This window comes from Rhipicephalus sanguineus, chromosome 11 (assembly GCF_013339695.2).
Source record: "Rhipicephalus sanguineus isolate Rsan-2018 chromosome 11, BIME_Rsan_1.4, whole genome shotgun sequence".
In the NCBI taxonomy this organism is placed as follows: domain Eukaryota; kingdom Metazoa; phylum Arthropoda; class Arachnida; order Ixodida; family Ixodidae; genus Rhipicephalus; species Rhipicephalus sanguineus.
In genome coordinates this window covers 123,771,687-123,843,775 of record NC_051186.1, presented here as the reverse complement: position 1 = coordinate 123,843,775, position 72,089 = coordinate 123,771,687, and the positions used below count along the sequence as shown (strand labels likewise).

The 72,089-nt window shown below is 46.0% G+C and overlaps 1 protein-coding gene and 2 long non-coding RNA genes across 3 annotated transcripts in view; all 3 read right to left on the bottom strand.

Annotated features, from left to right (window-relative positions):
* The window catches only part of LOC119374646 (uncharacterized), a 2,758-nt gene extending 676 nt beyond the window's left edge, over positions 1 to 2,082 (bottom strand). The window contains exons 1-2 of the long non-coding RNA XR_005180250.2: positions 1,945 to 2,082; positions 593 to 631 (exon numbers count right to left, since the gene is read on the bottom strand). This is a non-coding gene — a long non-coding RNA (uncharacterized LOC119374646). The remainder of the gene's footprint in view (positions 1 to 592; positions 632 to 1,944) is intronic.
* A 185-nt stretch (positions 2,083 to 2,267) lies between these two features.
* Positions 2,268 to 7,457, bottom strand: LOC125756350 (uncharacterized). The gene is made up of 3 exons (XR_007414410.1): positions 7,416 to 7,457; positions 3,797 to 3,840; positions 2,268 to 2,403 (listed from the first exon to the last, which is right to left on the bottom strand). It is a non-coding gene; the product is annotated as an uncharacterized LOC125756350 (long non-coding RNA).
* Positions 7,458 to 22,067: 14,610 nt separating this feature from the next.
* Positions 22,068 to 58,409, bottom strand: LOC119375356 (translation initiation factor IF-2-like). The gene is made up of 5 exons (XM_037645535.2): positions 58,071 to 58,409; positions 42,639 to 42,750; positions 39,157 to 39,528; positions 23,458 to 23,798; positions 22,068 to 22,115 (listed from the first exon to the last, which is right to left on the bottom strand). Exons 1-5 carry the CDS (start codon positions 58,407 to 58,409, stop codon positions 22,068 to 22,070), a joined length of 1,212 nt encoding a protein of 403 aa, XP_037501463.2.
* Positions 58,410 to 72,089: the final 13,680 nt, after the last annotated feature.

The window sequence follows — 72,089 nt, the reverse complement described above, 5'->3', positions numbered from 1 at the left end:
TGCACTGGGGAAGGGGTAAGGGGAGACAGAAAAGTAAGAAAGAGAGGAATGGGATAGGGAGGAAGCACAAACACACGCGCACACACACAGGAGTGTCACAGTCGTTCAACGAGGCGGGTCGCTCGCAGAAACTTCATCAGAACCTTCGTTGCTTTCTGGCGTGAAGCTCGGTCTTTCCGACATTCCAAGATTGATTGCTCAGGAAGCGGCTGATCGTCGAGCTGTCACTGCCGCGGCCGGGATCAAACCCGCGACTTTCGTGTCAGAAGGCGAGCACCATAATCACCCAATCGTGGGGATAGTTCCGTTGTTAGACATCACCGAACGAATCCAACAAATTAGGTCAGTGAATGCATAGGAGAAATTTAATGTTGTCCTTAACTGTAGTGTAATAGCAATGACGTATATTGGAACAAATTAACGCGGAAGAAATATCGGAACAAAGCTTTGTATTAGGGTAGACATGTCGGCAGATGTCCGATGTGCTCGCGAATGCTGCTTCCTTTCAAGCGACCTTAATTTTTTTCCTCACTTTAAAACTATTTTCTTCAAGCCGCGTGTGTACCATTTACGTATGCTGGAATGCTCTTACCTCGAGAACTCTTTACAACGTATCCCACTTGACTCTCGTCTGAAAGAAATATTGTGATACATCAATGCCATCAATTCCATGAGACCAAACAAAAAGATGTAAACAGAGTAAATGACTGATACTTAAACTAACTTCTCAATTTTGTGGCCAATATGATGATAATACATAGATATAAGTGGTATGTACACCGATGAGCGCACCCACTTAGTTATCGTAAACTTGATCACAAAAGTGGTTTCACGCCAGCTACATGACATAACCAACATCCACAGCTCTCATCGATCTATTCAGCGGCCTGTTCCCTACTTTTCCCAAGACGCGAAAGTTGCGCCAGAATAATCTCTGCGAATTCCGGCCATATATTTATTGTATCAGAAACCTTTAACCCTTTCAGTTCAAGTGACCAGCATTTGGGGCACAGAGAATATCATTGTGTAGTTTCGGTGCCTTCAGCAACATTACCAGTTCATTAACTTCTCATCCCTTCAAGCCTCCGTCTCTCAAATCTACTGTCTGATTTGCATTTGAACTCAATGGGCAATGCAAGTTAACGATTTCCACCAACGTTCCCTTTAAAACTACGTGCCATCTGAAGTCATGCAAGGCGGCGAGTGCTTTGGGAGAGAAACATTACATCCACGCGTCCGTAGCACATAGACGCAGGGAAGTTCATACGGATTTCTCGAAAAAAATTTCCCTCAGCCGAAGGAAAATTCTTAGTGGTCTGGGATTAAAACTCTACAACAAGAACCTTTTCAGGGCAGTCGCTCTACGGAATGAGCCATGTAGGAAGCAAGCAATCGGCAGTGCAAGGACTAAATAATCAGCGACTCGAAGCAGGGGAACATTTAATATGGCAGACTACTTCTGTGTATCCCATAAGGTGGGCGAAGGTCTTCCATATTTAGTCTACAGATGGGCCCATGTCGATTTCCCGTTCCTTAGCTGAGGCAAGAATGCGTGATAATTTCATACTATACAACAAGATCTAATTGCCCGATATCGTGGAGGCAAATTCCGGTATAGAAAACAAAGCGGCTACACCGCAAGAAAAAAAAAGAATTGCCCGTTGCTCTTTTTATTGAGTCCCGACTTTCCCCATATATAACTCTCTTCAATGTTACGCGCACCCTAATTATCTCTTCGAGAGTCGCGCCTTCCACAGCTCTCAGAAGAGAGTTAACGAGAGAGTTATATACGTAATAATAATATCTGGGGCTTTACGACCCAAAACCACGATATGATCATGAAGGCCGCAAAGTTATATATGTGACGACGCAGGACTCACCAAAAACAGTTACAGTTAATTTGCCGCGCTTAGGTTATACCGCGAGTTTGGTTGCATTACTTACAGGGGCCAGTCGAAGGTCGACAGGCGGGTAGACGAGGTAGACTCCTTTCCACGGACCTTTGGGCATTTGCACGACCGGCACTGGGGGAAACAGAGGAGGAAGAGGATAGGGAGGCCGTGGGAATACGTTGTTCGTTGGTTTGGTGGGCTTTGTTGGTTTTGTAGGTTTCGTTGGTTTGTTTAGACCCTTAGGTGGCGTTGGTTTGGTTGGTTTGGTGGGTTTCCCAAGATGCGCCGGTTTCGTAGGTTTCGTTGGTTTTGTGGATGGTGGCATTGGTTTGTTTAGTCCATTAGGTGGCGTTGGTTTGGTTGGTTTGGTGGGTTTCGTAGGTGGCGTTGGTTTGTTTGCTCCCGTAGGTGGCGTTGGTTTGGTAGGTTTGGTGGGTTTCCCAAGATGCGCCGGCTTCGTAGGTTTCGTTGGTTTCGTTAGTGGTGGCGTTGGCTTGTTTCCACCGTCACCCTTTTTCGCAAGCAAAGAAACCAAGAGTTTTTTCTGCGATTAGTCAGGATGGGCACTTCAGTATGATAAAACCTGCTGGATCGCACGCACAATGGGTGACTCCTGCAATGCCTATGAGCCTGACCGTCAACGCTGGTGTCCTTAGGAAATTACTGGTTTTGAGTAGTTGGTATTCTATATTAAAGTGGCGCAGATCGAAGCAGGACAAGGGACACAGAAATGTCGTTTCTGCGTCCCCTGTCCTGCTTCTCGCAGCACCACATAACCATAAACATGTTGTCCTATTCTCAACATTGCCGAATTACACTACACAGTCCAACTGGCTACCTTCCCAGCTGTGTTTTTGCCTGCAATACTTAACGGCTGCAGCCTCTTCAAAGGAACTCACAGAAATACAAGAGTTGTATGACATATACAGCGTTATCGCACGCCCCACTGCGCCTTAAAGGGCCCCTAAACAACCTCTGAAAATACTACGATCGACCGCGTTATTCTCTCCTGCCGTGTCCCGCCTTTTTTCAACTATTCGTGACGCCAGGAGTTTGTTCACGTGACGTCATGAGGAAATCAGCTCTCTATTGGTACATATCCGAGGGGAGTCAAATGTGTCCCCTACCCTGCTCCGCGATGCAGTCGAACGCCCGCTCTGCCTTTTCTCGCATGGCTATCATGAGCGATCAATTTATCTCGCATAGTTTACTTTGTTTTCGACTGCGGAAGCGGCGGTAACGAAGTGTAGCCGAAAAGCGCGAAGTCCTGATAGGTATGAAGCTTAGTTCTGACATTGTCTACGAGTTTGGTGAAGAAACAAGTGGTCAAGAGGAAATAGACCTTGTAAGCACGGTAGTGAAAGCGAGGAAGGAGCCACTCTCTCGTCTTCGAACACATAGTTGTTTAAAGGCCCCTTATACTGGGATGTTGCGCGCTGACAAGAGCGAATAGCCTTCGACCTTTTCCCCTGACACAAGTGCGTCTTCCGTAATGCTCGACTGAAACACGTTAATTCAATGGAATCTAACTACGTGTATTTTAACAACACGGGTTATGTATGCACAGAAGCATAATCAAAAAAAGAAGCACACGAGAACAACCTGATACTGGAGGCAGGCCCGTAGCCAGGGGGGCGGGGCCTAGCCCCCCCCCCCCCAACATTTTGGTGAAGTACGCGTTTTTACCAAAAATAAATATTAAATATAGGTGTTTTTCTCAAATAGTCAAAGTTTTCAGCAAGTGCCCCCCCCCCCCCCCCCAAGAAAAAAAGATTCCTGGCTACGGGCCTGACTGGAGGGCACGTCTACTTTCTAATGTAGAACTGTAGCTCTTGTTTTCGATAAGGGGAAATGCACTTGCTTCTAAATTACAGCGACGTTGGCGAGCTAGCGGCAAAGCTCACCTTTTGTCCGTAGGCGACGTCCGCTACAACAGCGAACACGATCGCTGAAAGCACATATGAAACAGCATGGATTCAGTAACTATATTTTAATGCACCACTTTAATAACGGGCGTGCCAAATGGTGACGTGCTACGTTTCTTTAGCAAGGCGGTTTAATTTAGGCGAGAATAAAGGTTAGAGAAATCGGTACCATTCCATTTTATAAGCTAGTGGTGCAGTTGCGGGCTGCGAAATGAAGCTATATGGATGGTTCCTTGTTATATACGCTGTAAGGCGGAAGAAAGCGCAAACAGTGACTAGAATAATGTTTAGTATTAACAGCCAATTTCAGACAGCTATATTCACTCTTAGCTCAAATATTTGTATATTAACCATACACCAACTTTGGAAGGAAATGTCAATTTCTATGCGTAGTTTACATGCTCTAAAACAAGATGCCTGAACTTGAAGTTTACCCTTTACCACGGAATTTCGACCACTGAGCCGAGTAGTGGAAGGCTGAGACGACTGAGCCGAGTAGTGGAAGGCTCAGTATAATCAAGCCGCGCCAATCATAGAAAGAAGGGCCAGAAAAGTTCAATACTATCGGAAAGGAATGTCATACATTTAGAGCTCTTCTTTAGTACAACTAAGGGGGGATACCCTAAGGAGTACCTAATTGACAACAGAGCTTTGTAAGCTAAATTTGTTCGTAATAAACAGTGCCATTCTACCAGATTCATCAAAGTATTATTAAATACCAAGCATTTCATTGCGTACCAAAGGCGCTTTGTCCGTTTCCATCTATCTATCTATCTATCTATCTATCTATCTATCTATCTATCTATCTATCTATCTATCTATCTATCTATCTATCTATCTATCTATCTATCTATCTATCTATCTATCTATCTATCTATCTATCTATCTATTTATCTATCTATCTATCTATCTATCTATCTATCTATCTATCTATCTATCTATCTATCTATCTATCTATCTATCTATCTATCTATCTATGTCTAAGTCCTCTCGTGGTTGTCTTCTTAACCTCGCGTATACGAAAATTGGTAGGCAGACATGATTGCATTACAAACACGATTCACATATCATCAGATGAATAACGTGAAATGCCTGTTGCGTATGTTATGAAGCCTTTCCCCTCAGTCACGTGTGGTCCCCGCAGATCAGGACCTTTATCGTGAGGGTGTGCGCCCAACCAAATCCACAGTCAATATCGGCCCAGGAATGACGAGAATAGACATTCGAAATTTTATGAGACACTTTGAGGGGCATAAACAACTGAAAGATATGCCATTTCTTATATTTAGATACTTTAAGGTGGGGTGAGACTCTGAATGTGAGTTTCAAGATTTAGCTGCAAAGCAGTGGTAATAAACGCTATGGTTATAAAATTTCCAAGGTACTTTAAAGGTAGACGCAGGTTGCATTGGAGCTCAAAATTAGTTTCAAATTGTGTTGAGCGTTTTTATTTTTGTTTTTTTTACCTATATATTTTTGTGTTAAAACTTGTTGTCTGCACAGCATTGCAATTTTGCCCAAAGGTAGCTTCACAGAAGTGGAACTAAAGTTGTGAGCGTAGAATAAAAACTAGATTTGGTATGCTTTTTACGCTTGTAAATATATGAAAACTGTCGCTTATGAATGGTTTTATACTAACAAACACAATTGCACATATTCTACTCATTCTAGTTCCACTTATGTAATTGCCACTAATTAACACATGTAAGAATTTTTGTTTGTTACGCCCGATAGTTCCCGAGAAAAAGGTACACAAACGCCGAAAATGTTGTTTTGAGAAAAACGCAGAAAACACGTAGGGTTCAGGCACATTTGCTGTCAACGTGTCAAAGCAAAAAGGGCCAGAAACTATTTTTTGAGACCGCGAGTGCCCAAGTGTGATATATATTCTGAAAGGTAACGAAATTCTCTGTCAAGTGATTGGAATATCGCAAAATTGAATTTTATGACCAAAGGAAGTCTCACCCCACCCTAGTGAGGCCGGCAAACGCTTAAAAACATGCTGCAACCCTTATCCAGCACCGATGCGGTACAGATTGTCAATAAACGTGCTACATCAACGGTTGCTGAAAATCAGCTGAGGCGGTGGAGCTTGTCAAATGCTATTGGACGTTGCAGTGTGGGCTATCCGCTTTATAGCTGTCTATTAAACTTCACATATGTACTCATGTGACAAAGCAAGCTATGGTCTAGTGTTGCTAGTCCCCGCAAGAGTACGCCAGCGAATGCTGTTTACACTTCGTTTCAATAAAACTAATGTCCTTGCTGTAAAGTGAGTGCCGACCTTACGTCGGACAATGAGCAACACTTTACACGTCAGTGCAGTGAACGTGCCTGGTAAGCCCACAAAATGCCCTCAGCTACTCAAGGCACACAAAGACGTCGATTAGCAAGCGAGGGGACAAAGCAGGCTAACGTCTCCGGGAATTTCATTAAAGATTATTATTTCTCTCCACCTCGTAACACTTGGCTCGGTGACTGCTCCGCATCAAATCGATTCCCAAAATATGTGGGATCTGCCAGAATTTTTATGAAAGTGTACGTAACATTTCAAGAATAGTTTTAAGAATGAAAAACCTTTAAATTTGAGAAAAACTTACAATCACTGAATCGAAGGAAGGAAGGAAGGAAGGAAGGAAGGAAGGAAGGAAGGAAGGAAGGAAGGAAGGAAGGAAGGAAGGAAGGAAGGAAGGAAGGAAAACGGGAGAGAGGAAAGACAAGGATGTTAACCAGTTTGGCATAACCGGTATGCTACCCTGTACAGGGGGAAGGGATGGGGGTGAGATTTGCTTTGCGTATATGCTCGTCCTGTCTGCAATGCACTTTCCTGACTCCTTTATTTCTGCATTTTACATTAAATAAATCGATGGCTTGAATTTTATCATAAATGGACCCATTCCAGCTTCGTCTTGGCGTCTAAAGGGTTGCTCTTTGTCCGACATAACGCTGCCACTGACGTCCCAGCACAGACTTCACTTTTTTTGAAACGAAGACTAAGCAGCTTCGCTGGCGTATTCCCGCGGGGATCAGCAAAGCTCAATTATAGATTGATGAGTCATAGGGTACATATAAGCGTTTGTGAGCTAAATTGAAATCGACAAATATAACAAGCGGTATGACTTTCTTGTTTAATCCACGTAAAGTGTTATATAAAGTGATCAAGGTCTGTTTTCGCTGTACTGGGTTTATGCAGATTGAGTATCACTTGTGGCACATACCCGCGTACCATGGGTCGTGATAAGCAAGTATGAGACACACGTGGCTGTGCGAATGAGTTTCGTGGCGTACGCGTCGGCATGTCATGTTATTCAAATCACGACGTGTCAGTCATGTTTCACGCACGTACATATTGTCCTGTGCCGATTTTCGCACAGCAAGTCAGAGAGACGACCACGAGAGTCCAAACGTGGGCGGCTATATAGATAGATACGTCGACAGTATGTAGGAAGGCTCAATGCACCGTTCGTTTGCTAATAAATCCTTCGCATTTATAGGTGTGGTTCTGTGAGAACACACAGGATATTGCCAGGGAAAAACATTGCAGTAAAGAACAATCGACGAGACGCGAAACATGAGCGCATTCACGATAAAGACTTACCACAGGCGACCAGCCCAACAGTTCTATGGAACCCCATATCGAGCGACCTCTCCAGCTTCGACTACTGCAATGTGTTCTTAAATAAGGTTTCGAACAAACAAGCAAAAACAAAGACTGAAGAAAATGTTGTCTAGGATCTTCGATGTTCGAAATGCGAAGTCGTCATCTTTATTTAGGATCGACGGGTTATATTTAACGCGTATATTTTGCCGTCAAAAAGGAAAGAATCGTCACCATTCAACGTGTCGTAGACTCTTAAACAAACGCCGAGATGTGACTGACGCGACAACCAACTCGCGTACGAGGTTTCTTTACCATACGCTCTTATCTTTTCATGAGCTGCGTTTTCCACCGCCGCTTTACATTCAAAGTAAAAAGTAAGATCTGTCAGCATTCATTCTGTCGTTGAGGGAATTGCGAATAACAATGAAAGACCAGTTCTACCTCTGACAATGCATAAACTACGGTGCATCTGCGAGCTGGTAGAGAATTCGCAAGAGGCGACGATATCGAGCGAAAAAAATTTCATGTAGGAGCTTCGAGAAATTTGAGCTCTTTTCAAAAACTATCAATAAGCAAAAAGTTTAAGAAAGCTTAATTTCATTGGAAAGACAAGAGAGCAAAAAAAAAAAAACACCATTGTGTACACCTATTCTTGGAAAAGAGATGGGGTGACAGCGTTCGGAGATGATGACAATTTTCCCATCTGTCTAAACTAAAGCGATATTGAGGACGCTTGTTGGTTCGTTACCGAGCTCTACTGCCCTCCCATTGTAGTCGGACGTACGACGCCTCAAGAGATTTCGAAAGCCTATATTTTGGTTTCCAGAGGAAAATAGCTTAAAATTCTATGAGTGCGTCACACAATTAAAAGAGAATGCGCCTCTCCCAGGCAGCTCAGTACACTGGTTTGATTCGTCATTCAGCTGAAAACTTGTTAAGTAATTTCGATATTAGCTAGTATGAACCCGCAAGTACCATAGTACATGGTGAATAAAAACAATGGCTTTGAGCCGTTCGACTCACAGCGCTCCTAAATCAGATGTTCTGGGGAAGATTAAAAAATATTTATGCGCAGTGACACATCTGGGCCCACATTCACAAAATGTTTTAAGCTAAATGTTTAGTAAGATAATGCGGGACATATCATTAGCGAAGCCGGCTGACCAATAGGAATATTTTATGAAAGAGAAGTTCTGCAAAATTCGGCCTCACCAAATTGAATACTGTTAAACTACACTTCTAACACTCTTTTTTCAGGCTTCATCGGTAGAAAAGTAAGATTTTTTAGACCACTTCCCGTACTTATGGCATGCATAAAAAGAAACTTTACCCTTATTTCATCCTTTATTTTTTCGGTGGCTGCCAAACTACTGGCCCCTGTCCTACTTGTCGGCACGAATCGACACAACTTTTACGAGCACTGTCTTGCTCCTTGGAAATGTGACGCCCAGTAGAGCAAACACCTAGCTTAAGTAGCGTTAGCACTGAATGTTTATGTTTACTGAATGCGTTTCCCATAACTAAAACAAATAATTGTAGGTAGGCGCGAAGAACGATTGTTCTCAACAATATTTTATCGTGCTTTTCTTTGCTATGGTGTCCCCGCCAAAAGTTCGAATCGTGCTTGAATGGCATTTGATACAATTTCCAAGAATGTTGTGAGTCTAGTAATATTTGATGTCATAATATCAATTTATTTCGGATATCTTTGAGGATTAACGCAGGCTGCTTGGCCAATCGATCCATCACCTGTAGCAGCGGAGCTGTTTTTGCCGCCGAGCATTGGTCCGTGACGAGGAAACAGAAATGATGATCATCATATAACTGCATGCGCTCTCTTCATAATCTTCTTCGCCTTCGTAAACTTCTCCTTCGCTCCCAGAACACGTGCTGCGATTTGGCCGGCTTGGGGTGCAATAACTCTGACGAGTGAGAGAACGAGTACAGAGATGGATAAAAGGAAAGAAAGAAAGAAAGAAAGAAAGAAAGAAAGAAAGAAAGAAAGAAAGAAAGAAAGAAAGAAAGAAAGAAAGAAAGAAAGAAAGAAAGAAAGAAAGAAAGAAAGAAAGAAAGAAAGAAAGGGAAATTTTTGCGAAGAAAATTTCTTGATGAGGCGGTATTCGAAACCGCATGCCCGCTACACGAAGGCGAGCATTGTAACCACTCGCCCATCCAGGCACGCTAGCAGCGCATAACATAGCCTTGTATGGTATAGTATACCAAGGAAAAAGGAAGTGAGGGTGAGGAGGAGCGAACGAAATAGATAAAGTAATACATAGAGAAAGAGAAAAAAACGAGGTAGAAATGAGCAGAGAAAAAAAGATATAAAAAACAGAGAGAAGAGCGAAAGAGCAAGAAAGAGATGAAGAAGGAAAGAGAAAAATTGAGAGAAACAAAGAAGGTCGCCCAGCTCCATGCTTCCTTCAGGCTTGGCACCACTAATGTGAAGCTGCCTTAATTTGCGTTTTTTTTCAGCGTATAAACAGCCTGTGGCAGGAACGTTGCAGATACAAGGGAAACCGCACGGACGGCCCCGGGACTTACAACTGTTGTTTACTTGAAGCAATCCCAAAATAAATAGGTTGTATAGCAACCGGCTCATGCGGAGTTCGGATACCACGTCCCGTCAATCGAAAACCACATGTAAGCACCTAATATGACTACGTCACTTTCAACCGTGTCGGGGAAAAATCGCGGACAAGGGGCGCAACACGTGTGGAAGTAATAGGATTACTAACAATGCTTGTTATCCTCAAGACAAACTGTAGCATCTGGTAGGTCACTCCGATAGGGAAATTACGTGGAAACTGCTTAATACATTCGTCAATTTTTGATGAGGTGTGTATTTTTATTCTTCAGCTGGTCGCAAAGTATTTGAGAAGCGTCTCAGAAAAGTTATGTTTTAATATGAAATATAAGCAGTCTGTGCGTGTAAGGTGCACTTGGTCACTGCAGCAAGGAGTTGCCGAGACAATTATGGTGACAAAGCGACTTGATGACATTGTTTCGGTCACTATACTGTCAGAACTTACTACAGGAAAAACGAGGCACTTAATGAGCTAGGTGGGTCAGCAGAAGTGCGATCTCACATTGGGTGTAAGAGTATCAGCACTCATTGCAAACGAATGGGCGAAACTTAAAGAGTGTAAAAATGCGGTCTCGTTTGCTACACACTGAAATTTGGAAACAGCGCTACGGCGGGACGTTGAGAGAAAGCGCTGTCTTGTTGCTTCTTTTCTGTGTTCCATTCTAGCACTGTTTTCAAATTTATGGGCGAAACTTTACTGCTTCATCTTTGATAATAAAGCTTTCGCAATGAGACTTGGCATATGTGCGGGACATCTTAAACCAATATTGTGGCCGAGGAGAGGTATTACTCTCTTTTGCGCTTGTGATTTCAGTGAATCTGTGGTCAAATGCACAACGTGACAGACCTTCGCAGATGACTTTGTCCAGTTCCTCCATAGGACAGTACACAACGGTATTATTGGCGGAAGATATAAAGTGTGCCTAATTAGATGTTGCTACGCCAGCTAAAGAAACGTAGTGCTTCGATTACCAAATAGCCCGAGAAACTCGGCATTTTCAGGAAAGCACTACCAGTATACTATATTGTGAAAGTAAACGTGCGTGGCTCTGACACTGTCGCATAAAAGTCTTTATTTATACATAGTGTCACACACGCTTATAAATACGTGCATGAATAATATGATTTCAAGTTCCTAAGGCCGCTTGAAGCTTAGTATACTTATGTTAAAAAGTCACTGCAGGGTTTCAAAGGCGGACGCTCAATACTCTTGCCTTCAAGCTCTACAAAAGGGCTCGAGTGGCGTTGTGGGCAGCTGTGCTGTGAGAACAGGCTCCCAGGATCCTTTCTGCAGTAAAGGGCCGATCATCGAGTCTGTTTCTCTCTGTTTATTAGTCCCTTATTCCCCTCTCCATGCGTAGGGTAGCAAACTAAGCGTACTCTAGTGAACCTCCCTACCTTTCCTATATGTTCTCTCTATCTATCTCTCTATGTTCAAAAAAGACCGCATCCCTCACGTTCAGTAAGAAAGTTATTGTCTACTTTTACATTTGAGAGGAGTAACTAGAGTGAGAACCCTCACTTTGTCTAGCTGGTCCTGAAATTATGGTAGGATAAAAATCTCTTTGTTTAATTTAACTGTATAAGGTTTTCAGCGAATGAAAATAAATTAATGTGACTTATGGTATTATCGTTGCAGATGGCGTATATTGTATAATGTGAGCGAAATTGTTCAGGCTAAGTTCTCTTGGCCCTTTGTTGCACATTTTCACCTAATAAAAATATCTCAAGTTTTACGACCCAGAACTACCATATGATTATGAAAGACGCCGTAGTGGAGGGCTCTGAAAATTTCGGCCATCTGGTGTTCTTTATCGGGCACTGACATCGCACAGTACACGGGCCGCTGGCATTTTGCCTCTATCGAAACACGACCGCCACGGCCGGGATCGGACCCGCGACCTTCGGTTCATCCGACGCATTTTCACCTATTCCCACTCAATATTGCTGCTACTCAAGCAATTGATCTCGAACTCTTCGTAGTTTGATGAGTTCTGAAAAGCAATTTCTGTGTGCGCTGTTTCTGCGAGAAAGCTTAAATAATGACAGACATGTACCTATGCGAATCGCCCACATGCCTTCCGGAAACACAATCGGCTCGATTCATTAGTGGGGAAAACCATTTTAAGTGGTAGCGTTAAGAGCTAATTTCGTAGAAATTCCCTTGTTGGCGTCGGCATCGGCGTCGGCGTAGGCGGCGTTGGTTTTGAGCGAAAAGTCGGCGTTGTCAGTGAGCGAAAGTTAGAGATAGATGCAAATAAGTAAGCAATAAAAATATGCAGTCTGATTGAGAATCGAGCCCATGCCCTCTGCGTGGCAACCAGGTGTTCTACCACGGAGCCACACCACTGCTACAAAAACGCTATAAGAATTTGATGTAGCGGTAGAAGTGTCCCTGACGCATGTATTATAATAATATTATGTGGGGTTTAACGTCCCAAAACCACGACATGATTATGAGAGACGCCGTAGTGGGTGGCTCCGGAAATTTAGACCACCTGGGGTTCTTTAACGTGCACCTAAATCTAAGTACACTGGCCTCAAACATTTTCGCCACCATCGAAAATGCAGCCGCCGCGGCCGGGATTCGATCCCGCGACCTTCGGGTCAGCAGTCGAGCGCCATAACCACTAGACCACCGTGGCGGGGCCGCATGTAATATTGCGTGGCAGAATCGTAGAATCGCAGCAGGCGTCAAAACATGTGAATTGCGCAACGAGTGTGGGGTTTAATGCTGCCCACCGTCGCAAAGAATGCAGCTGCGCAGGTGCGCGAAGCATCTTACGGACGCGTAGTGAGCACTTCTGAAACTGCACTTGCAGTAGGCATTCTAGGATAGTTTGAAACGGTCAGTGTCACCACGCGCACAAATGTTCCTTCCCTTGCGACGCGGTTGAAGGCGATGCACACGGGGCCCGACTACGCTGTCGCGTTCTACTCTTGAAGGCAAAGCTGAAGCGTCCTCAAAGTTTTGGGGGCGAAGCTCCTTAAAGCGGCACCCGTTCGTCCCTCGTAGTGCGTAACCAGTCGTAAAGCTAGTACCAGATCTTGTCCTCCAAGGTGGTGCCGGTGGGAGATTTCTCCTGTGCGTTGTTGAATAAAAAATTCGCAGCGTGCGCGTTAACTAAAAGCCGAATTCTTGTGTCTCTCATTCCCCATTAGCAGCCATTGGCATGTTCCAGTAGGAAACGTTAGTAGAAGTGTAAGTGTTAGCTAAAAGCCGACTTCTTCTGTCTGTCATTCCCATTAGCAGCCATTGTGTACCTCCAAGGTAGTGCCTGGTGAGATTTCTCCTGTGCGTGATTAAACAATAAAAATTTTGTTCAAAACGCCGTTGATTGATGAAATAAACCAACGAAAGACGCCAGATGTTTTCTAAAAGCAAAACGAAAAGACGCCAGATGTTTTCTAAAGCAATGGTTTTCTAAACAATGAAAATTCACAGCGTACATGTAAAATTAAAGTGAGCTGCAAGTCGTCATAACTCTCATCGAACCTTTAGTATAAACGCGCCCGATCTCACGTCGCTGATGGTGTACTGGGCAGAATTCACGGAAGATTCACGGTTTACCGATGAACCTCCGCAGCTTCGCCCACTCATCATCATTCACTCCGTGGATATGCTGTGATTTTTTTCCCGTTGCCTACGAGCGCCCTCCACTGAGGTCAAAAACACTTGCATGACCAAATGTACGTGTCTACGCAACACATGGCTACTCGTACTGCACCGAAAAGGACACTCAGGCGAAACAAATGTCGGCCTAGTACGGCAGGCTAACCCCGTCTGTGGCGAAATTATCACCATCACCGCCACCACTGATATTTGAGTTACAATGGGTTACTGAACCTGGATTGAATTGTTGTGGCCTTTTCGGGGACATTGTTGCAGCGTACAAATAGCTGCGGTTTTCTAAAACTTGTGGGCTCAGTTGAATTAATTGTCTTCCTAAAGCCGACTGTGAATCAAGCATCTTTCGAATAATCGGTCATAACCTGTTACCGCACATTGATATTTCGGCTGTCACCTTCTGCTTTACATGGGACAAATTATTAACAGCCGCTCGATCTACCCGCTACACCATAATTTACCCATATGAACAGGATATCCGAGCACTAAAAGCACTGGTGATCTTTGGGGATTCGCACAATATTTTGCGTGTTGCATATCATTGGATGTTGTACACATAATTCGGATAAAGTCCTACACAGTCGCAATCAAATCTGTTACACGTTCGCAATCACATACTAAATTTGGTGATCATATTGACAAAATGTAAATTTGTCAAAATCCGAATAGAGTAAATTTTGCGGTATATTAGTTTTAAGTGATGATTCTGTGATGAATGCTTTAGAAATAAGTACACGCGAACACCTTTAAAAATGTTTTTTTATTATTGTTCTTTTCAATTCACGCCGTATCTTTCCGGGTTGCCAACGCACATGATGTTATCTGAAGATGCGCAGGTTTCGGCGTTTCAGTGAGCCCCGTAGAGGTAATGGGGTTGCTGGAGCCGAGGACAAAAGATGATTTGCGACTGTAGACACAGGCACACGCCGTGACAACAGTAGCCAACGCCATTGGGGCAGCGTTGGGCCTGAAAATGGTAAATGCTATTGACTTTAATTGTGACGATTGCATAAAAGGCTAGTCAACTATTTTGGTACATGTATGACGTGGCGTTATCGTAAATTGCCTTCCAGACTAGTTAATATTATACTACTTACAACGTTGCTGTCATACCTCCCAGACATATGTAGACTTTTAAGTTCGTTTTACGTGCACTACTCAGTAAACTAAACAATTGCTAAAATACATTTGTTAAAGATAAGTGACAGGATAATATATTATTATTATTATTATTATTATTATTATTATTATTATTATTATTATTATTATTATTATTATTATTATTATTAGGCTTGACAATATCATTTTGTATGATTATACCATTGTTATAATTATACAACTATATTATTTACATGAAAAATACAATGTTTATTAGCGTAACAGTGGGAAGACGCTTCGTCAAAGATAAGGCGGTGCCCAAGGAAGGTACTTCTAGTGTAATCCTACTTTCTAAGTTGAGCACCTTTGCAAGTATTTTTATTCTTTGAAACAACAGAGACAAAGAATGGGAACTAACAACAGAACAAGCGCTAACTTACAACTGAAGTTTATTGCGGAAATTAAAAAGAATATAAAGACAACGTGGCGTAACGGAGCACAAACTGGCAAATATTTTTTAAAAGTCATATGAAAGCCTGCATCACATCTGTTGGTCGTGCGAACGGGACAAATAATGAAGTTTCTTTTCCGTTAAAGCCATAGACCGCACGCTCACACAATTTGTCCCTGATACAACAATATCCGCTGCCTCAGTTATGTCACGCATTACCTGGGACCCACTTCGCCCCCCCCCCCCCCCACCCGGCACTTATCGAATAGGGGTCTGCCATTTGCAATGTTACACGTGCTGCAGTGAAGGGTTGCGTGCTCAATGTTCATTTGGAGAACATTATTGCTGTGTTCACGCAAACGCCTTCTCTGAATATTGTCTTGCATTTCTGCAATAAACTTCAATCGTAAATCAGCGCTTCGTTTTTTGTGTTAGTTTCTCTTTCGTCTGTTTCTGTCGCGCGTTGTTAGACCTTGACATGTATCACCAACGTGCCCGAAGAATTGTTCTTCGAAGTTATTTTCATTCGGGTTTATTTGAATCCATGGGCAGATAATTAAAATTAATTGTTTCCCATTTTGCAAGTGTTTTTATGACATGTGCGACCATCGTGGATAACAGAACGTCAAAAATGTGGAGCATATATGGGTTGTAGTTATGAGACCCTTGAGCCACTTGAGCCACTTTTCTACCCTCTTTGTCTTTCATTGCTGCGGACGATATTTCCATTCCGCCGTTTGCTTCCCTATAATACACGTGAGCACATCACTTTTACTTATGTTAATCTCCTGTTTAAAACACAATCTCTTCATTCATCAGGGCTTGGTGCTTTGTGCTTTATGCCTAGAGGCCGCTGAATCTGAGAGCGAAGTCCGATATCTACCACACGAAGTAAGAGCAGCTGATTACCCACTCCATTTAGGCTCGGTAATGATGAACGTGCGCTGCTTGATAGTCACTCAAGGTAACAGAACAAATTACAGTCGATCTCGTGTACTGCGTTATCCAGTGTGAGCTTTTGTGAGGGCACGTGCATCAGCATCTTGGCGACAAGGCGTGTTACAAAGCTCGGAAAAAAAGAGTGAAATATTTCGTTCAGTTGTAACAGGTTGTTTAAGGGCTCTTTAGGAGATTAAATTTAACTCTCGCGTAATTTGCTCGCTGGCATTCAGACGGATTATTGGACAGGGCAGCAATACCACAGAGCTTTAGACGCGCCTGGAAGGCAATGAGGTCAATAACACTAGGAATTTCCAGGTTTAATACAGTTGACAAAGTGCAGGGCGTTGTGTGATCACGCTATGAAGAAACCTTCGTTCTTCAGTAGTAACGAATAGGTCATTGAGGATCACAATATTTTCCCTCAAGATGATCATGATTATCACGACGTGGTCTGAAAATAGAGCTGACGATACCGTAGACTTGAAGCCCGGCATCCCAGATTTGCTAAATTGATGATGGCCCAAAAAAGAGTGCATGACCGTCTTGACGCGAACACGTGGCACAAATAAGTGCCACAGTAGATTCATTAAACGTGATGGAAATATACTTCCAGGGCCATTTTTATCTATACGCCGCACTCTACAAAAATATGAACATGCGACTCATACGTTAGTACTTTTGGCAAAAGCAAACCCGCAGATAGCGCTTGTCTGTAAAATAACTCAGCGTTTTCGTGGTAATAGCACATATACTGCATTGCAATATTTTTGATTCGTTATAACGCATTGTAAGTAGTTTCAAACCGGAAATTCACAGAAAATGCAAACAAAAAATGTTGATCGCTTCATCTTACGTCGTTCACTGCGCACTTGTCGAAGTTCTTACTTCCCGCAGGGCACTTGTGTGCAGGCTGAAACATGCGGAGGAAAAAACAGATCATTTGTTGAAAACGCCAACGCAACCTCCACTTTTTGTGATGCACATCATTTTTTATACGAGGCTGCTATGTATGCCTGATGCTCGGGTGCCGCAGGGCGGGTGCTATTGATGTGCAAGTACTTAACAAGTTAGAATAACATCAATCACCACAATCACTGCGTGTGATTGTTCATGGGAGGGAAGGGGGTGGGGAGGAGATTGCGAAATGGCTCTTCTAACCACTTTACTTAAACTGGATATTGTAGTGGTGGAATCAGTGTGATTATGCCCAACGTAGGAAGCTTTTCTTTAGACAATTTATCCGCTATATGCATGTCAATAAGAACAGATATGTTCAGTGCTAGATTACATTAATTAACATTCCTGTGGTTAACCCCACCCACGCTCCTGAACTTCCCTGGCTATCTGAGTTACAAGCTATACTAACGAAATAAAAATATGTTGCCGAAGTATGGTTCATGCAGCTGTGAATCTACCATTATCCCATTAGGAATTTGATAGGATGCGTCATCGCCATAGCCTCCTATTCCGAAAATGTTTTTGCCGATCGTGTCAGCTGAAACTCAGCATTACAACATATCAATACATCTGATACTGTTATTTGGTAATATCGTTCTTACCACTGATCGCCAAAACAGGAGGCGCGAATTCACAGCACATCCATAAGTCTTGTGCTATAATTTTGCCACTGGTGCTATCGGTAGTGTAGTACATACAGACCGGCTTGTCGCTTACGCTGCTACTGCTATTGCTAATAGTAATAATTATTTCCACCAACACAACTTTATTTGAGTCAGTCAGAATAAAAGCTGCTTGATTAGGTTCACATCGTCAATAGTTATCGCACAAAACGTATGGGCAACAGCCTACAGGACACACGATGCAATAACTACGCTTGTTAGTGACTGAAACGTAGATTACATACATATCCATAACAAAGTTCACAAAGTAATTATACAATCAAGGTGAAAAAGTTATCGCATTTAAGAGAAACAAATGTCATTAAACCGCACGATGAGGAGAACTGCAGCAGTGCACTGAATGATAACTTTAAGAAAGACAAAGCTCACGGAACATACATGTATGTAGTATTGAGAAATCGTTGAACAGGGAATGCCACAAGACTCAATATTTCGACAAGAGGTCTTGTCTTTGTCATGTTGGCTACAGCGACACCGTCTTTACAAATGTTTGTCATCAACTGCTAACATGTTACTTGTGAATGCTTCAACCAGGCTTATCCTTAGCTGTATATTTACCCATGGGAAGAGGAAGTACACTGGAGATATTGGTTTTTCGCTCCAAGCTGCAGCGCATGCAGCTACTGCAAAAAAAAAACAGAGCGAGTTCTAGAGCATGATACGAAACGTAGCCTTATATTAGAGCAATGGGACATTATGTATAAAAATAAAAAGAAGAGATGTTAAGTAGTCCTAACAACTGAGAACAGCTGATAAAAGGTGGGATGTGGTGTAATTGTACAGCACGAGGTTTGTATTGTTAATCATAATGATTTTCCAGAAATTTTGCTGGAAAATAATAGTATTTCTGATTCTGATGTTAAGGGGGTCATGAACCACCTTTCTAAGTTGCCATCAAATGACCTGATTATCGGAGTTTATCGCCTCACGAATCGATGCCGCACACATTTCTCGAATCCGTGAACAACGAGCGGAGTTAAAAGGATTTGACGCACGCTTTACGCGCTTCCTCTCTTTGCTCGTCGCAGCGAGCGCACTGCAAGCTACAGCAGGAGAGATGGGACGCGATATAGAAGTTACGTCAGCAACGTCATGACCTTCAGCGCGCGCGATGAAACGCGATCGCTCTCTCCCGTTCTGATTCCTCTGCGTGAGGCTGGTTCACTGTGTAATGTTAGCAGAATATAGAGTGCTGCACCGGCACATGGTGGCACGCCTTGGCAAGAAGTGCATGTAATTCAAACGCTGCACTTCACTTCTGTTGGCTATTGGCCAATAGCAGGCTACCCGCAGTTCGGTATCAAAGAGCAGGCGCCGGCAGCTCCGAAGAGTGTGAGCACAGGCCTCCGTATGAAAAGAGGGCGGGGCGACTGAGAAAATGGCAATTTCGCGCTCCTCTTGTGAACTCTCGTTTCTGTGCAGGACTACAATTTTCAGCTGGTATGTTCGTAGCAGTGCTTCCTCTCCGCAGGATCTCCTTTCTCACCAAGCCCAAAACGGTGAATTGTTGTGACCCTTTTAGGTATCACAACAATCCTTCACATTGTGCTACAGTAAAGGTGCTACATATACAAGAGCAAATTTACAAAATGCCAATAACGGCGATTTGTATTAGGGCTGAATGTGTAAGCTTTCATGAAACATTTCTGAAAGCGTTAATCAAGCAGTATTAGGCACTGCTTCAACACCGCAATGCAATAGTTTGCTTCGCGTTAAGCTGACATCCAAATTGCTACTCCGCGTGCACTATGCTTCCGAATATTTAACCTCCAGCTTAGTTTACATGTTAGGTTTGCGCTTTTCTACGCCCCCGTCATTCCAGTACCAGAAGTCAGTTAGCAAAGCACATTTTCGGTCTCATTAATATTGCAGTGTTTTCTTTGCTGTCACCTTCTCTCGTAATTCATATACTGAGGGCATCTCTATTTACAATAAATCAATATGTGAAGGTTACAAGCTCCTAAATTTCGTCCTACAAATCGAGAATCATGCAAAATATGACGTCATGCGGGTAGGTATGAGACTCGAAAAGTGCTCACGGATTACGACAAATGCACACGAGTACGGCGTCATGGTGCTGGCTTACGACTGTCACGCAGGTCGACAGCTGTTACGTTCTTTTATACGTGTCGTTGTTTCCAATGTGAGGGGCCAAGACAACCTAAGTACCTGCTGACACGCGAGGACTTGCGGCATTGTCCGCTCTGATATAGTCAGAACGGTGTTTAAAGAAACGGCTGCATCGGCAGTTTCTTCCAAGTCGAAAAAAACGTTGTTTATAGCAAAGTCCAGGTGCGGCAAAAGAAAAAAACGCAAAAGGCTCCACCGCTATGTCACCTTTATTGGATCGCAGATGAAAATAAGTGAAAGACGAAGCACAGCGATAAATTTTTCCACATGAGTAGGTGTCTCAGAAAGAAAAAAACGTAGTTTTCATTTCATTGGCAAATTGATAAACGTATGAAAGGCATACTAAATCTCGGAAAATCATTTATTGGCTAAATTTCTAAACATTTAGTTGTTAAAAGCTATTTGATATTGGTCTGTCATCGTCATTGACAGTACCTGCGAGACTACATTTTCTGCACGTTAGGCCTCGAAACATTGGCAATGAGGATTACCTAAAATACGAAAGGACATCTGGTACTGGCTCTAATTAGTGGCTTTAAAAATTATGTTCTCCAGATAAGAGGACGAAATTTCCAATTGTGTCAGCACTGCAGTGAATAGAATGGATAAGTTGGAGGGTGTTCCCATTCGCCACTGCCGAACATACATCGCCAAAGTATCGTAGAATTCGCTGATGCATTTGCATCATTTGTAGATCATTATTTGGTGACCAAGTTTGTTCTCTTTACTTCTTTCTTTCTGTGAAATCTTTCTTCAATGCACTGTGGTCACTCTTTCTGGTGGGTACAATTGAGCCAGCTTTGTAGACAGCAGCCGCTGCAACAAGACATCGGACGATAGCTTCCTCACCAGCGGTTCGAGTCAAGGCCTTTGAAGTTTGCCGCCCAGCTGTGTGAGGACATAGTGACTTATAACCTCCTTATTGTCTTACGCTGCATGATTTTGCAGACCCAGTTTTATGTCATAGCTGTCTGGTAAATCTCAAGACCGGGGGACTTGTGAGCTACCTTCTGGAGGACATTGTGGCCACGTGGGCTTTTTAGCGGTCAAATTCAGTCGAGGTGTCTGGCTTAACGCTTGTCAGTTGACCCCGCTGTCCATCCTTACTGTCGTGCCGCAGGCACGTGTTGGTATACAGTTCAGCATAGCACGCCATGTCGAAGCCATGTCAAACTGTGATGACCACGTCAGGCTGCTTACCGACCCTCACCCACAAAGACCACCGTCGCGGGCAATGGCGGCGGCTACGTAACGGCGATAGGACAGTGCACGAGTGCTTGTGTTCGCGATGTACACGAGAAAGTATCGTCGCAACAGGTTTTCCCTTGTCTGTTCATTGTAGCGCGTAGCCCCTATTACTCACAAACATGAAAGCTGCTTCAATTCTACCTTCCCTAGCAACGCGTAGAAAACAATCACGCATTTGTCTTTTTCATAAAATATACAACCATAACCCCGCTCTTCGTTCCTTGTTCATACACCCAGCTCCATTTCGCTCACACCGACTTGATCATCATCATAAGGTTGACATACCCTATTTTTCAACTACTACAGGCTCGCAACCATTTGTTCCCAGGACAGCAGGTGATTGGAATCACTTACCAGCCTTCGTAACGGATATAACTGATACAACTGCAGTTAAAAATGTCTAATCCAGCGTACTGTAGCCCTACATGTTTATTTCTTGAACTTACTGTACATTACTAGTTAGTGATTGTGATTGCTAGATTGTGTACATTACTAGATTTTGTGATTATTTTGTATAATGCTTCCAGTTATACTTTTTGTTGTTGTTGTTGTTCATGCTGTTGATCATTATGCACACCCCCACCCCCTCTGTAATGTATTTATACCCTGAGGGTACTATGAATAAACAAATAAATAAATAGTACTTATAGTCTGTGTTGCATACACAAGTTACGTGTCACCATTCAAAGACTTCCAATTCATATCCACTATAAGAGAAACGGCGCCCGTACCATTTTTTGTATCGTCGTTCGCATCCACTGTGGCTTTTCAATGCTCTGCAATCCGTATGCAGCCAAATGGATAAAGAGACAAGACGACGAATGTGAAGAAGAGAAACAGGACAACGTATATTACAGTGTATTGGCTTTTCTTTTGTACGCACTGCCATAGGAGCTTCCCACGGACATGCATTGTCGAATCCAGATCATCCAAGCAGCTGCTGTTGCATAGGGAAGTTATTCCACTGAGGTGTCTGCTGAGCACGAAAAGGAGAAAAAGGAAGGCACAGAATGGAATGAATTTCATTTTTGCCAAGGGCATTCTAGCAAGTCGCAAATGATATGCACTTTTAAATGCGAAGGCAGCACACCCAATAAGCCTAACAGAATAAATACCTTCAGTGAAAATTAAAGCTCGGTAGATGGTGCCATGTGCTTACGATGACATTTTTAAAGCCCTTTTGCTTCCGCGCCATTCGGTTTATTTATGAGAAATACCTAAATGGCCTTACCAGCATGTTAGCATGATCGATAACATAGCTGCTCATAGAAACGAATGATTATTGATAGGGAAAGGATTATTCAATTTATTGCACTTGCGAGTGCGAAATTGGAGCCAAGCGATATTGACATTATGTTTGCGTTGAAACAACAAGATATTAGTTTCTGGAGAAATACAGCAAAACCAGTACGGGCACTTGTCTATGTAACCAGAAGGTCCATACCGATTCGACAACACGATGGCACACACCAACACTATTTTTTGCTTGGCGTGTGTACCGCTTGGCGAGTTCATAGTTTAACTATATTATTAAACGGTGCCTAGGGCGCATGCGCGATAAACACACAAGGTGCGCTGTGCTAAGGGGCATTTTATTTAATCAAAGACGGGTCATAAACGTTTCAGAAATTACACTTGACTGATGGATGACGTAAACGGTATGAGATAACGAGTCGAAGAAATACTGTCGAAGAAATAAGTACACTGGAAGTAGCATCAGTAGGGTGATGAAAAGAAAATTCATACGGTCATTCTCAGACCAATATTACCAGGCACATGAATGTACCATATGTTCGATTTCGTCATGACTTGCATGTACTGATCGTAGGCGTATACGATTATCTTAATGTTGACATATATGAAATGTATACATACTATAATAATTATGTTCAATGTGGCTACGGGGGAGAGGGCTCGTCAGCCCAGGGTCACTACGTTGTCTTTGTCGCTTATTTGCCTCTATGCAAGCTTTTGAACAAAGATTCTTTCAGTCAAATAATCACCTAAACACCTTTCTTCAAACGATGCTTTGGTTTTCAGTATATTTGAAGTTACCGCTAGAAGTGAAATTCTCCAATATGAACCTAAAGTCATTTCGATAAAAATAGCTGTCAGCAGCCATTCGGTACTGAGCAAAACTGAGTCGGTTTACTTCGTAATTTTATAGCGCCTGCAATGACGACGATTTCGAGCCATACTTTGGAAGTGATGATGAGGAGAGAACTTATAATTACATCCGATGAAAGGAATTTAGGGCAGCTCCACATAAGATGATGATAATAGGAAAATAAAATATAGCAGCGAGCATTTCCTACCATTTGCAAGGGGTTCGAGTATCCAAATGTCTTTGTGGCGCCAATCATACCACCGGGAAATCCACCACCCATTGCACCTATTGGGCCACCCACGATGCCACCAGTCATTCCACCTATTTGGCCACCCATCATGCCACCAGCTATACCACCTATTGGGCCACCAATGATGCCACCGGCCATTCCACCTATTGGGGCACCCATGATGCCACCAGCCATTCCACCTATTGGGGCACCCATGATGCCACCAGCCATTCCACCTATTGGGACACGCATGATGCCGCCAGCCATTCCACCTGTTGGGGCACGCATGATGCCGCCAGCCATGCCGCCACCAATGAAGCCTGGGCGCATAAGTCCTCCACCCTACATAAAGGAAGTTTAGCGAGTAGCTTGGCGTTACTTTCAAACAGCTTCGTACTCTGTTTATGATGACGACTAAGAGCTACTTGAGCAGCGAGAGCTCTAAGACTAAAACTACCCTCAAGTCAGCTGCGTAATTCTTTCTCACTGCTGAAATACGGTGTCATGATAATGGTAATGAAAAAGTGGAACGCACCTAAAGAGGTGATGCCACCTGAAGAATGAGTGCATCATATTTCATGAAGACAAAAACCAGGCCCAATATACGCACCTAAGCGCGGGCTGGGCTAAGAACGTCTTGTGGTCAACAAATTGCAATAGGCTATCCGCAGTACGGTAATAATTACCGCGAGGGGGCGTAAGTACATTGACTATCTGCAGCCCAGTAGAGGAAGATACAAAAGGTAATGCGTGATTCCTGCACAAAAGTGCATGAAATGGGGTCATCTTAAAAAGAAATTTAAAAATTACCCGTGAACACCACCAAACGTTGGTATTTCCTTTCATAGATCGGGCCAACGCAGGTAAGTGAGCATAAGTACTATACTCGGTCACAACCTCCAAAAAAATGTGAGTTCCGCCCACAGCCATCTCTCTATCCCTCCCGCAGTGAATTTGCGTATATGCTCCGTCCAATAGCGCTTACTTATTTTCGTGACGTTGAGCACTCTTTAGAGTTTCAGATAGTTGACTATCTATACCGTATAGAAACACCTTTGTGTCGCTCGTTTAGGTCGGAAACGTGAATATCCTGATAAATTTCGTCAGCTATTCTGGCATCGCTACTCAGCCAAACGTAATGTTTTAGATAGTAATGACGAACACGTGACTCTTAATATGCGTTGTATTTACATTAGCCGAGTAAATGCACCTATGGTTCAAACCGAAGCCAGCTAGCACGACTGTCTTTCACAAGTGAAGAGCAAGCGCGCCGCGATTCTTTGGGCGGAGCTCACATTTTAACAGAAGCTGTTTAAGCTAGCTGCAATTAGTATGTGCGTCCTATCAGAAAACTATCATCATCATGAGCGGGTATGTGCCATAGAAATAGGGCAGATCCCACTACTGACCGCTACGGTGTGGCCTGTAATAACACTCAGAACAAGTACAGAGGGTGAGAGGAGGAAAGAGAGAAACAAAAAGAGAGACGCAAAGAAAAATCAAAAGAAAGAGCAAAATTCTTGCCGAAAAAAAAAATTCTTCACGAGGCGCGATTCAAACCCGCGTACCCTCGATCCGAATGCAAGCGTCCTAACCACTCGACTATCCAGACGATTTTTTTTTAATGCGATAGCAATTTTATTGACAGTCTCGGCTGGCTTTTGTCCGTCCCCGTCGCCGCCGTCATGCACCGTTTATGTATAAGTATGTATATATATATATAGAAGCCCCAAAGAAAAATAATTCAGAAAATGCTTCCGAAGCCCGGAATCGAACCAGGGACATCTCGCTCCGCAATGCGTGGCGCTAACCACTGCGCTACAAAACGCAGATCCTTTAGATAGGTAACGGCGAGCGTTATATACACACCCTTTACCGCTGGCCCGACTGAGAGACAGCAGGTTCTTATAAGCGTTTCTTCATTACCAGCGATATGGCGCGAGGAGCGCGCGCTTATCTCAAGGAAAGAACGGGGGCGAGCGGGGGGTTGTATGTCTTGTGCTTTCCCCGTGATGTCCGCGCTGAAGTCACAGCGCGTACGAAGGTCACTTCGCTCGCTGCAGCGACCGCGTTTGCAAAAGGAGTGCGCTGTTCAAACAGAAATAGCTAACAACTGCATTTAGTTCGCGCTCGTCCTGTGTGTATCTGTTCGTTCGTTTTGTGCGTCCTGCTTGATGTTTAATAATATCTGGGGTTTTACGTCCCAAAACCACGATATGATTATGAGAGACGCCGTAGTGGAGGGCTCCGGAAATTTTGACCATCTGGTGTTCTTTAACGTGCACCTAAATCTAGGTACACGGGCCTCTACCATTTCGCCTCCATCGAAATGCGACCGCCGCGGCCGGGATCGAACCCGCGACCATCGGGTTAGCAGCCGAGCACCGTAACTGGTATACCAACGCGGCTGACTGCTTGATGTTTCAGCAGTGCGCTTCAAGTATCGAGCTGTGACGCATGATAGTTCGCGCTCGTCCTGTGTGCGTTCTTTTCGTGCGTCCTTTGGGCTCGGGCGACGCGCTGGCAATTTCGAGCTGCTTTCCGTTCTTCGCGTTACGATCCAATTTGTTGCTATCACATTCATTGCTTCGCCGATGCGGCAAAACTGTGACTTTTTTAATTAATGGAAAGATGACCTGTTATTGCTATGAACCGCGCGCTACATAATTCTTCACATCAGAATTCCCTTACCATACACAACACCCACATAGGCATTTCAAAAGTATGGAAAACAGACACATGCGTCGAGAAGTGCAAGCCACTCCAGAACGGACTCAAAAGTCTCAGCAACACTGCGCACTTGAGCAGCTTCTTCTCGGAAGAGAGGCTTCGTCGATCGTGGTGGCTCGGCGTGTCTGTCGATCCTGCGACTTTTCCATAGCGAATAAAGTCCTAATTACATAAATACATCATACGGTGTATTATTGGTTGGGCCCTTTTTTAAGGGAAGGACCCTAATACCATGAGCTGTGATAGGAAGGTCTTTTCTGATTGTTCTCTTTATAATGTCCCAGGAATAAAATGCTAGCAGAGCATAGCATAACATTGTACAGTGTAGTGTAGCGAGGGGGTGGGAAAGGGAAGTGACTGTGACGAGATATGTGATGGTGAGGAGGAGTGTGAGGAGGATAAAATCCCGCTGCTCAATACTGGTTCACTAAGAGAGAAAAAGAAAGTTATAGAAAGAAAGAGAGAGAAAGAGAAAATAGAGAGAAATAATGGGAATAATGACATAAAGACATACAACGACTTGGCCGGACTGGTACGAAGCTGCCGTACTAGGGAGCGGGAAAGGCAATGGCAGCTGCGAGAAGAGCCCGAAGCGATGGAAGCCCTACGTCAACGACAACGTGCCCGTGGATCTATGAGATGTGCGAACGCTCTGTTCTGTAGTTTGAACATCAGTGCCGTGACTAACCAAGCTAAAGCCTTGCAACAGCCTAGAAGCAACCAGGTTAGACTTAAGAATCGTCCAGTTTCAATGTTTCAAGCCTTGCGCAACTTATTGCAAGCTTCGCCTTACTTTTCTATGCAATTCTAATCATTCAATATACTTCCGTAAGATTCTCATGGAAATATATGGCCAATACAAGGAAAGCATGTGGACTCCCTAAGAACATATGCGCATTTATTGGAGTGGAATATGGAACGTATTAATAGGAATGTGTGGCCGAATGCTGGAATACCCAGGGAATTGCGTGTTTAGGCCCAGCCATAGCGCGAAGCTACGCTGCGTATTCATTTGAGACATTTGAGACAAGGAGTATTCATTTGAGACGTTCTCTGCAAATGACAAGAAATAATAAACGCATCGAAGAAAGACCACCGAAAGTTTTAGCCGAAATTTGTAATCGTGACCGGCACTGCTAGGGGCGTCCACAAGCGAACAGCTAGGTGAACCTCTTTCCAAAGGCTGCTTTTTCCAACAGGTGGCTGGTTTCCACTGTGGAAAGGACACCGGCTGTAACGCTCTGGCAACCCTGGACAAATTATAGATCACAGCGCTACCATTGGTATACCGTAGTTATGAAGCCGGCAGGATGTTTCAATCAGAGCGCTTCCTCGTACTATCAGTGTGGAGAAAAATAGCGCAGTTAACAAAACAGCTTGTTCTGGTTGAAGATGTGTCTCTCAAAACTTTACAAGAATTAGGCAGACCCGGTAGAAACGGACTTCTTTTCTCAGGCTTCACCACAAACATCCCAAACAGGAAAGAAACTGATGACGTATGTGGCGCGTCTCCAGTGGCGCCTCTCTACGCCATCAAAAATATATTAGTTGAGGTGACATCACAAATGAAAATGTTGCAGTGATAATGATTTCATTCTATCGTATCAATAAACATTATTTCGCCAGTATAATTGACGCGCTTTTGAGACATTCAGAGAAGGGTGATTCAACACACTTTTAGGGGTTGTTTTACCTGCATGGCCATCCCTTGAGCCAACACATCCTTGGCCCAAGAGGTCGTCATATTTCAATGTAATACTCTAATTTATCACGCGAGGAGTCAGAAACGTGTTGAGAGCAATTCGCTAAATATGATATCGAGTCGGGCCCTCTTTGCCTATAGGTGCAACGTATGAACCCCCTCACCATACTACTCCAGAATGCTCGGCTGGAGAAGCTCTTTACCGCAGCACCTGGAAAGTAGCCACCACCTCCAATCTGAAAAAAAAATTGTTATGAATAATGTTTTTGTGTTCGTTATTTTCGAAGCTGCACCATGCAGAGGACTGGTGTATATTAACGATTGTCCTGACCACGTTCATTTCTATCATCAGATCCTGTAGTCATGTACCAGATACACAATATTAAAAACAACCCGTTCATATATGCAACACCATGACTAATGAACTGTGTTTGGCGAGGAACATGTTTCAGAGACAAAAATATGAGCGGGTCAGTGATGAGCCCTTGTTGAATAGTCGATCACTGTAGCAAACTCATTAGCCCTTGTCGGAGGCGTATCAGTATTTATATTAGGTCATAAACGTAGTCTCAGCTTTGCAAACTAGTATGTTTTGTATGCCTTTTAAATATTGTTCCCTGTGAAAAACTTGTTTGCAAATTGTTCTCCGTCTGTGGGGCCACTTATACTTCCATTTTCCTTATTGAATTTTAGAATTTACCACCAGAAATATTCCGCTGACGCGTTCAACCTAATTTCTTTCATTTGTATGACCAAAATAAGACTTTCTTGCCTTCCCCATATCGTCAAAAGTTTGTTGACCCTTTGCGGTACAAAACCTTTACCCACCTTCCGTTCCTTCCGGAGTGAAACTAGAGAGAACAAAACTGAAGTAAAGGAAGTTTACTCACTCAATAAAGTATGAGGCCAAGTGGAAAAAGCGTTTTTTTTTCAAAATGTCGTTTTTTGTATTTGGTAATGTTAAATGCGCAATTTATCGCCCATCATTTTACTGCATAATGTTTCTGTCTACGCAGTTTCTTTCCAAAGATACAAGCAACCAAAGATGCTAGACAGCCCGTTATCTACGAAACGGAAACTGAAAGTGCCAGTTTTGTGTGCATCATAAAATTAGCTTGATATGTAGTACATTGTGGGTTATGTAACAATCATATCAAGTGCGAACATATAATAATGCGCTAATAGCATTGTAAGGCCATCATTTTCAATCATAAAAGTAATAAACTTCTCTCCAGCTGGACGCGCAACCTCTTACACCTCAAGGACACGTACATGAGCCTGTAAATAATTAAATTTGCTTTCTATGATGCTGTGTGCCTTTTTATTAATGGAAACAAAAGGACATTTGCTATTAACACGAAAGCGTTTTATGCCGCGGTCCACCAAGACTTTCATGCCGTATTTCCGTCACGGAAATACGTCAACAAAATGAGCGCCATCAGATGGCAAAGAAAAAGTTCCGTTGGCAGGAGTCGAACCCACGACCTCGCGATCTGCGACGATGGCGGGCGGGCGTTTAGCCCACTGAGCTACCGCCAGACACATTAAAGATGCTACATGAACCCGCCTTTTATCTGTCACATTTTCCTCTCAGTTGTCTTGGATGGAAGGGTGGATGGATGGATGGATGGATGGATGGATGGATGGATGGATGGATGGATGGATGGATGGATGGATGGATGGATGGATGGATGGATGGACGGACGCTATGAGCGTCGCCTTGATAACGGGGCGGTGACGCGTGCCACCAGGCTCGAAAAAAAAACCGTTGGTACGACCATCCCATTCGGCGCGTTTCCATAGAAGTGTAATTTCGTGAACGCTTTAACACCGCGAGGTGGCGGATTCAGCCCAAGCCTCGCTCATAGCATCCATCCATATCAAAAAATACCTCTCCGACGCTCGCCTGGCAGTCGAACCGCGTTCCCCGCTCGCGCTGTGAGAATTAGCTGCCAGCCTAGAGGAAAGACACGGCGCGCGTTGCGTTTCTCTTCGCGTTTCACGACGCTTTAAAGGAGCGCATAGTGAGTATCAGTGTTTATTATGCGCCTGTTGATGCCATCTTTGCGCGGAATTCACCATATGCGGTGTCCAGGTATATCTTGACAACTTCACCTACCGCAAGGGTTAAATCATGATCATGGGCGTTAGTCGTCGGTACGGAGATGTGCCACTAGGCGTCAATGTGAGGGCGTCCACATCAAGCGGTGCTATATAGGCCAAACAACAGTAGACATTGTACAAACTCTCATATACCAATTCAGGATAAACGATCAGCTACTTCTGTAACGACACGTTTTACTTTCGTGTTATACTGATTCCTATGACGGAGGGATCAGCCATCTTTTTTGAAGCAATTTGGCTTCGAGCCTGGCCTCTACAGTGCAAAAACTTGCCTCACAAACGATCAGCACCGCGTCTCGAGAGCGTCCTAAAACGGCACTGATACTGCAAAGCAAGCTAGAAAAGAAAAGGGAATTTGCCGCTCGAGCAATGGCACACAAGAGTAAGGTCCAGGATGGAACTAGCTACAAATATCGAGGATTTTATGGCTATTGGTCACCTTGTGTAAGCGCTGCACATGTTTCAAATCTTTTTTGTTGATTTTCTCAGAACTAACATTTTTGGTATTTTTGCCGTACGCGAACAATCATAACGTTTTTGCTATTGAAGTTTTTTTATTAAAACTTGGCACACTTCCTTAAGACATAGGGGGTGGGCAATGACCCTCAATAAGCAAAATCGAGCCGTAATATTTATTATGGCTGCCTGTTATACGAAAGTGCCCCTAGTGTTAGTGCATAAATTTGTGGTTATTTAATCACTATAATTTTAGTACTCTTATGATCTCATTTTTTTTGTTCGTTGCACTGGCCACAGCTTCTTTTATGTCTCTGCAAAAAATGAGTATTTTTCGTTGAGTGGAATTTATTTTAGGACTTTTCACCTGAGGCCTACTTTTAATGAAATTTTCAATTATGAAAAATTAACGAAAATAGGACTTGCTTTATAATGCTAACATCCTCCTAAAAAGGTCTGCTGTGCAATGTAGACTAATATCTAGTGATTATTGCTTTTTAAAAATTTTTTTCCGACATTTGGCATCTTACCCTAAGGCATGTCGCATAACGCAAGGAGAAAACGCGCCCGTGAATCAACCACGAAACAAATTGTCGAGCACTGCCCGACCACGATCGACTGCGGTCGTGTTGCGTTGTCAGTAGTGGCCCGACAACAGAGCACAAATAGCTCATCAACGTTTTACGGTTTAGTTGCCGTTAAAGAAACCAGATTATTCTCTCCCCCCTCCCCCCTATATTAGTTCTATGCGGAGAAGACGAAACAATGCTTACCATGATATGGCTCCTCACAGTGTTGAAAGCGACGACGGCTAAATGAATGAAAGTGAAAACAAAATTGGCATTTGTGATATTTCAATATGTTCCGTAGCAAGCGAAGAAGCCGTTGCGACCCTAAAAGGCGCCATGTCACGATTCACGCCCACGTTTCTTCGCCTTTTTTTTTTGTCTGCCACATCAGCAAGTAGAACATGGTCTTTTTCCAAGAAAGGTGGTTATGATAGTTCCAGGTCATTCACTGCTTCTCTTTTCAAATGAGAACTTTCTACTTTGTGACTTTCTTTCTTTTTTCTTTTTGCTGCGGGGGCGAATGACCGCTGGCTCGGAAATTGTGGCTTAGAAAAATCTAACAACCTCTGCACTAAGTTTGGCACGCTGTGGTTATATACACCGTGAAAACGTGTGATACATCATAGATACCTTGGATATTTTTGTTTACACGAGAACTTACCCCCGAATGCAGAGATGTTACTTGTCTCGTACTTGACTCGTACTTGACTCAAGACAGCTTTGCCGCTCGCCATAAATCGTTCTCGAACTTGCGGACGACTTGCGGGCGACTTGGCTCGGTCGAAGTCAGGACGAGTTTCAAGTCTGCTGCGGGGCTAGCTTGAAACAGTCTTGATGCGTTATTCCAACATGGCCGCCTCTCGAATGGACGTCGCGCGGAGGTTGTCCGCTTTTGAGTTTGCTTGCCACGCTATGGACGTAGCATATTTCCTGAGGTAAATTGCCTGCCGAAGATTCCGCGACCAACCTTACGTGACCGAGGAAATCTGATGGAGTTGTACGACGAGGAACGATTCGACGCTAGCTACAGGTTCACCAAGAACGCCGTGCGGCAGCTTCTGGCTATGTTGCCGCTCCAAGAAAGCGGGGACAACCGAGGACAGCCTGTGCCAACGTTTATAGAGCCTGTGCCTCCCATGTTGCGGCTACTGATGGCGCTCAGGTTTTACGGCGCTGACACATTCCAGACAGTCACCGGCGATCTCGTCCGCATTCCACAGTCGACAGTGTGCCGCGCAGTCGGAAAAGTGACCCTGCTCACCGCAAAGCACTTTCACTCGATGCTGGTGCGCTTCCCGCAGCCGGCGGGATTTCCTAAAGTTATGCGGGACTTTTATGAAGTGGCCGAATTCCCTGGCGTTACAGGATGTGTCGACTGCACACACGTGCGCATTAATAGCCCCGGTGTATTTACGCTCACCAATTACTCGTCTCCCGAATACAAAACATGTGGAAGGTCACAAGAGTAATAGCTCAAGTGAACCAGTCATGCAAAAAAATGTTGTTCTTACCAGTTTTGTGGCGCTCTCACTTTTCTCTTGCAGCTTCCTCTTTTCATTTCTGTTTGATGTTATTCCAGCATTTCTTGAGCTGCAGGTGCTGGCGCCTCGTAATCCCGTGGTTGGCTTTGTGGCGCTTGGCTATTTCTTTCCACGTTTCATCTTTTTTCGCCACTGACGCGACATCAGTTTTTTACACTCGATAATGTGCTCGAACTGCCTCACAAGATCGATCAGCACACTTTTCGTCCTCGGTGAAGCGCGGGGCCGCCTTGCGCTGAGGTGTCTCTTTGGACGACAACGTGCCTTGCTGCGACATCTCAGCGAATGGTACTTTCTCCTTGATTCGACGACTTCGCTTTGCAAAGTGACGTGGGGGACGTAGCATGAGCCGAAAAATGTTTTCATAGTACACAACATTTTACGCCGTTTTTGTCTCGTTCGGTTCAGCTGTGTGGGATTGAGAAACTTGACAGGCATCAGTTTGCAGCACAACGATACGAAAAATTCCTTAAGCTTTTCTCAGAAAAAAAGAGCTTCCCCTAGTGCGGGTTTAATCCACGGACCAGCAAAAATTTTTTGGTGACAAGGCGAAGCTTTCCTTGGGACTTCCTCGTAGCTTTGTATTACAAAGAGGTGCTCTCGTACAAACAGGTGGATGAGCTCTTCGTTCACCTCGCAGGACGCGCATGACAGGCCTGTGTCTATTTCGTTGTTCGCGACAAAGCTTCCAGAAGATCACATATCTTGACCATGTGCGTCCCCCCCCCCTACCCTCACCAACATGCAGTGCGGCATTGCTGCACCCCGCGAGGCAAAATTCCGCCGAGGCCCATGGTCCCGACCCCCGCTTCTTGTCTTGTTTACCAAGAATCAGATGTTCAACGAAAGTAGACAAATAATTAGCATTTCCAGTTCTATTCTTTAGTTTTTTTTGTTGGGTGGCAGCACCCACATGGGCCTGAACAAGGGCTTTGTACACCTTGTTCCCAGAAGTTGTTGCATTTTTTATTTATTCATATATAACTGCGACCCAGCTCGCTACAAGCATGTCCATAGGCGAATATAAAGGCTAGTACCTTGAAAATTCGCGATACCTCGCTTAAAACTTGCGAGCCAGGGCAGCGCATATACACTCCGCGTTCGATAAAAAAAAACGACGAAAGAACACAACGCAAACCATGCCTTGTTTCGCATCTTTATGGGAAGTTCTATTAGCACACAGGCCAAAACAAGCAAGCTTGGAGTAACGCGCCGCGCTTGGGCGGCCACTGAAACCAGTGGGCAACGGACGCTTTACACAAGCAACACTGTACATCGCTGCGGCGGCGGGAGCCACGTGCCGCTCGTTAACAGTAAAATGACAAAAATATGCTTGTAGCACTTTGATCTCATAGTTCTTTTGAAATATACGAACTTTTCTTGCTTTAACACGTGCCTTACGCCAACAACTTCATTATTAACCTCGGTACCAGGCGAGCAACGTGTTTCTGCATTGAAGCTCGTTCTTGACTTGACCAAGCAAGACAGCTTGAGCGTCTAGGAAACGCGAAGGCCGACTTGGGTGTTTTCAAGTCCGCTGCTTGCTTCGGGCCGACTTGCTCAAGTCAAGCTGAAGGCACGAGCCAAGTAACATCTCTGCATTCGGGGGTTAGCTAGCTCTTGCAGCATCCACAGCGGACACGGATGTCTGGGTAAAAAAAAAATTAAAGATGTAACGAGAGAGACAGGCAAGGAGAGAGAAGGAATTCAGGAAAGACAAAGAGGTTAGCTAGACTACGTCGAGCTGCCTGGTCTACAATTAGGGAGGGCAAAAAGTGGTAAAAAAGAAAGAGAGAGAGAAAACGACCAGCGTGACGAGTTCACAACACACACACAATGCAGCGTATCACGGCTAGTCGCTCAATTAAGTTGTTTTTATGAATTGCAGGAGGGCTCGTGTGGCTTTCTGGGATGATGAGCTGTGAGTCCAGAGAAGAAAACGTGGGAGAGGGGGGGGGGGGGGCGAGGGCTAATCTGTATAATGTACGCATCCCGGTATTTGACGAACGCTTTCTAAGTAAACAAAGAAATGTACTTACACGCAAGCAGAGACAGCACATAATGACACCTCATCGTTTGTTACTGTTGACGGGAGACAGCCCCAATGCTCGAAAGTCGCCGAGATTGTGCGAGCGAAATGAGAACGCTAAATACCTGAGCTTCACTCGCGCAAATTCCGCGTGAGCCTCGCTTTCGCTTCTTTTTCATGAAGACACAAACTTCATTACCATGTGCCAAGCGAGAACTCAGCTGCATAAGCGACTTGTCAAGCGAGTACCAAGATTCTCGTAATTTCTTTTCACACGAGGATGGGCGTTGACGGATTGCGGTAATAGTTCTCGAAGCTAGTTGCTTTTTCCGAGGAAATGCGCTTATGTAGGAAAGGATGAGCTTATAAGCGCGGACAGAAATCTGACAACTACACGCGGGAGCCCAAGACGCATTTTCGTTGAGCAGCAACATGAATGTCACGACTTTTCCGAAAATATAACTTGATCCCAAGCTCAAATAATCATCCAATGAGCAATGTTTGGCCATTTCAGGGAGTTGGTCTTGGGAAGCACTTGATGCGAATTAAACTGCGGCTTCATAATTAATACTTGGACCAGCATCACAAGAAAACATTTTGTGAGGTAAAGTAACAAAAACATTATTTGTAATGATGTAAGGCACTCCATACAAACCGGTATATGCGATCATATATGCACTAGAATACTATTTGCATTCACAAACCTCATAGCCTGTGAGAAATATAGTGTATTCACAGGCATTAGTGTGCGTGCAATATTAGTGTATTTGCTGGCATTGCGGCTCTTTCACCGTTAATTGTCGACCAAAACATACGTATACAGGAATACGTCAGATGTTTCATTGTGGCGCTGCAAAGGAAGCTTCACGGACGCGACGACAAATCCCCATTTCGCTCAGTGCCATTGACATTGCAACCGGCGATCAGTCTGGCCTGCCTTTTGCCCATTGAATGCGGGGCTACCATATCTATCTATCTATCTATCTATCTATCTATCTATCTATCTATCTATCTATCTATCTATCTATCTATCTATCTATCTATCTATCTATCTATCTATCTATCTATCTATCTATCTATCTATCTATCTATCTATCTATCTATCTATCTATCTATCTATCTATCTAACCACCTACCTCTGGGTGCTCTCGTGATCGCCTCCTTAACTTGGTGTCGACCAAAATTGGCATGGGAGGGTAAAAGAATTGGACGAATATGACTGCCTTGTGATGACATGAACAACGTGAAATCACTGTCGCGCACGTCGTCAAACCCTTTCCTCCAGACACGTGTGGCCCATACCCGTTTACCACGGCCGCGGTGTACGGGTATGCGCCACAGGTGATTAACAGTTTATATCTACCCAGGAACTGCGAGAACCGACAATCGTAATTTAAATGCGAGAGCGTTAAGAAAAGCCGACATAGGCAGCGTTGACCCAACGAATGGAGAGAATAGAAATTAGGATCCCAGCAGTAACCGAACCCAAGCATTCTGCGTGGCAATCAGATATTCTACCACAGAGCCACGCCAGGTCCATAAACTTGTTTGGAAAAACAGCCTATGCAGGTGTAATGTTGGTGTACCGTCAATTGTGATTCTGGTGCTGGCTGTCTAATTTTACAAGAAAGCAATAAACACTACATATGTACTTCTACGATACAGGCGTCATGTCAGATTAACGTGTCTGGTTCCAGTGTTGGCTCCGCTTTTGTAGCAGCCTAATAAAGATTACTTTTGTATTCCTATAATTCAGCAAGCTATATTGAAGCATTGCTCGATCCCGCAGGAATGCATTAACGAAGGTTACGCATGATATTCACATGATTGCACCATAAAGTCCACTTAGTTTCTATAAATACTGACGTATGTACTCTATCGTGAGGGCTGACGTTATGTGGCACCATAAATCACCCTTTAAAGGGGTCATGAAGCGCCCCTTGGGCTGATTGAAAAAACACATCCTGCGGAAAGCTGACACGGCTATGAACTGCTCTGCCAAATATTACAGTCGTGCGCGCCGCGTAATGGCCACAAGCGGAGCGCGAAGTTACCGTTTCCCCAGGCACCCTCTTTTCAAACAGAGGCCGGTTCTCACTCTCGTCGGTGGGCGGGGCGTCTGTCCGCTGTACGTCGCAAGAGACATAGCATGCTTATTGGCCGATAGCCGACGTAAATCGAGCTCGGCGTTCGGATCAGATGCGCTTCTTGCCGCGGGGTGCCGCCACTTGCTGGCGCCGCACTCCTCAGTACACGGTAGCCGCACTCGCGCAAGCGAATCACAGCAGGAGAGAGATCGCGTTTCATGACGCGCGCTGGCGTAACTTCTTTCCCCCATGTCATCCCTCCCTGTCTAGCTTCCAGTGCGCTCGTCGGCACGAGAAAAGAGAGAAAGCGCTGGGAGCGTGCGCCAAACCCCCGTAACTCCGCTGATTCTTGACGGATTCGAGAAATTTTTGCGGCAATCGATTCGGGAGGCAGTACACTCCGATACTGAGGCCATTAGATCATTACTTGGAAAAGTGGTTCATGACCCCTTTAAACGCCGGTGTGGTCGACATGCCTGGTAAGCCCACGATGTGCACACAACTACTACTCTCCGTTTCATACATCAGGTGCAACGCTACGGAAGCTAGGGAGACTTCTTGCCGTAGATGCGTTCGCAGTAAGAAATAGTGCAATGAATTTACCATCCGTAATCTGATTTTTTTTCGTTCTTAGGCTGTGTAATAAAGGAAGGTGATTTGTGCCCAAGAAATAAACGAAGCCCGTTATTTACACTGTTGTCGATAGTTTATTTTGGAACGCTTAGCGTCTCTTTCTTTTTTTGTATCATGGCCTTCGTGATTAGCACTGACAGCGCGTAGCCGGAACTCATCGCGGAGGCCAAGCACAAGACGCGCGGATTTACACATTTTGCTGGCCGAACTTCGTGCATAGCTTCCACAGCGTTGCACCTGATGTATGAAACGGAGTATACACTACAAAAACAAGTCGATCCACCTCGCAACGCTTAGTTCAAAGCCATAAACAAGTTACATCATCGCCCACTTAAGGGAACCATGTGTGGATGTGAAGCAGCGGGGAGATGGTTCGCTTGAGCGGGAGAAGGTGTAATTTTTTTAGGAGCTGGCTCACCAGGTTCTTAAGCTGGGGCGAAGTCCCGCGCCGTAAGCTGCATCCATCCATTCAAAGCGTCGTGGAACGCGAATAGGAACGCTACGCGCCTCGTGTCTTCCCTCTAGCCTGGCCGTTAATTCTCACACGGTGAGCGGGGAACGCGGTCGACAGGTGCGCGAAAGGAGGGGACCATAGGCGGGGAGCGAGAGAAGGAGGGGACGCGCTGCGCTCGCGCTCATCGCGGCGTTGCGCAAAAGAAAATGAGGCGCGTGAGAGGGGGGGAGGGGAGGGCGCGTGGAGGGGAAGTGTGTGGAGAGGGTTTACGCATGCGCAGTTAGGGTGGTCCCGCCGCACACCACGACCGGATTAAACTCCGCCATAACCTGCTTCGCATCTAATGCAGCATAAAAATACTCGCTGACTGCTTCGCATGAAACCGATTCCCACAACGCGTGGGATCTGTCGATTTTGTTTTCTTCTTTTTACCTCCTTTTTACGAAGCCCTGCGTGGTTCTCTACGGTGTGATAGTGGTAGGCATCCAAAAGTGTCAGCATGCCCATCGCGTGCGAAAACGTGTGCTGCATGTCGCTCTAAAGTTGTAGTTTAAAAAATTACGGGCGATGCTTAGACCTTTCTAAGATTGTGGAAACAGTCAAGCCGGACCCACAGCGATGTGGAATGGAGCTCTATGAGCCGACACGGCGACGTATAGTCACCGTGCAGTATCTGGGCCGGTGCGTCCAGGACAAACACTCAAAATGTGGTCTTCGGAGGCACGGCTTTCCGAGCTGGCACTCGCGAGCCAACTGGTGACCCTAGATCAGGCACGGCGAGCCGCCGCGGCCTGTGGGGCTCTACAAGAGGGCTCCATCCACGATTAACCACGGACTCCCATTTTCAAATACTGTTCATTCATCATGATTGGACACTGGACTAGATAAACGCTTGTGGACGGCTATGTATTGCTATATACGGATTGATGTGTTAGCCTATATATTGTGGGCAGAAATAGGAATGTGTGCGTGTGGACCCTGTTATTTTAACTTGTTTCAGTGTGCTATGTTTCTTTAGCTGCTCATTTCTTGACTTTGGGTCATAGGCGGAGAGTTTTCATTTTCCCGGAGGGGGCGGGGACCCGACTTGCTAGCTTTTCCACAGTTCTCTCTCGCTCTCCCCATATATATATATATATATATATATATATATATATATATTGTTACGCGTAGAGTTGCAGTATTTACAGTATATTTACAATACGTAAGAGGTGTAGCGTTGACGCACTATGACCAGTACAGCAGCATCGATCTAAGCCCGAGACACCTCAACTTCGTCTTCGGCTAGTAGCGTCCTCTAGTGCACAGTGGCACAAACACTTATGTGACATTAACTCCCGGCGGCAGAAGCACCGTCTCGGTGCGTCGGGTCGGTGTACGTGATGTAGGGTTTTAGTCGGGAAACATGCACAGTCTCAGTAGCTGGTGAGGGGGACGAAGGCTTGGGGGTGAGTGGCGAGATCTCGTAGGTGACTTCGGTTACTTGGCGAAGAACTCGGTAAGGTCCAGCGTAGCGCGGCAGCAGTTTTTCACTCAGGCCGACGCGACGCGAAGGCAGCCAGAGCAAGACCAGGGAGCCAGGGCTGAAACGCACGTCCCGATGGTGACTGTCGTACAGGCGCTTTTGGTCGGCCTGAGACGCCAGGAGTCGATCACGGGCAACGCGACGTGCCGTCGCCGCTCGAGCGATGGCGTCGTGAGCGTGGAATGTGGTTGAGTTTGCCTCTGAAGGAAGTAGCGAGTCGAGAGGCAAGAGCGGGTCGCGGCCATACAGCAGATAGAACGGAGAATAGCCAGTAACGTCGTGACGCGACGAATTATAGGCAAACGTCACAAACGGTAAAGTGCAGTCCCAATCGCGGTGATCCTCAGACACGTACATGGATAACATGTCCGTGAGTGTACGGTTCAAGCGCTCAGTAAGTCCGTTTGTCTGAGGATGGTAAGCGGTGCTGAACTTGTGGCACGTTGCACAAGAACGGAGAAGGTCGTCGACAACTTGCGAAAGGAAACAGCGACCTCGATCAGTCAGCAGCTGACGAGGAGCACCATGGTGTAAGATGACTTGATGGAGGAGAAAGTCAGCGACATCGGTTGCACAGCTGGTAGGGAGGGCTCGCGTGATGGCATAACGTGTGGCATAATCAGTCGCTACGGCCACCCACTTGTTACCCGCGGACGACGTCGGGAAAGGGCCAAGGAGGTCCAGGCCGACACGAAAGAATGGTTCGCTGGGGACAGCTATAGGCTGAAGGTACCCAGCGGGTGGGAGAGGAGGCTTTTTGCGGCGTTGGCAGAGCTCGCAGGAAGCGACGTAGCGCCGAACAGAGCGGTATAGGCCAGGCCAGAAGAAACGTCTGCGCACGCGATCGTAAGTTCTGTAAACGCCCAAATGTCCAGCGGTGGGAGCATCATGCAATTGCGAGAGGATAGATGGTCGCAGGTGCTGAGGAACAACGAGAAGCCGTTCAGCACCGTGTGGTGTCATATTGCGTCGATATAAGGTGCCGTCGTGCAGGACAAACATACGGAGGGTGCCGTCCCTTTGTTCTGAGGTGAGGCGTTGTATAAGAGATCGCAAGTGTGGGTCACGACGCTGCTCGTCGGTGACGTGTAGGAAGTCGCTGAGCGACAAAACACAGGCATCCGAATCAGTTTCGGTGGTGTCAGGTGGGTCGATGGGGTATCGGGAGAGGCAGTCGGCGTCCTTGTGTAGCCGTCCAGATTTGTAGGACACAGAAAATGTGTATTCTTGGAGGCGTAAAGCCCAGCGACCGAGGCGTCCCGTAGGGTCTTTGAGTGAGGACAGCCAACATAAGGCATGATGAAATGTCGTCCGAACAAGTATGGTCGAAACTTGGCAATGGCCCAAACAAGGGCGAGACACTCACGTTCTGTGATCGAGTAATTGCGCTCTGAGGGCGATAGAAGGCGGCTAGCATAAGCGATGACACGATTCACCTCCCGCTGTCGTTGGGACAAAATAGCACCAATGCCATGGCCACTTGCATCCGTACGAACTTCAGTGTAAGCGGACGGATCAAAATGACCCAGAACGGGCGGATTTACAAGGCGACTCGTAAGCGTTGAAAATGCCTGAGCTTGCTTTGGTCCCCACTTGAATGGGCTGTCCTTTTTGAGAATATTGGTGAGAGGACGAGCGATTTCGGCGAAGTTCTCAATAAATCGTCTGAAGTAGGAACACAGCCCCAGGAAACTTCGGACATCAGCAGAGGTACGAGGAGGTGGAAATTCGCGGACTGCGCGCACTTTGTCAGGATCCGGCTGTATGCCAGTAGCGTCCACCAGGTGACCGAGGACTCGTAATTGACGACGGCCGAAATGACATTTCGCAGAATTGAGCTGCAGGCCTGCTCGTCGGAAGACGTCAAGGATGGCCGAGAGCCGGTGGAGATGGCTGTCAAACGTCGGTGAAAATACAATAACGTCATCAAGGTAACATAGGCACGTGGACCATTTAAAACCACGCAGAAGAGAGTCCATCATGCGCTCGAAGGTGGCTGGGGCATTACATAGTCCAAAAGGCATCACTTTGAATTGGTAGAGACCATCCGGGGTGACGAAAGCCGTCTTCTCGCGATCTCTGTCATCGACTGCGATTTGCCAGTAACCAGAACGTAAATCGATGGAAGAGAAATAACTGGCACCATGTAAGCAGTCCAGGGCGTCATCAATACGCGGAAGCGGGTAAACGTCCTTTTTCGTGATCTTGTTCAGATGACGATAATCTATGCAGAACCTCCAAGTATTGTCCTTTTTTTTTACTAAGACGACAGGGGATGCCCACGGACTGGAGGAGGGCTCGATAATGTCCTTCGAGAGCATTTTCTCGACCTCTGTTTGTATGACATGACGTTCTGCCGCCGACACACGATAGGGACGCCTATGGATGGGCGGAGCGTCGCCAGTGTGGATCGGATGGGTTACAATGTCGGTTCGACCCAGGGGGCGATTGTCGAAATCAAATATGTCTTCGTAGGACATCAAAACGCGGCGGAGGGCATCAGCGTAAGAAGGTCGTAAGTCAGGAGCTATCATTTTGGCGAATTTGTCGTTAGATAGCATCGTCGGAGCCGAAGGTTGAGCCAACTGAGATGGTTGTTCATAGCTGAGAGCAGACACTCCGGACTCTTCCAAAGGGGACAACACAGCGAGAGACACACCCTCAGGAAGAGCTTGTGGAGACGAGCCAAAATTCAGGATAGGAAGCCACGCACGGTTGTTGGTGACTGTAACGATGGAGCTAGGGAGAACGATTTGGCGCTCTAGCAGGACGTCGAAAAGTGGGGACACAACATAATTACCATCCCGAAGTGGTGGGCATGGTGACATGAGCACATAAGTCGCAGCGTCAGGTTGCAGCAGAACAAATTCAGTGCAGCGAAGTCGGGACTGGATATCTGCGGTGGTGTCGTTACAGCACTGGGGTAGCTCAAGCCTCAGAATACCGGTTGAGCAGTCAATAAGGGCAGAGTGAACAGTCAAAAAGTCCATTCCGAGAATCACCTCGTGAGGGCACTCCGCAAGTACAGTGAACAGAACTAACGTTGAGCGGTCGGCGATGGTAATACGGGCTGTACACATTCCCATTACGGCTGTTGTGCTGCCGTTGGCTACGCGTAGGACAGGCGACTCGGCGGGCGTTAGTACTTTTCGAAGACGGCTACGAAGGTCGGAGCGCATGACCGACACCTGAGCACCAGTGTCGATGAGGGCTTTAACGGGCACATGATCAACAAAAACTTCGATTAGGTTTCGTTTAGGAGCAAGGGTCAACAGAGGTTTTGCAGTCAGGGTCGTCAACGCAGCCTCACCTCCAGGGGCTGCATTGGTTAGTTTCCCGAGAAGCGGCCTGAGTAGGATGGGGACGGGGGACGCCGAGATGTAGGCGAACGGGACTGACGGCGCTGCGGTGACGGCGAACGGCTATTGGTGAATGGAGGAGCAGCAGGGCCAGCATTGGACGGGTCGGCTTGGGGTGACAGAGGACGAGAGGCGCGTTCGTAGCGGCGGTCAACATATGGTCGAGGCGATGAATTCCAGCGGTCACGGCAGTGGCGAGAGATATGGCCGATCCGGGAGCACACGAAGCAGATTGGTCTGTCGTCCGGTGTTCGCCACTCAGATGGGTTTCGGTACCGATTCGAGAAATACTGTCGAGGTGCAGCAGAAGCAATGATCGGAGCGGTAGAGGTGGGACGGGGGCTAACGGCGGACGGGATGTCCATATTCGCAATTTCCTGGCGAACAACAGCTTGAATTAGTGAGATTGTCAGATTGTCATGCGTATGGGGAGGACCACGAGCGCTCGGAGCCATAGCCTCAAGTTCGCGACGTATGGCTTGCGTCAAAGTTGGTGATGCTGGTTGAAGCAACGGCGCAGGTTCGTTGCAGGATGAGGTCGGAGCCGTATTAGGAAGCCGGTCGAAGCGTTGGACGATGCGCTTGCCTTTTGCTTGTTCGAAGTGGCGGCACTCTTTAATGAGGGAATCAACTGTTGTGCAGCTCCTACAAAGCAAGAAGTTGAATGCATCGTCGGCGATGCCCTTCATAATGTGTCCGACCTTATCTGCCTCCGGCATGTTGCTGTCCGTTTTTCGGCAAAGTGCCAGAACGTCCTGAATGTAGGCGATGTACGATTCGGTGGACGTCTGGGCACGGGAGGCTAGCTCCTTCTGGGCTTCCGCTTGGCGTCCGATTGGTCTCCCGAAGAGATCACGTAGCCTCTCTTTGCAAATGTCCCAACTTGTGAGCTCGGTTTCGTGCGTCTCAAACCACGCCTTTGCGGTTTCCCCCAGGTAGAATATCACGTTCGCCAGCATAAGGGTTGGATCCCACCTGTAACTGTTGGCAACGCGCTGGTACATCGCCAGCCACTCTTCGACGTCTACCTTGCCAGTACCGGTGAAGATTCCCGGATCACGTAGCGGGTTCATGACGTATTGCACTGGTGTCGAAGTGGCCGGGACACTGTCGGTAGCCATAGCAGCGGAACCGATGTGACGTCCGCTGCGGAGATCCAGGTCCGATTTTCGTAGAGACTACCCCGCACCTCCACCAAAATGTTACGCGTAGAGTTGCAGTATTTACAGTATATTTACAATACGTAAGAGGTGTAGCGTTGACGCACTATGACCAGTACAGCAGCATCGATCTAAGCCCGAGACACTTCAACTTCGTCTTCGGCTAGTAGCGTCCTCTAGTCCACAGTGGCACAAACACTTATGTGACAATATATATATATATATATATATATATATATATATATATATATATATATATATATATATATATATATATATATATATATATATATATATATATATATATATATATATATATATATATATACATAATTTATTTATTTATTTATTTATTTAATCATACTGCCAATCCCAAGAAGGGATTATTGCAGGGAGGGCAAGAATATACAATACATAAATACAGTCAAAAAGCAAAATTATACAGGCACACAAATTTTTGAAATTCTGGGGAAGTAACACAATGCTATATAAAAAAAGAAAAAAAAGAAACATGCAACACTACAGAGCCAACAGTACACCATTGGAAACCAAGCATACACAAAACGCAGTGGGTGCGATATATGATAATAGGTTACAGATTTTTTTTAATACATGTGGTATTCAATTTTTACGAAGAGTAAATGATTTAAAATACGATAATAATGATTAGTAGTATTTGTTACACAATACAATAAGCCCACAGAGTCATATTTGCGACGCGATTAAGTTAAACTCATAAGACTGCAAAAAAGTTTCTAACGTGGGACTAAGGACAATATGAGAGGGTAGGTTGTTCCATTCTGTAGTTGCGAGTGGAAAGAATGAAAATCTGAAGCATTCGGTACTAGAACGGTAGTCTTGTAAGGTGTGGGGATGTTTATGCCTGGTCTGTCTTGTTTCAGATTTGGACAGGTAGCGGGAGCTATCTATAGACAGCATGTTATGCATAAGCTAATAAATTACTTTCATACGAGCTAGTTTGGCACGATTTTCTAGAGGTAGTAGTCCGGCTCTGTTGAGTAGTTGTGATGGTGAGGAAGTTAGGTTATACTCATTGTAAATAAATAAATAAATATATATATATATATATATATATATATATATATATATATATATATATATATATATATATATATATATATATATATATATATATATATATATATATATATATATATTGTCACGTGCGAAAAGAATGCAGGGCAAGAAATACCACGCAGGCAGAAAAGCTGACGCAGGTCTAACAATATGGCCGCGCCAAAACCAACAAAGACTGAGCGAGAGCGCGCGCTGTCCCAAACGACTTCGTTTGTTTTTGCCGGATGCGGGCTCGTGCTCGCCGCCGTTCATCATCCAGGTGGCATTATCCATTGCTATTCGATCGAACGGCGCCCTAGGTGGTGTGATTGGTTGCAGCAGGCCTGCAGGCTTCAGCGGCGGAGATTTGCGGCGTTGGCACTCACGGCAGCTTTTTACATAGCGCTTCACGTATGCAGCAAATGTGGGCCAGTAGTACGCCTGTTAAACTCTGGTGAGGGTTCGTGAAGAACCTAAGTGACCGGATGTGGGCTCGTGATGGCAGGCAAGAAGAATGTCGTCTCGCCTGTCGGAAGGGACGACTAACGGGTAGGCTTTCCCGTTGCCGTTCAAGTTTTTCTTGTACAAGACACCACTTCGCAGACAGAATGACAAGAGCTTGCGAGAAAGGTGTCGTGGTACGGGAGTGTTGCGTCCTCATAGATTGTCGATGATTGCACGAATCTCGGCGTCCTCGTGTTGTCGTGCCATCAAGTCAATTGCAGTGAGAACTCCGAGGAAGCCGCTGTCATCCCCAGTGTCGGGATCGCAAACTTCAGTAGGTGCACGGGACAACGAATCAGCATCTTCGTGCTTGCGGCCTGATTTGTAGACGATGGTAAGGTCAAACGCTTGCAAACGAAGGCTCCATCGTGCCAAACGCCCAGACGGGTCTCGTAAATTGGCTAACCAGCACAATGAACGATGGTCGCTCGCTACCTTGAAGTGACGACCGTAGAGGTAAGGCCTGAATTTCGTGGTGGCCCATACTACTGCGAGGCACTCCTTCTCTGAGGTAGAATAGTTCGTCTCGGCACGAGAGAGGGTACGGCAGGCGTAAGCTATTACTCGCTCAGTGCCTTGTTGGTGTTGGACAAGGACGGCGCCAAGACCTATATAGTTGGCGTCGGTATGAACTTCAGTGGCAGCATCCCCGTCGAAGTGACCAAGGACTGCTGGTTCCTGCGAACGCTCCCGTAGATTGATGAAAGCCGCGTCGTGTTCTTCATTCCAGGTGAATGGTGCATCTTCACGTGTGAGGCGAGTCAGAGGTTCGGCAATCTTAGAAAAATTTGCGATGAAGCGGCGATAGTAGGCGCAGAGGTCGAGGAAGCGACGTACTGCTTTCTTGTCACGGGGAACAGGAAAAGAGGCAACGCCGGTGGTCTCGTCGGCGTCAGGTCGAACGCCATCTGCGCTCACATCATGGCCCAGAAATTTTAGTTCTTTGTAACCGAAATGGCCTTTTTCTGGCTTCAGCGTGAGGGTTGCAGCGTGGAGCGCTTCCAAAACAGCCTGCAGACGCTTCAGGTGTTCCTCAAAGGTGACCGAAAAGACGACGACATCATCGAGATAAACAAGGCAATTGTGCCACTTTAAACCCGCGAGAACAGTGTCCATCATTCTTTGGAATGTGGCTGGCGCGGAACACAGGCCGAAGGGGAGCACCTTGAATTCATACAGGCCATCCGGTGTAACAAAAGCAGTTTTTTTCGCGGTCACGTTCGTCAACCTCAATCTGCCAGTATCCGCTTTTCAAGTCTATGGCAGAAAAATACTTGGCGCGTCGCAGTCTGTTCAATGAATCATCGATGCGCGGGAAAGGATACACGTCTTTTTTAGTCACGCAATTTAGTTTCCGGTAATCAATGCAGAAACGCAATGTTCCGTTTTGTTTGTTTACTAGAACGACTGGCGATGACCACGGACTATCGGATGGCTGTATAACGTCACCTTGGAGCATCTCTTTGTCTTGCGCATTTATCGCGTCGCGTTCTTTGGCCGACACTCGATAGGGCTGTTATATAATGGGCGAGGCGTCGGTGTGCGTAATAATCCGGTGCTTCGTAATGGGCGTTTGACGCACCTTTGAGGACGAAACGAAGCACCCTTGAAATTTAAGCAGCAATTCACGCAGCGCTGTTCGTTCCTGCTCCGAGAGGCTCGAATTGATGTTCACCTCTCCGAGCGCTGAAGAGGCGTCTGTCGATGTCGACTGGAGCCCACTGTGCATTGAGGTAGCGGTAAAACACTCAGCGACGTCTTCTATGGGGTCAGCGAAAGCGTTGGCAGTGCGACGAAAAAGGCGCTGCTGCTCATTACTAAAATTCGTCGCAAGCAGCGTGGCACGGCTGCCGCGAAGCGTTTCGAGACTGCGGGCAGCGCAGATACCTATGCTAAACAAAAGTGCCAAGTTGGCTTCGGCGACTGCCTCACCATTACGTAGTTCGTCACACACGACATCCACCAGGACGCTTGTACGCGGGGGCAACGTGATGCTGTCGGTAGAAACGCGAAACGTGCTGAGATGACGGTCATCGGGTTTCTCTGCAGCTCTTTCTGTCGAGAATGTGACGGTGCGCTCTCGAAAGTCAATAATAGCACCGTATTCCCGTAGAAAGTCGACGCCTACGATGAGGTCTCAGGAGCATTCAGGAAGTATAAGGCAACTGCAGAGGAAAGTATGTCCACGAATGCCGACTCTGGTCGTGCACATCCCGAGAGGGCTGACTACGTGTCCGCCGGCTGTACGGATTTGTCTTGCGTACCCCGGCGTCGCAACTTTCTTCAGATGCGTCGCAAGTTTTCTGCTCATGATGGAATAGTCAGCCCCTGTGTCTACTAAAGCACTAGCGTCGTGGCGGCTGTCGAGCACGACAGGTATGTCTAGGAGAGTCGGCTTTCGAGTTTAGGTGCTGTCGCCGTCGAATTGCTGCTGGTCCGTACTCACGTCGATGGGAGGCCTTGCTCACGTCGATTGTCAGCGGGCTCACCCCCGAAGGTCGCTGCATTTAGTTTACCCGTCTAGGGCTTGGCGAACGCACTGGCGCCGCCACTGGGTAGTTCCGGAAATCTGTGCCCGAATTCACAAAGCTTTCTCTTGCCTACGCAATTTCTTAGCCAAGAATTCTCGTATCTCGAGGGATTACGATAGCAATGGTACGAATTTAACTTACCAGCCACTTTTGAGGGCAAGGAGGCAAAGCGAAAGCCGATCAAACGACAAGGAAAGAAAGAAGTGCGCGCAGGTGATAGCAAGGCTGCACGCGAAGCGTCTAGCATCGAGGGTATACGATGATACCCAATGTATTTTCGCTGCATCTCAGCTTCCAGTTCCGGGCGTCTGCTGCAGCTCTTACGCGTTGCCGCAGACGCCCTGGGGTCTTGCGCGAAGCCCAGTGCTCGTGTTTCATCGATGACCATAGCTAAAAAAAATCTAGTTGCTCGATGGCGTTAATAATCCGTGCGCTATCCCGTCAAGTGCAGTCGAACAACGCTCCAGACGCACTCCATCTTTAAACCGCGCGTAAATTGAAACATTGAAGGTTTGAAGATGTGACCGAAACGTCTCCCCCTGTTTACCACAACCAGTTTAGTTACATTTTCATGAAGCTGCGCTGCCACTAAACTAACTAGGCATGTTCGAGCACGGTATGGTGGTTGCCATTAGGGCGTTTTGTAGCTAGACGTAAAATTCTGCATTTCTTACGAAGATCTCAGTACAAGACATAGGAGCGGCTTTTGAGCCTACGGAGAACTGTACAGAAATATAAAGCAGCAGTAAGAAAGGTATCATGAGCGTAATGCCGCAGATTCAATTCATCGCAGCATTTTGACAGGGCCGGAATGCGAGAGCAATCGCGTACGCTTAGATATGTGCACACGTAAAACGAAGAAGATTCGTCGGGTGGTTTCTGCGGGCAAATACTTTTCAGAAAACAGGGCGCAGTCACTTCGTCCTTGCATAGTTTGCGTGAGCAAACATAAAAGAAGCGGTGTTGTCTCGGCCTGAAGTGACATGACTACACATGCGCCTGGATTCACAGGGCGCGCGTGCTGCGCGTTCGCACGATTAATAATAAGAAAAAAAAAAAGAGACGGCGTTCGCGTTACTTACGTCTATGGGAGCGGAAGCCATACAAAAGCGAGCGAACGTGTGATTGTACTTATATATGAGAATCGAAGCAAATTAAGTGAGTAGCGATTTGTTTAGTGAAAGTTTATTTAAACGACAATAATGGAAACACATTCAATATTCAATTAGTGAAAGTGACATTAGTGACAGTCAATTAGCGATAGTTGATTAGAGATGTCGCACTCGATACAAAGTGCACGGTAATATAGCCCCATTTGATGGCTTTAACCTTCGAGTCACCTTGGGCGAATGCATTAGGATCCCGAGTTTTTTCTTCTTTTTTTGATCGACTTTCACCGCACGTCTTGAATTACGTGTCTTTCGAGGGAAAGATAATATATATACAATGAAGTAAGTGTTACAGTGGCCAGCTCTCTTGCGAAACAGTGCAGCGGTGGTCGAGTCGTTACAGCGTCAGACTACAACGCGGGAGGTACTGGGTTCGATTCGCAGTGTCGCCAAGCACCCACGTTTTTTTTTTAATGGAAAAATGGATAGCACGGCCTGAGGTTATGTGTTGCGAGCACTCTTTTCTTGAGAAGGTGGCCTTTCCGCTCTCTTCTTTCACGCCCCTTTATACCCAAATGCGCTTCGCCGTGCTCCCTCACGGATCATAGAAATAAGAGTATCTTTTTTTTGCTCTAACCACTACTATCGAAAGGGTGCCCAGTCCCGAAACCCAATTATCATACCTGGGCATTACTTTTCACGACTCTGTCTATTCGACCACCGGTCAGACATCGCGGTGTTTTCAATAACATCAGGAGACACGCGGCGGCCAAAATGCTTGCGGCCAAGATGACTGCCATTGTCGGGACACGTTTCCGTGCTAGTTGGGTGGGATTCATTACAAGCAGCAGCTCGAAACGACAGAGACAGATAGAAAAAGCACAAACACAGTGATGTGTTTGCGTCTTCTCTCTCGGTCTCTGTCGTGTTACGCAGCTCCGTACAATGCCTCTGTCAGTAGTTATAAAGAACTCCAGCAGGCTATCGAGTTCTGAGCAGAGGGCAAAACAGTAGGCCTGGGAAAACATTACGGCAAATTCATTTGCGTCATAAAGGGCAAGTACATGAAGATTTTAAACGCGAGTTTATTCTTTATCAACAGCAGTTACAGTATAGATGACAGGTGAACAGACAAAAATCCGCATATTCAGCTTGACTAGTTTTGTGCCCTTAATAGTAATTGGCAACACGTATGACGTAACCACGCACATATGTAAAAGTATGTACAGCCACGGGCGAAAGCTTGGTTCTGCTGGTTGAAGTCGCCTAGTCTGTTGTACATATTCGACAAACGCAATGTGTAGAAGCAATGTTACACAGAGGAGCTGTCCTATAAACTTATTTTTGCTGGTTGGTTGCATAGTTCCCAACTTCTTGCTGAGAACTGTACGTTGTTAAGTGAAACATCTTGTTTGAATGCACATATTTTTTGTAAGGTTACATTAATTTTTGCGCAGTATAAAACATATCTGAGAAATGAAAATGAGATAGAAAAAGAACTAGAAATCAAATAGCAAAATTTTTATGAAAGTTACACTAAACAAAAAAAACGTAAGTTTTTGTTTAAAAGATACATACATACATACATACATACATACATACATACATACATACATACATACATACATACATACATACATACATACATACATACATACATACATACATACATACATACATACATACATACATACATACATACATACATACATACATACATACATACATACATACATACATACATACATACATTGAGTAGTAGTTAATAGGATGAACTGCTATAAAACAACAATGCTGATACACGCAGTCTTGAGCACATGAGGTTTCAAGGCAGTAACTTACGAGAGAAATCTCTCACCACTCTTATGTGCCAACTCGGCATTTCTCATTTCTCGAACCCTCTTGGAACAATTTCATGTATAGTTTCTGCTTCTGCCCACTCACAAGCAGTTTTTATACATTTTCGTGGGCGGCAGCCAACGACGATATATAAGAAAAGAGCCCCCGCCAATGTGATGTCAAGGAAAAACGCAATGCATCACATTCTGGTACATGTCTGCAAGATGACACATAGTTTATTTACATAGTCCGGCATATTGACAACACTATAACAAGCCATGTCAGGTGATGTGGGCTGGAAGATTGGCACAGCTCGGACAAATTCTGGACAATACATAAATAAAACAATTCACTGTTACTAAGCTCCTCTGTACAAATAATGCTGTTGTTAACATGTAAATACCCTATTGCTTCTTCTGAAAACACTCCTCAAAAAGGTTTCAAAATGTGCACATGTGCCGACTTCCTTCAAATGAGAGACTGCTGTATATCAGTCTCTCATTTCGCTTGAAAAAAATTTCAGTGCACTGCTGGGCAAGGAATGTGACGCAGATTCAGTGCCTTGCATGCATATCTTGCTGCTGGCCTCAGCTGCAATGTTCATCAGCACAAATGGGCAGAATAACATTTTATAATGTGCCACGACAAAGTAATTATGTTTCAGGTGCATGAAACATGGACAACAATAAAGGAATTTAAGAACATTTACCTGGCACAGTTTACAGAATCTTAAATATATTTTCATGGAGCTATCACAGCTTGTCTGAATATAGTAGTAATGGTTATCAGCCTTCATATTTGTTCGAAGTCGCCAGTTTCAAGTTTAGAGCACACCAGCAGCCCTCTTCAGGCTAAACCATTGCACAGGCGCATCAAAAGGCATAAGTAAATGCATGCATAGTCACCATACAAAAAGCAATAAATACTTTCAGCAGTAATATGAGCAAAGCTGCATAGATGATAAACTATTTGCAGAGTATACAGTACATTATAGAGAAACATATGGCAGCAAACACTATATGAAAAAAAATATTAAAACTTACACAGTACATGCAGAAAGGTTGACCGTTGAAGAGGACAAGCATGCGATATGATAACATTACACAGGTGCTAAAGCCTGTTGGACATACTAGGAATAGTGACGCTCCTTTTGCATCTAAATATTCCGCGGAAAATGACTTTCCAGAGCTTACATATACATCAAATCATTTGTGCTATAATAATGCATGTATCCTGAACGCCTATATAGACCAAAAGCAAAACTACGCGCTTCAATGGTTTCATTCGTGCACTACCAAACATGAAAACACGGTTTTGGTTGCCGACCATGGCTGCTGTTTCTAATGGCAGTGAAATGCAGAGACACACATGCACTTTGAGTTACGTGCATGTTAAAAATTCAAGGTAGCCGAAATTAATTTGCACATTACCACTACAGTGTGATTTACATCAACGTCAAGGTTTGGTATATTAAATGCAGAATTTAATTAATTTTCAATCCTCAGGTGCAAGGATTTGCTGAATGATGCACTGCTCAACGATTAAACTGCAGCTGTGAAGATTCTCACCATACAATTCAAGCTGTTCCAACTATCACAATGCATTCTTTCTGTTGACGTGCACTTTGAACAGAAGGACACAGTCACTGGTAGTCGCTCTCTACTTGTTGGCCTTGTGTGTTTTGTCCGAGATACACTGTACAATTACATGACAGTGGGGCACCTGATCCCATGGCACTGCTGGAACATAGAAAAATACAGATGATTGTTACAACCATGCTATATGTAAAAATCGACAGCTGATATGTGCGAAAAAGTCTAGCTGTCGTATTTTCAGAATCCAATGACAAGTATGAAATATAATAAAAAAAACAAGGAAAAAAGGTCTGAACATAGAGCTACCAACAATGAAGACCTTGAAAAATTATTTTATGATATAAATGTATACCTACGATGTTCATTTTGAAGGCAACAAACTTCTGCCTAATAGTGAGACATCAGCCAATAAAGTATCTTCTATTTCGACTTTACACTAGGTGCAAGAAGCCGACCAAAAATGAGTTTACTATGCTACACTCTAAAAAAAAATAAAGTATTTGTGGAGTATTGCTACCCCACAACTATAACGTCATCCACCTCACGTACTTTCCACGCGTTATCACCATGGTCCGAGGACTTCCGGGTCACGAATGCCGCGCGTGTTATCAAAGTGACATAGCATTCTTGACAGAAAAGTGCCAAGAGCGGGGTTTTGATAAAAGGAAATGCGAGCAAGCAAGATTTTGATTATTGCTGTGTAGCAGAAATACTCCCAAATAGACGATTTGTTCCTAGAGTCTACTCATGTATTTCTATGTTACAAGACAACAGTTATTATTCATTACTTTAAAGTTATCTAACATAGCTACCTCATCATACAGTGTGAAGGAGCAATTTTGAAGACTTGAAAACACAAAGCATTATTGGATTATGTGTATTTTTGTTGCTCGAAACGGTTTTTCCTAACAAAATTACACTTTGGAAAAAAATGCACTTGATTAGGAGAAATGATTGCGAGCAACAAACACACTCATAATCCATAAATGCATGTTAACGGGCTCTTATGGCTTCCACAAACACTCACCATCAAAATTATTGATGTCACTGCCATGCCGGACGGATACGCTGTGTCCTGCTCAGAACACCAAAGGTGCACTGTATGACCTGTCTTGCATGAGTGGGGGCTGCACTGCACTGCTGCTCAGCTGGGCCAGCCACGGACAGGAGGGTGAGCACCCATGGCTCTCAGGAATAGCGAGAGTCACCTTCAGAGATCAACAAGCGTGTAATCAGGACACATACGATTTGTAGAAATAACCGTGCCACTATGCAATAGTGCTGAGAACATGTACGGCGGAAATACAACGTGCCACAACATGGAAAAAAGATAAGCTACGGCAGGTAAAATGCGCATTTACTGCTCCTGTGTGGCCTGAGGCTTGAACTAGAGTTCTTTCTCCCTGCATGTTGCGAACAGCCAGGCCATTTTCTCCCGCTTGCTATTTCCATGCAGAGCACTTGATACACTGTGTGAGTGACAAGCACAAGAGCTCAATAAGCAATAAAAGTACTTGTGCTATTTCAAAAGCGCAACTTTCCAGTCTCACATCTATGGAGTAAAATTTATAAGCTGTAGACTTTACACTTTCGACATTGTCAATTCTATTATAATTTGCTTCTCTTTACGCGTCCAATTAGCATCGCTGTGTGAAAATAATACAAGCATCCACTGTTAGTAACAATGTTTTGGTTGTGAAGGTGTGTACATTAACCGGTGTTTACTGTGGTTAAACACCTAAAAAAACTAACCTAGCAACCAGCCATTATGCAGTTTTCTACCCTTGAAGCTCCCAGGCAGAGCACAGTCCATCCAGATGAGGCTGCCATGCGTGCTGCCAGGCCCCTTTGAGGTCGGCTGGATGATGACACCCCCACCGTTGCAAAAGACTTGTAGATTTAGGGAGCACAAGTCCTTCCTATTTCTGTACAGGTGCTCCAAGTCATAAGGTGGCTTGATTTGCCAGTGCTTGCAATCGATGTATCCCACGACCTTACGAAAATTTGCAATCTGTGAAGAGGCCAAAAAGGATATATTAAAAAAACCATCATTGAAAGCGCTTTTAATACATATTTGGCAGAAACACAAAAATTATCACTTAGTCATAGCTATCAAATATGCTTTATTCAATTTGAAACAAACTGAAGCGCCATGTAAGCTTTACATACTGCAATGTATATGTCCTGGTAAAGCATAGTGCTACCACAGCGGTAATCTTCTATACAAGTAATTTTGCAATATAAGGGGAATTCCTGAAAAAGTGCTAAATGGCTCCCTGGAAGATAAATTCGCATCAAATATTTTTCTCTCAACTGTCAAGCGTAGTAAACAGACAGGCTCCTCTTAATAATCAGATAAAAGCCTGCTTAAGCAAAATCATAAAAACTGCTGGTGTACTTGCTCATATTGCAATATATGTATATTGGCCATATATACGTATATACAAAGCGGTAGTAGTACTTTTCGTACTGGAACTTAACATGGGGTGACAGTACATCTGCTGGGATGAAAAACTTACAAACGTACGTTATAGCACTACACGAATAGCAACGAAATTAGTTGCGCAAGTTCAACTCACCGATGGCACAACGATATTAGCAGCCGTCAGCGTCATCTGGAATGGAATGTGCTTGCAGCCACAGGCAAAAGACGTCCGTGGACTGGAAGCTGCCGTTGACGTAGAAATGCAACGCTAGCAAGACGTGTACGTCCACTGGTGAAGCGTGAGAAATCGCCGTGGGCCGCTGTAGTCAAGGCTCCAGTGCCGTGCAAAACGACACGACAGATGGGCTCGAAAACCTATAGTTAGCAGGTGCTGGTCTACGACTTCATTCAAGGCAAAGCACGAGTGAGAATTGTGTTCTGTCCGGAGCGAAGCGTGACGTCCACGTGCTTTCGCTGCCAGGTACAAGTCCAAGTTTTCACCGGAGAACAGTCAAGACATACTGCCAAAGCAGCCACATTTACAGCACAATGTCTCGGCGAGCGACTTCGGTTCGACACGTTATGACGTTCGAATTACGGTTATCACAAAAAGGAGAAGCAACGAGTCAAAAAAGAAAGCGCCAAGCCCAGCGCCAAATCCTTAAAGCCCTCAAAAAGCACCATCGCAACTTCGTAGGACGAAACACGGTTATCAACGCTTTAATCTTCTGTCACACGGGCACAGCCTCTTCACAAGTCTTGGAAATGTCAACACAGCACCACTGTTCACAACGCACATCGTTTCACTCCCGAACACTGCATTTGCCTGGACTGCTCACAAGAAAATAGAAGCGCACGGGCTAACCACTGGCGAAGCAAGAACCAAATATAGAGCGTAGTTCATGCGTTACCGTACGGAATCACGGAAGCACGGAATCACTCAAGTAACGTGCCAAAGTGCTGTCAATTCGAAATGCCGCCCTGCACCTTAATGAGACACAGGAACGCGAAGCAAACGAACTGTTACCGACACTCAAACACACATTGCAGGCTCCTCCAGTGCCAGTTACCGTCGGTACACAGGCGCCGATCCCCGCTACAAAAACACTCCGGGGCACAGGCTTCGCTACGCTTCACGGCACACCAAGACACACTGCCGTCGGTCTTCACACTGCTTGCGTGCACCGGAAAAGCAGCGGTATTCACAGCACATCCAGTCGAACGCTGAAGGAACTCATGCGTTTGCGAAAATCGGCGCCGACACCTACAGTTTACGGCGCCATGTTGTTCTTACAAACTGCGCAGCAGGGGGTAGGCGCTAAGACAACTTAGAAAAAGCTCTTTCGCGTTGATCGCGAGAAGATAAAAAGTTCTCTTATGTGCGAGGGGGAAGATATGACGAACACGACAGGAGCGCGCGATGAAAGAAGTGTTTTGTCAACGTCATAAGATGGGCTGTTGTAGAGAGTACTGCTTCCCAACCAATCACGAGTTGCACCTCTCGCCCAAGCCGTCGTCTGCTATCGTTTGTCGTCTGCTACGATAGTAGCCTCCTGCGGGGGTTTCGCCTTATCTACGGGATGATTTCTAGGTCAAGCTGACGCTTATGAGCACAAAATACATTTATGAGTGGGTGAAGTCACCTTCAATTGATATTCTCACGCCGTGTTAAATGGCAGTTAGTAATCAAAGGGACGTGAATCCGGCAAAGGCTTGTTTATACTCGAGAATCGTGAGCATTCGCACATATTTTTGATGTCGTTTCAAATTACTGGATCCATTTACTTCTGACTGCTCGCCGTATAAACGCGTTCCGTTTCGGTTTCCGAACAGTGAAGATCGAAAAGCTTGATTTGTTTGAGATTTCATGCATAGTCTCGCACGTCTATAATATGCTGCGATTTGCAATGCACGCGCCCGCTCTGGATTGACCCAAAGCGCGTAGCGACAGCTGCGTTTCAGCGATCGTGCCTATTGGGCAGTTAAAGCCTATCCAACTAGACAAGTTGTGGAATCACATAATAGGCTTTAATAACGGCTGATTGAAATGCTCCGCTCAATTTTATTTCCAATAGCGTGCAGCTGATGTGCTCCTCTGAACCTCTTTGGTGGTGGTTTCGACCAATGCTGCGTACATCATGATAAGTTGGACGTCTCATTGGAGGAAGTCGGACGCAACACAACAACACAACAAAAAAATGTTGACCAAATACCGCGCCGCTTTGGACTTCATCGACCATTCATGTAGACCTTTGGTTTTAATCCAACCACAAGTCTTTGCATGCATAATGTTTCGCCATTGACACCCAATAGGCTTCTTTAATTACTGCGACTCCCAGTTTATTGGACGACTACGAGTGCCAATACAGTCCATAGCGTACAAGCGAAACAACATACGAAACTCAAAGCGCCGAAATAAATAAAACGTACCAGCAATCATCAAGAAGCCTTAAATGGCCGTGAATTAGCTCAAAATTAGCCACGGCACCCAGATACCCGCCGCAGTTGCATGTTCTAAACAGCCATATTGTTCGTAAGAGTGGTCCGGACCACTCTTGGGATTTTCTCGTAGCCACGCTGTTTCCGCGCAATTTTTTTGCTTCGTGAATCCACTTACGAGCCTTTTTCAGTGACGTCACCAAATATAGCAACTGCATCACCATCGCTGACATGTTCCTGGACAGTCACAGCGCGCTTTACCGCAGCGGCCGATGTGATAACGATGGCCTCTTACGACGTTTTTTTCGCTTCGTGAATCGACTTACGCGACAAAATTTCTCTTGCGCGACAATTTGCTCGTAAGTGAGTTTTGTGAATTCGGCCCCTGGAGAAGATCGTCTTGGAGACGGTGATCGCGACTGCCGCCGCAACGGCAGTGGCATGCGCTGCTGGGACAGGTATTCCTCGATCGCTCTCGGTCTTTCACTAAATCTTGGCCTTGGCGAGGCGACGGCGAAACACCGAAGTCCAAAGCGGCGATATGGGCATTCGCGGTATACATGTACGGCTTCACCACAGTGATAGCACAGCGGCCGCCTGTCCGGTGTGCGCCATACGTCCGATTTCCTAGGGAGCGGTTGCCGATTCTTGAAATGCTGGATCGGTTGCACTGACGGAAGTGTATCGTGCGGCGTAGGGTGTACAAAGCGTGGTGGGGCAGGAATGTACCGGCTCACACCCTCGGCGTACGATGCACGTCGGGACTCAGTCGGCACGGGCGAGGTAACGTCGCTGGAAAGCGGGACTTGCAGAGCCTGCTGTACTTCGCTCCTTATGAGGCTGGAGATGGATCCTGTAGCAGGAGGTTGAAGCGGGCAGTGAAGCCTTTGTAGCTCGTCGCGTACCACTGATCTGATGAGGTCGCAAAGAGCTTCGATATTGATGTTACTGCCGGCAGCTCCAATCTGGCCCATCGGTGAAGCGACATTGATCTTGCGGTCGTACACAGCCGACCGCTGCTGCAGCACCTTTTCCATGGTCATGGCTTCGGTTAAAAACTACGCCACAGTCTTCGGGGGACTTCGGACGAGGCCAGCGAAGAGCTGCTCCTTACCTCCTCGCATTAAGTGACGCAGCTTCTTATCTTCTGCCGTAGCCGGGTCAGCACGACGGAAGAAGCTCGTCATGTCCTCAACGGACATCACCACGCTTTCGTTCGGCATTTGAATGCGCGATTGAATGGCCCGCTCCGCTCGTTCACGGCGATCGGGATTAGCGTAACTTGCCAGCAGCTGACGGCAAAACACACTCCACGTCGAGAAGGGCTCACGGTTCTCGTACCAGGTACGAGCGCCACCCTCTAGGCTGAAGTACACGTTCCTCAGCTTGTTTGCGTCGGTCCACCCGTTGAAATCAGCGACGCGTTCAATGTGAGCCAACCAGTCGACGTCCTCTAAGACGGAGCCATGGAACACCCTCGGCACTCGTGGCTTCTGCAACGTGCAATTAGCAGTTGAAGTGCCTTCCATACCGTTTTCGGGTGGTGCAGTTGACGTCGTCTCGGGTACAGGTTCACGTTCGGGGGACAATCCTCAGACTCTTCGGCTGGCCCGGTGGACAGGTGTTGTCACTGCAAGTACAGGGCTACCAGGAGGCGTTAGGACCACTGGTTTGGAGTACCCAGCACCTCCACCAGTTGTCACGTGCGAAAAGAAGGTTCCCGGGCAAGAAATACCACGCAGGCAGAAAGACTGACGCAGATCTAACAATATGGCCGCGCCAAAGCCAACAAAGACTGAGCGAGAGCGTGCGCTGTCCCAAACGACTTCTTCGTTTGTTTTTGCCGGATGCGGGCTTGCGCTCGCCGCCGTTCATCATCCCGGTGGCAATATATACCGGCGTTCGTTCATTGTACAGAGCTTCACGCTATTCGCAATGCACACGTACGGTGGCGCCGCGTAGTGGCCGGTAAGAGCAGTACTTCAGAGAGTATAGGCGTAGTGTTGTCGTGTGGCTCACGATGCGCGGACGCGTTTGAGTTTTGTTAATATTGTCACGAGGCGTTCTGGGTGACCAAGATGGTAGAGCCGAGCAGCGAGAGATGACAATCGGGACAACACCGAAACGTAGCTTTTATGAATAATCTCGTCGTCGTCTTCTCCTTCCAAGCCAGATCCCCACTACCCATTATTTCCAGTACAGTTATCTCCCCCGGGGAAAAGAAGCCGTCCCGGCTACCTAGGGGTACGATAGCACAGGGGGATCATAGTAACACTTTAAACGTTCTACATGCACGATTTTGCGGTTGCGACGACGCTTATCCGAAGGTGGTTCAAGAGGCTCCACTGTATAGTTCACGGGAGATGTTTGGTTCACTACACGGTAGGGACCCTGGTAGTTTGACATGAGTTTCGGGGACAACCCAGGGGTCGAGGCAGGCACCCAAAGCCACACAAGCGAGCCAGGAGAATAGGATGCAGGCGCGACGGCGGCATCACGGTGGTGCTTCTGGCGCTGCTGGTCCTCTGACGTCAACATACGGGACAGCTTTCGGCACTCTTCTGCGTGTGCAGCAGCCTGGGACAGGGTGGTAGATTCCGAGGCATCAGGGCGATACGGAAGAATTGTATCCATGGTGGAGGATGGTTCGTGCCCATAAAGTAGGAAGAAGGGGGAAAATCCTGTGGTGGCCTGCGTGGCGGTATTATAAGCATATGTGACAAATGGGAGAACATGGTCCCAATTGCTATGGTCAGATGCGACGTACATGGCCATCATGTCACCAAGAGTGCGATTGAAGCGCTCAGCCATCCCATTAGTCTGCGGGTGATACGCAGTTGTTGTACAGTGAATGATACGGCATTCTTTGAGAAGAGCTTCTAGGACGTCGGATAAGAATACACGGCCTCTATCACTGAGTAATCCTCTTGGGGCTCCATGGCGAAGTATGATGTGGCGCAGAAGAAACGAGGCAACATCACGCGCAGAGGCGCTGCGCAAAGGTGAAGTTTCCGCATAACGCGTAAGATGGTCGATGGCCACGATAACCCAGCGGTTGCTGTCTGAAGTGCTTGGTAGAGGGCCATAGAGATCGACGCCTACGCGATCAAATGCACGTCCTGGGCAAGGCAGAGGTTGCAGCGGGGCAGCTGAACGACGAGGAGGATCCTTGCGGCGTTGGCACGCGAGGCATGAGAGTACATAATGACGGACGAATCTGTACATCCCGCGCCAATAATAACGAAGGCGGAGGCGTGTGTAAGTTTTGAGTACACCTGCATGTGCGCACTGTGGATCATCGTGAAACGCCGCACAGAGATCCGAACGGAGATGCCGAGGGACCACAAGTAACCATTTGCGACCACCCTGGAGGTAGTTACGGCGGTATAACAGCCCATCGCGAACGGAGAAGTGGTGTGCTTGGCGACGTAATGCACGACTGACGGGGGGTGCCGATTGGCGTTGCAGGAAGTTTAGCAGAGAAACAATCCATGGGTCCTTCTTCTGCTCCAAAGGCATGTTCGTTGCATATATGGACGACGCCGATAACGGCACGTTAGGTGAATTAGCCTCGCTATGTAGAGGAGAGCGAGACAAGGCATTGTTTTCGGCCGGAACGGCAGAGTACTCGAATGTTGTACTCTTGGAGTCGAAGCGTCTCATCGAGCTAGACGACCGGAAGGTTCCTTTAAAGAAGAAAGCCAGCACAGGGAATGGTGGTCGGTTATCACGTCAAATAAGCGGCCGTAGAGATAAGGTCGGAATTTAGTTATGGCCCAAATTATAGCCAAGCATTCTTTTTCTGTTACAGAATAGTTGGATTCAGCCTTCGTGAGTGCGCGACTGGCGAAAGCAACGACATACTCATCGAAGCCAGCCTTTCGTTGGGCAAGAACGGCGCCAAGGCCGACACCGCTGGCGTCCGTGTGAACTTCTGTCGGAGCGCTGGGGTCGAAATGCCGTAGGATCGGAGGAGAGGTCAGGGGATGACGCAGCGTTGTAAACGCGGCCTCGCAACTTGGTGCCCAGGTTGAAAGGTTGTGGTCCGCACGAAGAAGCTTTGTCAAAGGGTCTATGATGGTCGCGAAGTTGCGGATGAAGCGGCGAAAGTACGATCTTAACCCGATGAAGCTGCGAAGTTCTTTCAAGGTCTTTGGCCGTGGGAACTCAGCGACAGCTTGAAGTTTGGACGGATCAGGGAGCACCCCATCTTTTGACACGACATGGCCGAGAATGACTAGCTGCCGAGCTGCAAAGCGACACTTCTTCAAATTGAGCTGGAGGCCCGCGTTGGCGACGCATGTCAGGACGCGTTCAAGTCGAAGTAGATGGGATTGAAAGTCCGGTGAAAATATGACAATGTCGTCGAGATAACAAAGGCGGACCTGCCACTTGAGTCCGCGTAGAATGTTATCCATCATTCTTTCAAACGTTGCAGGCGCATTGCACAGACCGAAGGGCATGACGGTAAACTCATATAGACCGTCAGGGGTGACGAACGCAGTCTTCGGGCGGTCTGTCTCAGCCACCGGGACCTGCCAGTATCCGGACCCTAAGTCGATAGACGAGAAGAATTCGGAGCCTTGGAGGCAGTCTAGCGCGTCGTCAATACGTGGTAGAGGATAAACATCCTTACGGGTTATCTTGTTGAGTCGACGGTAGTCTACACAAAACCGAATGGTGCCATTCTTCTTCCTGACCAGCACTACAGGAGAGGCCCAGGGATTGTTCGAAGGTTGTATGACGCCGCGTTTGAGCATGTCGCCGACGTGCTCGTCGATGACGCGGCGCTCCGTTGCGGACACACGATACGGCCGTTGGCACAATGGCGCATGGTCTCCGGTGTCGATTTGGTGGACATCTGTGGAAGTGCGGCCTAAACGAGCTTGTTGTAGGTAGAATGATGTCCGAAAGCGGTTAAGGAGGGCCACAATCTGGGCGTGCTGACTCGTAGTGTGGTTGGGGTCAATGCACCGAGAAAACGTGACTTCACGAGACGGCTCCGCAGGAGTAGCGTCAACGCCGACGGCGTTAACCTCGACAGAAGCCGGGTTGTCAGGCACAGTATAAACAAAGCTTTGGTCAAGTTCGTCAGCATGACCGAGACACTCAGCGTGGTGCAAGGTAGCAGGACAAGAAAACATGTTCACAACATAAAGAGCGCTGACACCCTGTCGAACGGTAAGAAGGGCAAAAGGGAGCAAGAAAGGATGACGGTGAGTAGCAAGCTTCGACGGTGTGAAAAGAACTGTGGAGTCCGAAAATGCAGCGCAGGATACGGGTACAAGGGTGGAAGAGAAAGGAGGAACGTCGGTGTCGCTGGCAACTAACACTCGACAAGAGGCGCCGGAGGAATCTTCGAAAATGTTGCCGCCGAATGGAGACAGCGAAAGTTCAGCACGGGCGCAATCGATAACGGCATCATGAGATGACAGGAAGTTCCAGCCTAAAATCATGGCATGAGCAGCGAGGCAGAAGGACAAACTCAATGTGGTACAGGGCATCGTCTATAGAAACTCGGACGGTGCACGTTCCCAATGGGTCAATCGGCTCGGCGCTTGCTGTACGTAGCGAAATCGCAGAAAACGGCGTCGTGACTTTTCTGAGCTTAAGACGAAGCTGGTCAGAAATAACTGATACCGCTGCTCCCGTATCGACAAGCGCATGAACGGCAATACCTTCGGCAAAAACGACAATTACATTGGTCGGGAATAAATGAGGTATTGCGCAGTTCGCTGATATCGCATTTCTTGCCTCCGTAACTGCGTCATTCAGTTTTCCTCGTGGACAGCTTCAGGTCGGCGGATGAGGGGAGACAGAGAACGTCGACGAGGGGATGGAGACCGACGAGTACTGTAGCCTCGGGAAGAAGGCGCGGCGTCGAAGTGTGGACCGGCAGGAGCCGAACGGTAAGTGTAGTCCGGACCATTGCTTTGTGGTCGTGCAGAGTCGGAATAGCAAGCACGGCGGCGGCAGAATCGTGCTACATGGCCAGCACATCCGCATGAGAAACAGATGGGCCGGTTGTCTTGGGTGCGCCACGGATTGAAAACAGGGGCCGCAGATTCAGCGAGGTATTGCCGAGCCGGGTGAGGGGGCTGCGGTGGCGGACCGTAGTTTCTTGTCGGCGTATAGTTTGCGGTCGCGGGTACAGGTGACGAGAAGGTGGGCATAGGTGCGTATTGCACAACCGCAGACGGCGGCCTCGGCTTGGCGGCGGCTGCAGCGTACGTAAGCGGAGCTGTCACTGGAGCCGGCTGATGAGCAAGTGGTACGATGTCTGCGACTTGTTCGTGTATGACCTGACGGATCTCGGGAGTCAGGAGCGATTCAGATGCTTGGGCGGCTGGTAGAAGAGACAGCTGGCGCGCGACTTCTTCCCGAACAAATTGCTTGACCTGGTCGAGGAACGACGAGTCCGAAGCAACAGCACATGAACTGTTTGTTAAAGCCGAAAGCGTGCCGTCTGGTATTAGAGCTCGTCGTGTGGAAAGCCGTTGTTTGCGCAGTTCTTCGTAGCTCTGGCATAGAGTAATTACTTCGTTGACCGTCTGTGGGTTTTTCGCCAAGAGCATTTGGAAGGCGTCGTCCTCTATGCCTTTCAGGATATTCCTTATGTTCTCGTCTTCGGTCATGGACGGGTTAATGCGCCGGCAAATGTCAACTACATCTTCTATGTAGGTGGTGAAGTTTTCACCTTTTTGTTGAGCACGACTGCGCAGCTGTTGCTCAGCCCGAAGCTTGCGGACGGCGGGGCGACCGAATATTTCTTGAAGTCTAGCTTTGAATGCTGTCCAGGTGGGAAACTCTGATTCATGGTTGTGGAACCAAACGTTGGCGACTCCGGAGAGGTAGAAGCTGACGAAGCTGAGTTTATCCGCGTCATTCCATTTATTAGAGACGCTGACTTTGTCGTACAATGACAACCAATAGTCCACGTCTTGATCTTCAGCTCCACTGAAGATGGGAGGGTCTCGTTGGCGTGGCGTACCTGAACAGACGACTGCAGGTGACGCCTGGGGAATATTGCTCTGCCCAGCATCATCAGGCATGTTTGGCACGGGAGGGATCGTCCGGTTTCGGATTTCAGGTCTGGAAGTACCCCGCAGCTCCACCAAATGTCACGAGGCGTTCTGGGTGACCAAGCCCTCAGATGGTAGAGCCGAGCAGCGAGAGATGACAATCGGGACAACACCGAAACATTTTTTTAGCTTTTATGAATAATCTCGTCGTCGCCTTCTCCTTCCAAGCCAGATCCCCACTACCCATTATTTCCAGCACAATATTAATAACTTCTGCTGTATTACGTGCCGAAACCCAGCTATGATCATGAGGCACACCGTAGTGGAGGGTTCCAGAAAATTTATACCACCTGGAGTTCTTCAACGTGCACTGAGATCGCACACTACGTGGGTCTCTTGCATTTCGTCTCCTCTCTGTTTTGTTGACAGGTTTTATCTATGTCACGTCAAAAGATAATTAAAAGAAACGTTATGTGTTTCGTGCTTCAGTGCATCAACCGAGCTGTGATGGATGAATGAGCTCCACTACTCAACACTGCGATTGCATCTTATGAATTCAGCAGGATTGTGTCGGAATTTTTAGAGTACGTGTTGATTCCCTATTACAAATTTAATAAAATTGCGTACAGATGTTCAACTCGTAATGCATGCGCTGTTTCCTAAGGTAGATAGTACGATACTGCCTTCAAATTCGTATTTGCGTAATTCAGTAAACTGCGATGTCTGATAGGCCAGGTCACCATTTCGTGCTACCCCCCACCTACTTAGTTTTTGTATCAGTGGCAGGCGAAACATAAAAAAAAACAAAATATCGACGACGCGCTAAAGCTCGAATTCTTCAAGACGCGATGCTCATTGCCATCGGAAATAAAGTTCGCAGCTGCGCGCCAATCGCTAGCTCTGTAGAATATGTGCTTGCATTGGCCCTTTTCGAGGCAAGTCTAACTTGAAAACACCATCAGCGTAATTTTTGTGGCTTAAACGTAGGACGTTGCACTCAAGACATATAGTTGGTTCTAGATACGCTTTGCGTCGCAAAAATCCTATAGATAATTAAGGTAAAGCGCGTCATTTGCCGTAAAATAACAAACACGTATGTACAGACGGGTCCACTGTTAAAGGGAACACTGGCGTGCACGGTGTGTTTGGATTTCGCTCTCTTTGCCTAAGACTACTGGCGGTTGATACGTCTGACTTCTTTTGATAGACTAGTGCCGTCCACGAACGTTGTTTCCTTATCAACTTGCTGTTAGAGGGCCAGAAATATGAATAGTGCTCATTCGAGTGTGCCCTTTGTTTAACAGTGTACCGTACTGTACTTATCGTTGTGTGCGCTAGCATTTATATTTACTTGGGGCGTGAAGGTAAGCACGCTGTGGACACATGTGCGGCTACTGCTGCTGTAGAATACACGAAAAATACTGCTTCCGCAGAGGGAAGCAGTATTAGAGGGAAGCCTCCCGAACTTCAGTTCGGGAGGCCCTCTAACGTTGTGTGTCGGTGAACTGTTCTTCAATCGTAACAGCGTGAACAGGGCATTTCTTGACGCCACAGTAAATTAGAAGGCTGCAAAGTTCAACAGTTCTTCGCCTTCGACTAGACACCGGATGCTTTATTTCTTAACTTTCAAGGTGTCCCATAATGTTTCCTACCGATAGCAGCTTCATAAAAGGCAGCAGAATTTCGCAGTCGAATTGAATAAACCCTGACAAACTAGAATATAATTGACGTACTACGAGTAGGATGAAAAAAAGAAAGCCCAACGTGCTACGACACGGGAGCACAATCGACGGTTTCATACTCTCTCGGTCCGCCATCTTGGATAACCGCGCGCCACCTATATGCATGGCGAATTTGATGGACGCACACCAAAACATGCCGCCGTGTATGAACTAAAGCTTGCAACGCTTGGAAGCGGTGGAGTAGCGCCGCTCGAGCGCGCGTCTATGTCATATTTGGCGTATTTCGCGCGCTTTTGTTTTTTCTCGGAAAAATCAACCAGGCAGATTTCAGCAAAAAATAAATGCTTGATTCTGGCATTATTTGAGGTGAGGTACAACGTAAAGTTAATATTTTACCGATTCGAGCAATAGTAAAAAAGTTAGCTAATTAAACCCAGTTAATTCATTAGCGCTTGGTCATGAAAAAAACACAGGTTGTACGTACACACGACAATCGCTAATATACAGCAGGTAGAACTTTCCTAGAGGACATGTTTTTTTTTTTTTTTTTTAATCTTGGTCCAAACTATTTGGGATAGCCGGTATATATAAAGGTAGAGACCGACTTTAAAATAAATAATTTAATATAACTAGTCGCTTAGGTGCCGACACTGAGATGTCATTATGAAGATCTCTAGTGGAGACTCCAGATTTAATTTTCAATGTACACATAAAACATGAACAGACCTCGTAGCGCTTGGCTCATGGCAAAAAAGGCCGCATAGGCTGCTACTCGCTGACTGTATCGCATAAAATCAATTCCCACAATGCGTGATACCTCGCGAATTTTTTTTTTATTGGCATGCTATACTTTGTTACAACATGCACCAAACAGGAGAGAATAGGCTAATGCTGACGCAGGAACCTTTAACTATGCCACTGAATTCAATTTAAGATGACCAAAAATAATTCTCAGAAGGTAGGAAATGCCATGCGCTACCATTACACCTTGTGCGAAGCTGGGGTTACAACTTCTTCCGCCAAAGGTTGTTTTCTGGACGAGTATTTGAACTGCTCTTCGGTCAACGATCTGGTAGTAAAACCCTCTGCTGATAAATAAAAATTGCGCACCGTCTTTTCTCGGCAATATTATAGGCAGGCATGTCGAAGGGTACCCATTTGTAAGGACCAAGAAATTACTCTTTTTTTTTTTTTTGAGAGCAAGAGTGTGCGAAAGCATTAACTGACTGACTGTGCCGGACTGCCTTGTATTCTTATTAGCATTTTTGTGTGAGTAAAACCGGTCGCAACGTGGTTCAAGACTTTTTACCTTTTCATTGCTTAAATGATCACTTCAGTTATTCATCCACACAACATTTCCGCACATAAAAATTCGTTTGAGGGGCATTTTGCAGTGAATATTTGTCGTGTCAACGGACCACGATGCGAAATTTAAAAGCCTGAAATGAAAAAGAAAGTGGGTATAAACAGCTGCCTGTGAATTGGCTGCCAGACAAGAGGGCCAAAAATCCGTTGTCAATGGTTGGGGACCTAAGCCAAGCTCGTAAAAAAATATTCTGGGTCGGCGCCAGGGGGGGGGGGCTCTGCCCCCCACGAAGCAGTACAGGGCGGGGGGCGAACCCACCCCCCCACCTCCGCACTCTCCGTCTATGCCCCACACTATCATATTACATGCCTCTGAATCCCTTATGCATAGCTCTGATGTATATGAACCTTGATATGCAGTCATCGCATCTCTCTAAGTGTGTTTACTAATTAAACTTTTTGTTAATATTTCCCTGTTTAAGTATGTTGTTGCATCTCTTTGTATCTGTTCCCTGTATCTCTTTTGCGTGTGATTCAATGTTTGCACCTATATAGATTTGTCGTATCTCTTTGTATATAGTTGCCAGTTAAGGTTTTTGTTGCAACCTTCGCACTCAAGTGTATTGCCGCATTTGTTTGTATGTGTTTACTCTATCTGTTTTCTTTCAGTGTGTATTCAATGTTTCTGCTGACTTCTAACCCACTCCTGCCTAAGGTCTGAAATTCTCACCGGCAGTATCGTACTAAATGAAATAAATACATAAATAACTGCGCGTCGCTAAGTGAAGAATACTACTAGGCGCATGTCTCGAAACGGACAGCCATTGTAAATAAATCTTCGTAGATCGCCGTCGTATTCACCATACTGTTTGACCGTATTTAAGCAGAGACGTTCAGCGCAAAATAAGACGGACCACAAAGAATGTCTCTTCTGTTCTTTGTGGTCCGTCTTATTTCGCGCTCAACTTCTCTCCTTAAATGATATGTACCAGTTAGGCCCAACAAAAGTTTTACTGATGTTTGACCGTAAGCGGGTATTTCTGTGGTCACACGCACGACTTGTGTGCACATGTGTTTCTGACCGCAGGCAAACCAATAAAGCCTCTGCACAGCAGTAACGACACCGACAGCCATGAGGATGACAACTGGGACAGTCGGATGCGGAACGGTAAGGAAGATACTTGCGGTGGCCAGAATTGTGAGTGTGGCTGATTTTGTCTTTGTTTAGTGCGCATGGTAAATGCCTGGTTGGCGTTGTGTATACGCCACTGCTGCTGCTGCTGTTGCTGCTGTTCGTGTTTTGCATTGTTCAGCCATGTTTGTTCATAGTTAGCCTTCTGTCCACCCTTTTGCCCTATCCTCCTCTCCTATGTGTGCAGCAATCTACTCAGTGTTTTATTGCTCTTTATTAGCGTCCGTAATGCAGTTGCACACGTAATAACGCCACGTTTCGCTTCGTACGCATGAGCAATGTTCTGCACACGCACTTTATACCAAACATATTTTTCTTATCATCATACGGTATCATTAAGTAGCACACTTTTGAAGAGGATAAAGAAGACAAGAAAGACACGACACCTACTGCACTCGCACCAAAAATTATTTCAGAAACTATACTTCATATATATATATATATATGCGCGCACGCACACCCGAGTCACTTTCCCGGCAGGACACCAGTCTTAAGTTTATCAATTTTAATGGCATTTGTAATTTTGCAACTGTCACGCACTCCATCATGTTATCCATTTGCACTCCCGTTTTTCAGCACGTGTAAGTTTCTGCCAATGCATCTTCTCTGGCTGTTACCCACGTCTGTATACATTTTTTAAAGTGTCTAAGATACACACACCTTGTCCTAGCGCTTGAGTGGGCACGAATTTTGTTTTTTGATGAGAATGCAAAAACAACAGGAACACTTGGAGCGGGAGTGGTAAGGAAGAAATTTCCGCTGGCCAGAATAGAGTGAGTGGGGCTGATTTCGCGCGTGTTTTGGGGGCATCTTAAATGCCTGGGTAGTGGTCTGTCTACACTATCGCTGCTGTTGCTAGTGTTTTGTTTTGTTTCGCTATGTTTGTGCATATTTATCCTTCTGCCTAGCCTTTTGCCCTACCCCCCGCCCCGTCTCCTATATATGTGTGCAGCAATATACTCACCGTACGTTGCTGTTGCGGTATTGTTCATTTCCTTATGCTGAGTTTATTAACCTCGTAGCGGAAATACCGACGATGCTGCAACCGTTATATGCGTGTTAACTTGTCGTGGTATGGCGTCGTCCACGTTTGCTCGCCATGCTTTGTGTCACTTTTCAGTCAGTCACTTATTTCTTATTGCGAAACGAGCAGACGCGTTTAGGGGCGTATTATATGTATCCTTTGCCTCCCTCGCCCTCCGCCCAATTATTTGTCCTTTTAGTTTAGTAGCATAGCTTTATCTTAACTCTAAATGGCACGACGGACTACCGTACAATTTTGTTTTACTTTTGTTACAGCAGAAGTTTGGGTAACCACTTTCTTGTTTCCTTTTTTCTATTTCTCTTTTTTTTCTGCTGCGGAACTGACATAAATGGAGTATCCGAGGTAATACGAACCTCCACCTTTCCACAGCAAGCCAGTTAAAACAGAAGAGAACAAGGTGGACAGAGTAGACGCGCAGCTCGGGTGCTCGCGGGCTTGTCTCTTTTTTGAGCCGAACTTTTCGGCCCTCATACGAGCTTGAAACATAGAAATTTAAGTATATCACCTTAAAACAAGGCCGCGACAGCGAGCGAAGCGACCTTCGCGCTGTCGATGGCTTCCAACTTTGCGGTGAGAGCACAACACGTACGAAGGAATGAGCCGTCTGCTGATCCCTGCCTGTAAAGATACGGCACTCGCGACCGTGGACATCCAGACGGTCGAAGCGCGCAGTTCCTACCGGAGCCATGCAGCGCCCCCCCCCCCCCCTCTCTGCATGGCACCCCTGCATGCTGCTATCACTTGACGGAGACGGCGCGCGCGTTTCCTCTCCGCTTGAGCTGCTATTGTCGGCAGCGCTCGCATGTTTTCACTCGTTTTTAGAGCATTACCCGACTTCCGTCGGGTAATGTTATTCGATTTGGACTTCATAGGGAACCTCACAGCAACGACGGCTGCAAAAATTTCCCTGAGGTGCTCATATACTTGGTATCGCAATCAAAAAAGAATTGAACACCAGGCTGAGCTTATCTCATGCGCGCTAAAGAAGTCATTTTACCGCCTAGCTTTGCAACAAAAGGCCGTTTTAGAGTAGCGTACGCAAAGCTTTGCGTTGGCTTTTCGCTCAACTGCGCAAGCATCGTACGCTAACCGCTTCGGGCTGCCGTTAAGTGACGGAAATAGCGGGCCGCAAACGCTAACGCTAACTTAGCGTACGCTATTCTAAAATTAATAAGGCTACGTATCCTCACGTGTGCCCCCTGTGGGAGTATTGTACAAAGGAATCTTGACTTGGATAATTTTAGAATTGGTTAGTTTAGGCTGATGGTGCGCATCAAAACTGCAACAATGTTACAAAATATTATGTGGGTAGCGAATTTTACCGGTAGCTTTCCTGCGGCTATCATCCCTAGCTTTATATGCTGACAAAAACATGACGAGAAACTAGTGCAAACGCGGCGACCCTTCGACGTAGCTACCATTACTGATTCGTTATTGTTTCTGAGCACTCATGGACCACCGCATTTTTCGAATTCCAAGTCATGTACACCTTCGCTGTAAATAGAAATCAGTAGTCCCGGCCCTAGCTTTCATTTCAGGGCAGCCGCGCCCACCATGTTATCCTGCATCCGTCAGCATCCAGCCCAGTCACCGTCACGGCAATTCCCTTTAGCCACGGCTCCCGCGTCCCGTAGCTGCGCGCACACATACATACCCTCCCATCAGCATGTGTGGTATTTGATACAGCTTCACTGGACATTCACGTTCGCAAAGCAGAGGTGCGGCCAATTTTTTTAAGGCTCCCTTTGCTTGCCCGTATAAGGAAAAATCATGAGCTTTTAGACGCCGCATATTTGCCAGCTTGAGGCGGCTTCGTTATAAAAAGGAAACGAGCAGACAATAAGCTAACACGTAAGGCAAGACCACACACAAGCGCCGAATCGCAACTCAGTTTATTAAGCGGAAACCTTAGATACCTAATCAAATTGGAAAACTGACCGTCGACGGCGTCAACACTAGTGATGCAAAAAAACGTCATCACGTGATGACGTCATCATGACATCACAGATCGACAAAATTTGTGAAGGCCTTATGGCGTCACTGTCACGTCATAACCAAGACGTCGCATAATGTGACGTCACATGAAGACGTCATCACTTCACATCGTCAAAGGTGTGCTGGCACGAAGGCAGTGCAAAACCAGATGAGGTACAGAACGCCTTCGGAAGCGGGCGGGGTGGGACCAATACATCGACAGAGAAGAAAAGAAAAAAGAAGGTGGCTTTCGCGTTCTAGTCGTCTTAGGAAAATGTTTAAGGGACCCTGAAAGTTTTTCTCAGAAAGAAAGTTGCATAAGAATGCAAACCCGGATTAACCAAAATGCTCAAAACTTGCAGCCAAAATAGATTTAAAATGGCATATTTTACTCTTTTGTGAGCTCCTCGCGGATAGTAATAAGTCCAAGTCTAAGAGCCGCTAATAATAAACCTCAAGCGTCATGGCACTGCACAATTTGTACACAGTAGCGCGCTGGCAAA

Excerpts from the sequence above, each read along its gene's own strand:
- LOC119375356 (XM_037645535.2), bottom strand. The coding sequence starts at position 58,409 with ATGACCATGGAAAAGGTGCTGCAGCAGCGGTCGGCTGTGTACGACCGC. Across the intron at positions 42,751-58,070 it reads TTCCTGCCCCACCACGCTTT|CCGTTCGCCGTCACCGCAGC; the intron begins GTACACCCTACG and ends ATTCACCAATAG. Across the intron at positions 39,529-42,638 it reads AACCAATGCAGCCCCTGGAG|AGGCAAACTCAACCACATTC; the intron begins GTGAGGCTGCGT and ends TACTTCCTTCAG.